The 60,948-nt window shown below is 54.7% G+C and overlaps 1 protein-coding gene across 3 annotated transcripts; it reads right to left on the bottom strand.

Moving 5' to 3' along the window:
• Positions 1–604: 604 nt before the first annotated feature.
• Positions 605–58,556, bottom strand: TSPAN14 (tetraspanin 14). Of its 3 annotated transcripts, none has more exons than XM_036337271.1 (9): positions 58,532–58,556; positions 27,350–27,447; positions 11,769–11,819; positions 10,034–10,180; positions 8,293–8,463; positions 6,028–6,153; positions 4,784–4,828; positions 3,088–3,207; positions 605–2,092 (listed from the first exon to the last, which is right to left on the bottom strand). In XM_036337271.1, exons 2-9 carry the CDS (start codon positions 27,428–27,430, stop codon positions 2,021–2,023), a joined length of 813 nt encoding a protein of 270 aa, XP_036193164.1. In that variant the 5' UTR covers positions 27,431–27,447; positions 58,532–58,556; the 3' UTR covers positions 605–2,020. The 3 variants fall into 3 exon arrangements, with proteins under 3 accessions (XP_036193164.1, XP_036193162.1, XP_036193165.1); XM_036337269.1 differs by lacking the exon at positions 58,532–58,556 and adding an exon at positions 57,830–57,931; XM_036337272.1 differs by lacking the exon at positions 58,532–58,556 and adding an exon at positions 57,830–57,931 and having other exon boundaries at positions 10,112–10,180.
• Positions 58,557–60,948: the final 2,392 nt, after the last annotated feature.

Raw genomic sequence — 60,948 nt, 5'->3', positions numbered from 1 at the left:
GACCACGGAGCCAGCCAGCTGCTGGTGCCACACACCAACAGGGAAGGTCTGGGGCCTCCACTTCCCCAGGCAGGCTGGCTCAGAGGTGCCTGGTGAGGTGGGCACGCCAGTGACCCCGCCAGAGAATGGCCAACTCCGTGCCCCAGCCAGGTAGCCTGGCCCATCCTGCCTGGGGCAGGACAGAGTGGCCTAAACCAGCATTTCCTCTAGCCTCCAAAGTCAAGTTCTTCCACCGGGCTTCTCGCAGGCAGAGCTAACCACCAGCTGCCGGTGACAGCGGTAACCTCCACGGAGGACAGCGGCCTTAAACCACCAATAAAACGCATTTCAGAGTGTGCCAACGATGGGTGCTTTCACCCCCCGCCCTTCTGTCGTGTCCCGCCACACCCTGCCCCACCGGTGCCCTGGCAGCTGCGGATCCTGCCTATGCCATGTGATGTGACCCAAATAAGAACCACCAGAACCACAGAATTATTATAAAGATATATTCCATAAAAGAGCTTGGCAGTCAAAGAAAGCTTCACACATCCCAAACGCATTCTTCTTCCCCTAGTCTACAGGAAAAATTGTAAAAAAAAAAAAAAGGGGGGGGGGGGACATTATAACAGTATCATCAACAAACACCCACCAGCTACGCCACAGCAGCACGCGCGCCCGGCCAGGCGGTGGAGGCGGCACCCAGTCGCTGCACAAGGACAGAACTGGTACCCGACCCAGAGGAGCAGGAGCCCGAGCCGCAGCTGCCCGCCGTCCCTAGGGCTCTGCACACACGACGACTTCATATCCAAGAGCAGGCTCAGAGCAGCCCTGACAGGAGGGGCGGGCGGGGTGGCCACAGGTATCCCGGTTGGGGAGAAAGGAGTCACCTCAAAAGTTAGCATCAGAATGTCCCGAGCCTCTCCCCAGCTGCAGCCGGGGTGGGCACAGAGGCCTGGCCCGAGCTCTCTGCAGGGAGCGGCAGTGCCAGGCTGGCCAGCGAGCGGCCTCAGCGTGTGGCCTGAGGAGCCCGGGCGAAGCCCCCTGACCTCGCAGTGGAAGAGTCATATTCAAGTTCCAGGTGACAGTTTCAGTAGCACCAAGACCAGAAGACAGTGCGGCCGAGCGAGCGGGGAGGGCAGTGGGTGCGGCTGGGTGCACCTGGGCCGTGGGGATGGAGAGGAGCAGCTGGCGGGGCGGGGCTGGTTCTGGAGACACTCACAGGAACTAGAAGGGATGGCTTCAGTCCCAGACACAGTAAGGCTGCTCGGAGAAGGCCCGAGGAATACAGATGGAGTGAGAACATTCTTGCCCCCATAAATAAACTATTTACACGCTTTAAGAAAAGGAGAGCGCAGTCTCAGAGAAGAGCCCCGTCTCAGTCCCTCGTGCCTCCAGGGCGTAAGCCGCCAGGTCGGGTACCAGTTCTGTCCTTGTGATGCAGAGGAGATGGAGCAGCACTCGGCGGCCGGGAGGGAGGGCAGCAGGCCAGGCTCTGTATCGCTCAGGCTTCCTGCGCTTGGACACGGCTGAGGGTCCTGCAGACCCACCAGCCTCCGAGGTGCACCTGTCACCCCATCCCGTTACAGGCAGCACCCTTTGCTGCGGGGAGAAGCCCTATCCATGCCTGCTGGTCTCCTAACCAAGTCCCACTCACAGAGGACGCGGCTGCCCGCCAGGCCAGCACCGATGTCGCGAGTGGTGAGGGGCCAGGGCGCCTGCAGACACCAGGCTCCAGGAGGCCCGGTCAACCCTCCTGGCAGCCCCAGGAGCCGGTCCCTCGGTCGCCACCCCCACCTAAAGACTATTCTGTCTCTGGGCCGACCCCTGCAGGGAGCCCGGTCATAAGTTCCTTCTGTTCAGAGGGTGAAGACGAGGCCCTCGGTCTTCAGCACCAGCAAGCAGGGTCAGAGGTCACACCACGCTGATGCTGAAGACGGTGCTGGCTCTGGCGGGGCGGCCGCTTCGCTGCCTCTGGACATGAAGTGGACATGAAGGGCTCTGGCCTCCACGTGGCTCAGCTCTGCTCACTCCCTGCTGCTCCTCAGAAGTGGTGGCCGGCCTTCACGGCCTCGATGTCTGAGATCAGGGTCTTCGCCAGGAAGATGCCGAATATCTGAAACCAAGGCCGGCAGAGGCAGCAGCGTCAGCGTGGGACCAAGGGGGGAGGGCCCCGTGGGCAGGGCGAGGCGGGTGCCGCAACCACGGCCACTCCTGCCCAGGCACCGAGGACGCAGCAACAGTAACCTCGGGGCATGTGGCAACGCAAGACCAGCCCACCAGTGAAAGTGAGCCCTGGGCCCGTGTGGCTGCACCCCTGGGCCCTGAAGGGGCGAACAGCAGCACCACAGAGGCAAAGGGACACACCTGGGGCTAAACTAAGAAAAAACAGGCTCCCCCTGACTGGTTCTGATTCCCAGATAATACCTCCTGAACGTTTCCGTAAACCCGAGTTCCCCAGAAAGCCCAGGTGCCCCGATCCGACTGCGGGTCTCTGAGGCTGACCTCGGGGCCGGACAGACAGGTGGGAAGACTGACGTTTTTCCACCGAATGTGACCCTGGTCACCTTAGAAGTTCTAGTTTTTATCCTCCCCTTTAAATTCTTGTGATTTGTATTTGATGAGCCGGTCCCTCTGTACTGATTCCTTTGCCCACTTTTCAAGTAAATTTTGTCTTTCCTTTTCTGGATGCTTCTGTCTCCCAGCCTTCCGCTGAGATCACACGCCTCGCTGCTGAGGGAGGGAGGAGTGTGTGGGAGGCGGCTGGCGGCCCCAGGCCCCCTCAGTCACCCGCCTCAAGGCCAGGCCAGAGCCTAACGCTTTCTAAAAGGTGCGTTTCTGCACCTAACAGCAGCGGCAGCCCCAGAGGCTGGTCCCAGAGGCTGGTCCCAGAGGCTGCCAGGGCTGTGGCTGTCGCCCGAGCTCTGGGCATGCCGGGAAACCCGCTTTCTCTGACTCCCTGAATTCCTGACTTTCTGCTGCCAGTTCTCCCATCAGACCCTCGCCAGGCTGCTCACCCCACTCTCACTGCCCCCTGGTCACCACCACCTTCCCACCTGTGGAATCTGGGTCAATGGAACAGGTGCAGCTGCGAGGGACAGCGGGACAGACCTGGAGCAGGGAGATGGCGATGAAGACGCCGGCCACGATGTAGATATTCCGCGGCAGCCAGCCCTCCAGCGCTGGGATGCAGCCTTTCGTGAAGATGAACTCGTCCCACTTGCTCTTCAGCTGCAGGAAGATAGCACAGTCCCCTGAGCCCAGGACCCGGACGTGCCCACCCTGCACAGGGCCCCCCGGGGGACAGGCAGCGGTGCCCAGGGCAGACAGAGCCCCAGGAGGAATGTGGACTTGGGCAGTGTGTGTGTCAATAACCTGCCTAGCCAAGGCCATGACCTTTAACCCCTTCCTTTGGGCTTCCACAGAGTTAAAAACCAACCTGTGCAGCCCCCCACAGCCCACGCCTGAGAAGGGGGGGGTGGGGGGACTCGCATGCTTGGAGAGGAAGCTGTGTCTTTAGAAAGAAACTGGGAGAAGGGGGTTCAAGGGCTTCCGAGTCAGAGGCGTTGGCTAGAGAAGGGACAGTGGCTTCTCCGAGGGTGCCCCTCAGTCCCAATCAAGTGCCTCCAGCAGCCGGAGACGCAGGGACAGGCACAGCCCTGGAGTCCATCTTAAAACCAAGATTGTCCCTGATTCTGACTGTGCTGGTCTCAAGCCCTAATGGAGGCTCGGCAAGCACACGGGGATCTCAGCAGAGCATGCACACCCCGCCCCTACCTGTCCCCACTCGCCCTCCCTCACCCTGCACCCCCTCCTCATGCAGCAAGCAGCCCTGCCCTCACCCATCAGCCTCCACTGTGGCAACACTGATGGAACATTCACTCATTTTCGTGGTGTCAGGGGCCGAACTGTGTCCCCCTACAGTTCATGTTAAAGTCCTAACTCTCAGAATGGGACTGTAGTTGGAGAGGGTGTGTAAAGAGGCGGATCTACTAAAATGAAGTCACTGGAGAGGGTCCTAATCCAATACGGCTGTGTCCTAAAGAAGCAGACTTCAGGACACCAAGACACAGAGGGAAGACCAGGTGAGGACTCGGGGAGGAGCAGATGGCCTCAGAAGACACAGCCCTTGGTCTTGGACCTCTAACCGCCACGGCCCTGAGAAAATCAATGTGCTGTGGAAGCCACGGGAGTCTGCGGTGCTGTGTTCTGGCAGCCCGAGCACCTAACTCCAGTGGCACCTAACGCCACTGAATTCCTAACTGGAAGCTGCTGTCAGTACAGGCCCGTCTCTGTGAAGGGGAGGTCAGTGCAGAAGGGTTGAGGCTCTCGAACCGGAGTGCACGCCCTAGTACCCATGGCCAACAGGGCCGCCACTCCCGTCACCAAGGCCACCGCAGCAAGGGCTGGTGTGGGACTCACTTCCTTACGGCCAGGCGCACACGCCCTGCGGCCTGCAGAGAGCCCCGAGGACTGACCCGCCTCCAGCTCCTGCAGCTGCATCCTGAACCCCTAAATAACACACACCCTGGGGCCCCAAGAAATCTCTTTTGAAATGTAGTCTTTGTCCCCAAACTTTTGTTTGCTCTCTTTCCACTAATGTAGCAACTGCGAAGTTCTGTGACGACAGCTCACGGGGCTTGAAATCACAGCCACGCTGCCCTGGGAGCCCCGCTGCCCCTCAGGACACATGTGCTGGCCACCGCGCCCCTCTCCCTTGTCCTCCCTCTCCAATTGCACCTGCTACGTCAGGAAGCTGCACCACGGGGAGCAAACCAGAAGGACGCACAGTTATCTGGGCTCTCACCTGAGTCCTGACATCATAGCCACACTGTGTGTTCAACACTTTTTGCTGCAAGAAAAGCAGAAAACATCGGTCATTCTTGTTCCCTTGAGAAGCTAGTGGTAGAGGCTCTGGAAGAGTCACAGCCAAGCACAGCAAGTCCCGTATACATCCCAGCATGGCTGCCATCCTCCGACTCAGCTGCCGACCAGCCTTTCCTGCTGGGATGGGCGGGCCAACTTCCCGTGGGAAGGGCTAGACCAGCCGTGGGCAAACTACGGCCCGCGGGCCGGATTCGGCCCGTTTGAAATGAATAAAACTAAAAAAAAAAAAGACCGTATCCTTTCATGTAATGATGTTTACTTTGAATTTATATTAGTTCACACAAACACTCCATCCATGCTTTTGTTCCAGCCCTCCGGTCCAGTTTAAGAACCCATTGTGGCCCTCGAGTCAAAAAGTTTGCCCACCCCTGGGCTAGACGGTACGCACCCTGGCTCCCCTGTGGCAGGCGTGCACTGTGGCCACGTGGCACGAAAGCAGCCGGTGCCAACATAAACGCGACGGGCGCCACTACAGCTCAATCGAACTTGGAGTATGGACACTGACGTTTGAATTTCATACAATTTTCACGTGTCACAGAATATTATCCTTTTTAAAATTTCCAACCATTTATAAGTGGCTGAATCATTCTTGGCTTGAAGGTCACACAAAAGCAGGCGGCAGGCCAGGCCTGCCCACCGGTCAGCTCGCCCCTCCCTGCGCTGGGAACCTGGCCCTTTGGCAGGGAGGATGTGCGGCGGCCAGCCCTGGAGCCGCACCAGGCCCGTGGCGACAACCACGTTCTGTGAAGGGCTCAGTCCCGCTCAGGCTCAGCCTGGCAGACACTCCCTGCTCCTTCCCAGGTTTCTGACACCCAAGGGCTGGGCATGAAAGCAGGTGAATAAGGAGCAACAGAGCAGAATGCTCTGCCACCCAGGCGGCACGTACCCCCTGCGCCTGTGGGCTTTATCTAAGAACTGAGCGTTCTCTCTGTAGAGGGAGAGGGAAGAGGGCGGACCAGGTTGGATACACTCAGAACATCGTGCCCAGGCACCCAGGTCAGAGCCTTCAGGGAGAACAATACTGGTTTTCTCCTGTTTCACCCAGAACCCTGGAGCCAGGGTGGGCATGCAGGAAAGTTCCGGAACTTATCCGTACACAAAGGGCGAGCCTGGCACTCGTCCATCTGCAGGGAAGCCGCAGCCCAGAGCACGCAGCCTACTCACCGCGGGGTCCGGCACGCAGCAGGAGAAGGGCACGCCACACTTCTCGCGGCTGTAGCTGGCACCGCTGCAGTTGAAGTAGACGTTGAGGTCCCAGTCTTCGGGGCCGTACGCCCCGCAGCACTGGTTCTGCAGCACAAAGACAGGCCATAAGGGCTCTGGGCCGGGGCTGTGGCCGTCAGCACAGGGTCGGTCTCAGCAACGCGGGGCTGAGTGCGCCTCTACCTGTCACACGAGGGCCAGCCCCCGGACGCCACCGGCGCAGAGATGCTGAGCGACAGGCCAGGCGGCCCTTCGCGGAGGAAACTGCGGCCACACGCTGGATCCCACAGGCTGGCTCCATGTGCCCCGCCGTGGCCCAGGGCAGAGAGGCCCAGCCCCGGTGCCCCCTCCACCTCAGGCGTTCCCTCCCTTCCCACCTCGGCCCAGAGCAGGTGTCTCGCTGTCCTCGGAGGCGCCTCTGCACCTGGTGTGTCCTCCTCCTCCAAGGGAACACCTCGTGGGCGGGATGTCCCCTCCCCAAGAAATTCCCACGCTGCCCCCCTACTCCCACAGGAAGAGCTACATCTGGGGTGAATGGGACACACCCCTGCCACCCCGCTATCTGGGGCAGCTCCCAAGAGAACCCCGTCTGTCTGAGAGTGTAAAACCAACCCCGCGGGAAGCAATGTGGCGGGACCGTCTGGGAGCAGCGCCGTCCCCACACCTGCCGGTCCCCACACCTGCCCGGCACTGCAGCTCACACACCCCTGGCTTCCGGGTTCTTACTCGTAAAAGCCCACCTTCCCACCCCCACGTCCGTGACTCCAGCTGCTCTAACGATCACGTGATATTCACCAGGAGGAGGTTCCCTGATTAACTGAAAACCTCAGGGACATTCTATTTTGAAAAGGAAAGGAAGACAATGGAGAAACGACCATGTTTCAGGCCAGTGGGGGAGGAGCCACCAGCTCCCTCGATGCCACTGAGCGTGAAAAGGAAGAGAGGGGAGGGGGCGCAGCGCTGGCGGGAGGCGCGGTGAGGGACCTCGGGGAGTGGCTGCCCTTTGGGCTTCGCTTGCTGCCCAAGGACAAGAAGAAGAAGAAGATGCGGGAAAGTCGGCCAGGAAGCAAAGGCCCGTGGTCCAAAGGCAAAGTCCGGGACAATTAATATCCCGGCTTGTCTGACAGAGCAACACAGGATAGACTCTGCAAGGAAGCTCCCAACTCCCAGCGTGTGCCCCGGCCGCTGTCGCTGCGACGGAGAACGCGGCTCCGTGGCCAGGGCTGCCCTGCGGGAGCGCCTAGTTCAGGGCTCAGTGAACTCAGTTCCAAGCGCACAGCTCAGTCATTTACACCAGAAACGCCAGGGTGGGGAGGCCCCGCTGCTGGTGAAGATGCAGGAACAATAGGTCCCACAGCTGTACGTTTTTATCAACAAAACTTTATTAAATTTAAACAAAGTAAGAAAAGAAAATGGCCGGGGCAAGGTGACTTCCACAGACTAACACAGGTCACCTTGCACAACACAGGAAGGCTCTCTGGTCATGTGACCGGAGTTTGGCGATATCCCGAGATCCATGAAATAAGGGTAAACAAGTTTAGGTAAATACTAAGAGCAGATCATAGTTATTTTTAATGCTTCCTAACTCGTTTTCTTCCCAGAACTAATGTGTTCCATACAAAACGTGCCTGAGAAGTAGATTTTCTGACAGAGCACAGACCACGCAGGAGCCCCGCACAGGCCGGCGAGGCGGGGAGTGGTCCGGTCCCAGCCTCCAGTGCACCGCCCGGGGCGCAGAGGCCAGTGGGGGAAAGGCCGGGCCTGGGGCGGCTGAGGCAACCCCCCGGGACCTGTTCCAGGTCGCATTCCTCTCCATCGGAGGCAGCTTCCTCCAGGCAGCTCTGCCTCTCAAACAGGAAGGGGAAAAGGTCCCTGGAAGGGGACGGGAACAGCCTGACAGTGAGTCACCTCTCTGGGGAGAAGCCCTGGCCCTCGGTACCCACAGTGCCCAGGGGACTGCAGCCACCTGCGTGGCCAGGGATAGAGAGGTCTGGCTCCTGGGGGAGGGTAGCCACGGGGACAGCTGGACTTGCCTGCCCAAACCAGGGGGAGAGGGCACACGGAGAGCCAGCCTGGACTGCCCGGCAACCATGAGCAGGCAGAGCTGAGGACCGGCGGTGAGGCGGCCCTCCAGGCCCCGCTCCAGGCTCCCCCAGCCTGGCTCCCGAGCAGCACACAGATGCATGCCCGGAAAGCACGGCCCTCAGGGCGCCGCAGCGGACTTACGGCTTTCTGAAGGGAGTCGATGAGGTTCTGCAGGTCAATGTCGTCCCGGTAGGATTTGATGTTGCTCTCGAAGAACTCGCGGAACCGGTCCCTCACCCAGTCCTGGAACAAGAAGGCCAGCACGGCCACGGCCAGCTCGAGGAAGAAGATGAGCACGATGGTGCCGCAGAACTGGGGACCAGACGAGAGCAGGAGTCACCACCCTGCACCTCGGCCGGACCCACCCGCCTGCCCAGAGACCCTCATCACTACTAGCTCATGCCTCCCCACACCACGGCGCTGCTGGCTGGAGAGCTACATGGGAGGAACTGTGAGAAAGCTCCCAGCCACTGTGTCAGCATTTCCTCTGAAGGAAGCCGAGGCTCACACGGGCACACAGGCTGCCCGAGGGCACAGAACCGCACAGGACAGTGAGTTTCCTGGCAGGGCTCTGCGCAGCTTGGTTGGGGGTAGATGACAGTCCACTGCACAAAGCCATGGCCAGAAGCACGGCGGCCCCTGGTCACAGCGGTGGTGACATTCTGGAAGGGCCCACACAGCTGTAGGTCCACATGCCTCCGTCCCACCTATTCACTGGCCTCACTGCAGCCTAGGACAGAGGGCACCACGCATGCATGCACTCACATACACACATGCACACAGGCCTTCCAAAATGGAATCTCCAGTCACACAGAAGCAAGATACAAAACATAATGCTTTTAAGAAAGAAAAAAAAAATTAGCCCTAGCCGGCTTGGCTCAGTGGGTAGAGCGTCAGCCTACGGACTGAGGGGCTGTGGGTTTGATTCTGGTCAAGGGCATTATGCCTGGGCTGCAGGCTCTATCCCCAGTAGGGGTTGTGCAGGAGGCAGCCAATCGATGATTCTCATCGTTGATGTTTCTATCTCTCTCTCCCTCTCCCTTCCTCTCTGAAATCAGTAAAAATATATTTTAACACAATTAGGAGCCCTGACTGGTTTGGCTCAGGAGACAGAGTGTCGGCCTGCGGACTCAAGGGTCCCAGGTTTGATTCCGGTCAAGGGCATGTACCTTGGTTGTGGGCGCATCCCCAGTAGGGAGTGTGCAGGAGGCAGCTGATCAATGTTTCTCTCTCATCGATATTTCTGACTCTCTATCCCTCTCCCTTCCTCTCTGTAAAAAAATCAATAAAATATATATTTTTTAAAAAATTAGGAAAAACCACACAAATTTTGCCTTTTACATTAAGCTCAGGAAAGAGGAAGCTTGATCTAATGAATTCAACAAATAATATGTTGTAAAACACAACTGTGGTTTCCCCATCAGGTGCTATTTAACGGAATGCATTTCAAAATGAAAGAGTATCTAAATATAAAACTAAACTCTTGGGGACTTGTTCCGCCAGCACATGGAATACACCCTGGAGGAGGGAAGTGATTTCCCAATGTCACTGACAACATCTCCTGATCTCAGCCAGGAAGGGCGAAGGTGAGCAGCAAACAAACAATTCCTTTAGAACTCGGGGAGGAAGATAAAAGGCAAGAGAGGGGAGGGTGTGGGCGGCAGACTCCGTCCCCGGGAGCTGAGAACAGAGGGGCCAGCTGCTTTCTCCGGGGACGAGGCGCTTGCTCCGCGGATTGTTTCCTGAAATTGTACCATCTGGGGCGGCAGCGCACAAAGGGCCCAAGGAGGCTGTAAGAGCTGCGACCAGGGCGCCCAGATAAGGAAAAAGTCTGCCCAGCAGAACCCCCACGCGGCCCCCGCCCGCCCCTGGGGCCACTCACAAACTTGAGCAGGCAGATGTTCTCCCGCAGGGCCCCCACACAGCCAGCAAACCCCAGGGTGAACATGACCACGCCCACCATCAGCACCAGCACCACGGGGTCGATTCCATGCAGCCGGGTCACTTTGGTGAGGTCGGACAGCACCCCCTGAAAGAAGCAGAGAGCAGGGCAGGATCAGCCTCAAAGGGAGTCCCGGGCGTCGGGCGGGCGTGGAGGGCTGGGCTGTGTGCAGACCTGAATGAGGACAGGCTCCTGCCTTGCAAGGCTCAATCATCTCATTAGCAAGCCGGGCGAGCGTGAGGCCCCTGCCTCCTGCCCTTAGAGGCCTCTCTGCCCAGCAGATCCCTGCCCACCTCAGCCCCCGGACCTTCACACGCAGCTTTCCTAGTCTCCATCCAGGCCTGGGGTGAGGGGAGCCCTGAGGGGTCCTGGACCTGTGGTCAGGGCATCTGGTGCCGGAGCCTTGCCCTGGCCTCCAGACATCTGGCAACTGACTGCACTCAACTGACAGAGAACCCACGATCCTGAGAGGACAGTGGCCTCGGTGTGAGCGCCCCCGTGGAAACAAGGCCAGGAGGCAGCTGCCCATGAAACTTCGTGGCAACGGTGGCACCAAACCTGCAGTGTCCAAATGGCACTGCCGGCCACGTGTGCTACTGAGCACCTGAATGTGGCAGGGGAACTGAACAAATGAATTTCAATGTGTATTTCATTATAACTAACTTAAATATAAACAGTCACATGTGATTACTGGCAACCAAAAAGGACACAGCAATTCTATGGGATTCAAAGGAGGAAGGAGAAAACAGCAGCCAGACCAGGCCACCCAGGGGGAACTAGGCAGCTGGGTAACCAGGCCTAAGCGCCAGGCTCTGCGGGTTGAGCTGCTGCTATTCCGGAGGTGGCCACACGGTGGCGCTATGGGCTATGACTTGCACCTGCTTCCAGGTCACTAGGACAAAGGGACAATGCACCTGCCCTTTAGGGGTTCACAAGCCACCCTGTAGGTGCCCAAACCCAAAGGCGGGCCTTATCCAGTTCCTAAGGCAAGAAAGCCCTCCCATCCTCCCACCTCCTCCTTCTGGAGGCTCCACTGAAGAAAGAGCCCTGGGCCTGAGGCTCAAGGTGAAACATTAGTTTCCACTGTTTCTGGCCTGGCCTGCTGGGCCTTGTTCAACCCTCACCACCTCCCCAGCACCCACCCACCCACAGAGCAAAAGGCGCACCGCCTCTAGTACCCTCCCCAGAGCTCCCACTGCCCTTTGTCCTGGATGGTAAGAGCCTGTCTCTCTCCTCACCTTCCTCCAGAGGCTGGGCAAGGAGGTGCACAGGGCACAGGACCTGCCCCTGCCCATGGGGCCCATAACAGAGCCCTGCTCCCTGGTTCAGAGTCTTTCTGGGGTGAGGACAGAGCTTCAGGAATAAACACACGGACCCTCCTGCTCCCAGAGGCACAGACCTGCCCCGGACACAGCTGCCAACCAGCCCAGGGCGACCTGGAGCTTCGGGAACAGGAAAGAGGGCTCCACACTCAGAGCTCAATACCAGGCAGCCCAGCCCGGCCCCCAGCCACCCTAAATTCACTAACTATTTCCAAGAACTGGCTCAGTCAAGATGAATGACTGCAAATCACGACCTGGCACAGAAACACCTGTCAGGGAGGAAGGGACCGTGAACGCTGAACCAACCTGGCTCTGGCTGTCCGACGCTCAGGGTCCTAGTGACAGCTACTTACCTTTTCGCTCCATGCCCACAGTCCGGCTCCGAGGAAGGCAACTCCAGCCAACTGAGCAGGGGGCGGGGGGGGGGGGGGGGGAGGAGAAAGAGAGAGAGACAGAGTTAGGCTGGAAGCCAGCACCATGAACATGCTTCTCAGAGAAAGATCCACACGGCCAGCAGGAGAGAGACAATGGCTCATGTCCATCCTGGCGGATCAGGGCCGGCAGCCCCTGGGCCCTGCAGAACAAGGCACCCGGAAGGCTCTGGATGACCCACACCTACCTTCCCTGAGCATTTAAACAAACTCCTTCAGCCCTCCAGCTCCACTCGCAGGCAGGGGCCCCCAGAACACACTGCCCTGCCAAGATGCCGGAGTCAGAGCCCGCAGGCCACGCCCGCTGTCCCCATTCCACAAGCACCCCCATTTCAGTGTGGTCTGTGTCTACGACACCGGCAGGCCACGGCCACTGTCCCCATTCCACAAGCACCCCATCTCAGTGCGGTCTGTGTCCACGACACCCGCAGGCCACGGCCGCTGTCCCATTCCACAAGCACCCCATCTCAGTGCGGTCTGTGTCCACGACACCCGCAGGCCACGGCCGCTGTCCCCATTCCACAAGCACCCCATCTCAGTGCGGTCTGTGTCCACGACACCTGCAGGCCACGGCCACTGTCCTCATTCCACAAGCACCCCATCTCAGTGCAGTCTGTGTCCACGACACCCGCAGGCCACAGCCACTGTCCCATTCCACAAGCACCCCATCTCAGTGCGGTCTGCGTCTATGACACCGGCAGGCCACGGCCGTTGTCCCCATTCCACAAGCACCCCATCTCAGTGCGGTCTGTGTCTACAACACCCGCAGGCCACGGCCGCTGTCCCATTCCACAAGCACCCCCATCTCAGTGCGGTCTGTGTCTACAACACCCGCAGGCCACGGCCGCTGTCCCATTCCACAAGCACCCCCATCTCAGTGCGGTCTGTGTCTACAACACCCGCAGGCCACGGCCACACCAACATCGCCCAGGTGCCTCCATAGGCTCCGTGCAGTGGAGACGCTGCACAGCCCGGCACCGCCCCACCCCACCCCGCCTCAGGCCCAGGTCTCAGGCCTGGACAGACTCAAGCAGCTGCGAAGCCTGCCCCCGACCCCACCCCTGGGCACACGTGTGCTTGGGATATGCCGGGTCCTTCGTTACTAAATTAAAATAGGCCTGAGCTAAGCGACGTGCCCACCCCAGAAAAGCACAGGCCCATCCCTGACCTGCCACCTGCAGGAACCCACTGGGGTTAGGCTGCCTCAAATGCACCCCCCCACCCCCCAAACACCACACAGATTCCTGAACTGGGAGGATTTTCCCACATGAAACAAACACCTCCTGGTCTGCATATCATCAGCCTCCTGTTTCACTCCCTTACACCGTGCAGGCACTCGCTGCCATTTATCAGGTCCTCATGGGAAACAGCAGAGCCGGTGTCTCCACGGCTCTCACCTCTCCCACATGGATTCTCCAGCTTCAGGACGTCCCTGCCTATGCAGCCCACCGCCAGCCTGCGGACGGGAAGAGAAGAACCTGGCAAGAAAGCCCTGGGCGTTCTTACCCTCTTCTGCAGCCAATTTCAGAAAACGTGGGCATGCCCACTATTTGGAGGGAATTTCCGAGGGCTGACTTCTCACTGCTGGTTCCCTCAGCCTGTGGACCCCAAGTGAAGAAGCCCTGGGGGGACCGATCCCTCTATTTCACCAAGGGGAACACGGGCCAAGCAGAATGCCAACCGGGGGGGGGGGGGGGCCACAACCTCCTCCTCTCCCCAGTGTCCCAGGTGGTAAGCGAGCCTGAACGTGAGCCGTCACTGCCCACTGGATCCTGGAGGCTTCCTTCCCACCATCCCCGAGTCCCGGATGTCTTACTTCCTCTTCAAAGCTGGAAGTGGAGGCTTTCTTCTGGGCTCATCTGGTCTCCGAAGAGCTGGTCATTCCCTTCTCCACAGACCACTCAGCTTTGGGCACGAGGCACACATTCACAGGCGTCACTGTCCACACACCCTGTCACCACTCCTCCCCTCCCCCCCCTCCTCCCCCACCCTCCCCCTCCTCAGAGCTCTCTAAATGCTGGGAGCCTCACACTCAGGCCTACCCACCCCCGAGCTCTCTCGATGAGTTCACAGGCTTTCGATCCCATCTACACCGCACGCTTGCTGACCACACCCGTCTCCAGCCACAGCTGCTCCAAGTCAAACACTCAGCATCTACCTGACTCGTCACCTGAGCGATCAAAGGACTCTTCAATCTGCACGTGCCCCCAACTGGAGCCTTGCCCCCCCCCCCCAGTTCCTCCCCAACTCTGCCCTCGTTACATTATGGCACCTACTCACTCACTTAAGACAGAAAGCCTTGACCGCATGCTTGATGCCTCTCTTTCCCTCCAACTGCAAGTTCCCCCTACCAGACCCTCTGCTGGTTCTCCCTCCAAAACTCGTGGCCAGTTCTCCTCCTGCCCCTGCTGCCACCTGTCCATGTCCACCCCCTCGGCGCCTCCTCACAGGTCCCCAAGCAACTGCAATGATCTTTTAAAAAACACCGAACACACGACTCCATACCCTGCAATGACTTCCTTGAACTCTTAGAATAAAATTCAAACTCCTCACCACAGCCCACAAGGACCAACACGGCCAGGCTTTGGCCCACCCTCCACCATCACCTCCTACCCATCTCCCCTCCCCAACCCCACTCCAGGCCACGCTGGCACCGGTACCAGTTCTGAACGCAGCAAACGCAGCCTGTCTCACAGCCGTGACACCGTTCCCTTGGCCTAGAACAGCGATGGCGAACCTATGACACGCGTGTCAGAGGTGACACGCGAACTCATTTTTTTGGTTGATTTTTCTTTGTTAAATGGCATTTAAATATGTAAAATAAATATCAAAAATATAAGTCTTTGTTTTACTATGGTTGCAAATATCAAAAAATTTCTATATGTGACACGGCACCAGAGTTCAGTTAGGGTTTTTCAAAATGCTGACACGCTGAGCTCAAAAGGTTCGCCATCGCTGGCCTAGAATGTCCTTCCTCCCTCTCCCTTCCTGGCTCCGTCCCTCCGTTCATTCCAGGCTCTTCACAGTCCACTCCTCAGGTGCCTCCTTTCCTGTCCCAGGTGGACAAGCCCCCACCTTCATCCTGACCACCTCCCGTGCCTGCTTTTCCTCCGGCCGTCAGCCAAGGCCACACGAGCTACCTGTCCAGTGTCTCTCCCGTTTAAGCTCTCTGAGGGCAGAGAGGTTTTCGGTCTTGTTCCAGGTTGTACCCCAACAACTTGGCGAGGACTTGGCCCTTGTAGGTATAGAGCAGGCGTGAGCGCGTGAGTCGCCAGAGCCCCCAGACGGAGCAGCCCTGCCCGTGGTCCTGCCTGCTCGCCTCCCAGCGCTCTCCCGGGTCTCAGTCCAAATGCACTCAAAGCAAGAGCGGGCCAAGCAAAGGCCAGGCTGGCCAGGTCCAAGGCCAGGCCCCCCACGGGGATATTAGGGTCAGAGCAGGATAGGCCTGGAGGCTGTCATCCCAACCCCCTCCAGTGGCCCCAGCAAGCATCCCAGCCCACCAAGCTGCACTCCACGGCAGCGCGCCCACTGCCTGGCACCATGGGGGACGGTGAGGAAAGCCCACCCCCTATCACCCCTCACTGGGCCCCGGTGAGCTGCCTGCTCCCCGCCACTGGGCACAGCTCTCTTCTCACACGGGCTGCGCTCCCAGACAAAGGGCTTGCGCTTCCTTCCTTCTCTAAAGGAAGGACTCAAGTTAACTTGCACCAGGAAAGACAGGAACCAGGGGTCACATGTCAGACCTTGGGTTTAATGATGCTGACCCGGCAGAAAGTCTGGGCCCGGCACTTATTTTAGAGACGAGTTGACTGAGGATCAGACAGGGGAAGCGGCCTGTCTGGAAGCTCACAGGGCAGCCCTGTGACCGGCAGCCAGGACCGCCAGCATCACCCGGTTCGCCGTGAACTCTTGCACCATCGGTGGGGCTGGGCCATCCTCACTGGGAGACGGTTCAGCCGGCACCCGGCTTCGGAGTAGCCTTCCTAGTCTCTCTTCTAAACCCTGATGCAGTTCCCTCCCAGAGACTGAGGCCCAGCTGCCCCAGCCCGAAGGGAGGCTGCGGGGACGTCACCGCAGTGGCACGGTGGCAGTAGCACCAGCCTTCCCTGAGCGCCAGGCCCCGTGTTAATCACTGAACACCCCGAAGAGGCCCTTCCATACCCATCACACGAGCACTGTTACCCCCTTTTTTCAAACAGGAAAACAGATATATAGGACGACTTGGTTATTTGTCCAAAGTCACCTGGCTGGCTGGTGGCCATGAGGTAAGACCAAACCTGAGTTCCTGACCTCCCTTATCTCCCTGGTCAGGAGGAGGGGCTGGTCAAGGGGCCAGAGGTGAGGACGTTTCTCAGAAGGGGCTTCTGAGCTGTGCGACTCTAAAGCCAAGGCCCCCCACTGTCCGCCAGGTGGTGGGGATCGCTGAGTCCCAACCAGGGCAGGTGGCCTCCTGGGAGGGAGAGGGGGTGCCCCTGTAAAGATCCCGCATCAGCCTTCCCACCCCAGACAAAGGAGCCTGGGAAGGAAGGCGGAGGATGGTCCCACCCTGCCTGGTCATGGGGCTGCACAGAACCCCTCGCCTGTGAGCGAGCTGCGGGGCTTTACCCCAGAGACTCCCACCCCGGCCGGGCCTGCTGGACGGCAGGTCCCGAAACCACGAAACCACGTGTGTCGAAACAGCCCCTCTCCACTGGCAGTTTAGTGGCCAGGCTCCTTGCGAAATGTCATTCCAGTGTGTGAACATACTTAGGCCACTCCTGTGGGCCCAGAGGGCTTTGCTCAACACGCTGGAGACAACCCGCCAGCAGTAGCGCAACACCTCGGGCTGCCCCGTGGCCTCTGGCGGGAAGCTGACACTCACAGAGCCCTTCCCTTCCCCTGGGCCGCCTGGGGGAGCCTCGAGAAAACCAGAAGCACCCCCAAGAAAGAGAAGGCTGGACGAACAAGCATAGCACAGGGCAGGGGTCCTGGCTCCGCCCTCCACCCTCCGCCCTGCAGCTTCCTAGAGACGGGACCTGCATGGGGACCTGCGGGAGTTGGGGGACCTCCCTAGGCCTGTTTCCCTCCCTGGGTCACAGGAGGCGGTAGGACTGAGGGAAGTGTCATAGGCGATGTACTTAAGCCTGGGGCACAGCGCCATTCTGAGCGGCCCGGCCTCCTGGGGGGACAGAGCACAGGCATGGAGGAGCAGACTCCACCAGCATGGGCTGGACGGGAACACTACTTGCCGCGCCACACACCCCCCCCACCCCCGCCAGGAAAACTTCCCGCACCAGGCTTCGTCCTAAGGACCTTCCTTCCAGGCATCTGTTTCTTAGGTCTCTGGAGACAACAGCACATCAGAGTTGAGGGGAACAGCCTTCTGGGGGCTTTCCAAGGGGGACAGGAGAGACTGATGGGAAGGAAAGGGTGGGGAGAGGCTAGCACAGTCACCTCTGTCCCTGACTCACCGTGACCTTGAGCAGCCACCCCTGCCTTGGGCCTCAGTTTGCCAATCCGCAAATTCCAGCAGCAGCAACCAGTGATCGCCGACTGGCCAGTGGTCGCCAACAGCATACGCACCTCCTGCTGTCTAAACTCTGTCACCCCAAATCGTGCAGGTGGAGCCCATGGCTCTGGCAGCTACAGATGGGGAACCCTGACTCAGGCCTGGGGAGTTGGGAGAACACCAGACATGCTTGTGGCCACTTGAAAAGCCAACAATCAAATACTGGCCAGAAAGGACGCCAGAAAGCCGGGCCCACACCTAGCCTGGCCCAGAGACCCAGTGGGCTGGGGGGAACACCAGGGTGTCTGCGGGGTCAGGAGGCCTTGCCCTCAGGACTGTGGCCACTCTGAACCCTACACAGAGCAGGGAACGTTCCTTTCAAAATGGTCCCACATTAAAATAGTCCAAACCAAGCCACTTCCCAGCGGGACTCTGGAAGCCGGAAGGGACGCTGGGGCCCAGCTTCCTCCCTGGGGAGAAAGAAGCAGGGCCAGGCCAGGACGGTGCCTCGCACAGGGTCACCCAGCGGCCTTCCTCCCGCCGGAAGGGTGGTGCTGGGCAAGCAGCGCCTGTGCCCTGCCCAGCACAGCCTGAGAAGCAGGACTCCCCAGCGTTCGTTCGGACAGAGGAGCTTCTACAGACGCCTCTGCCTTCCCTGATAACAGAGCCCACCGCCTCCAAGCCCCGCCCAGGAATCTGACTGCGTCAAAGCCTTTGAAAGGAAGGAAGGAAGGAGGGCAGGCTTATCTAGGGGAGGTGACAAGCAGCTCCTCAAGCAACTGAGAGGAGGAACCCCCACCCAGCCACCCCCACCCAGCCCCTGCTTTCGCTGGCACAGCTCAGTGCCCCACAGTGGGTGGAAAACCAAGATCCTGGGCCAGGGTCCACACTTGTATGAGCCAGGGAGTGAACACTTGCAGCTTTGCCTATTGTTTCAAGTCCTCAGCTCGGCCGTGGGAGCAGGAACGCAGCCACAGATGAAACGCAAACGCACGGGCAGGGCTGTGTCCCAGAGAAGCTGTGTGCGCACAGCAGGCCGAGAGCCAGGTGTGTCCTGCCCTCGGCTATCACACTGACACCATCTGGAGCTGGAGACAAAACAGGATTTCCTTCAGCTCGGACACGTGAGCCCCGGGAGCATCCCCCAATTCAGGTCCACAACCCTGGTATGTCTTACCATCACTCCAACCCGACTTCATAGCCTAAAACTGTAAATAACCCAAATGGTACATTTCCACAACAGAACGTTACACAACGATGAACATGAATGCTGCAACTACACACAATGGCATGAATGAATCTTACACACAATAGTTAATAAAAGGAGGCAGACTAAAAGGATATAAAACTGGTAAGGAAGTGCTATGCATGGAATTGGATGTTTGTGGTGCTCCCACTTCAAATCCACAAGTTGAAGCCCTAACCACTGGGATGCATTTGGAGGTGGGGGTTTGGGGAAGTGATTAGGGCTACAGGAGGTCAGAGGGTGAGGCCTCCATGACTAGTGTCCCATAGGAGGAAGAGGAACCAGAGCACTCTCTCTGACATGTGAGGACACAGCCAGAAGACAGCCGCCTGCAAGCCAGAAAAAGAGCTCTCACCAGATGTGCCCACGCTGGCACCCTCACGTCAGACCTGCAGCCTCCAGAACTGTGAGAAAATAAGTTCCTGTTAGGGCAACCTGCCTCGGGTGCCCTGTTATGTCAGCCCAAGCTGACAAAGACAAGAAGAATACTTAGGTGGACGAGCTGTACACAGCATCTAGTCAAAGTTATTGGCGAGGCAAAAAGGGGGGTGGGGGGAGGTGACCTATAATAAGGGGCGGGGGAGGGGGGACCAGTAACTAGAAAAAGACAGGTATGACAGAAAATTGAATCAGCAAAGATTCTAAAACAGATATGGTAAATAGCCTCAGGGATTTAAAGGAAAAAATAAAGAGAATGAAGAGAGAAATCTATATATATAAAAGCCTAAGCGACCGTCTGACTGTTCGAAGGTCCGACCGGTAGCTATGATGCACAATGACCGCCAGAGGGCAGACGCTCCAACCGGTAGCTACGATACGCACTGACCACCAGGGGACAGACACTCAACACAGGAGCTGCCGAGCTGCGGTGACTTGGCAGCTGCGGTTCTCAGATGATGCACCTGGAACAAGAGAGGTGGGAGCCTGATTCTGGGGTGCATCACCCGAGAACCGCCCTCTCACAATCCGGTACCCCTCGGGGGATGTCGGAGAGCCAGTTCCTGCCCGATCCCCACAGGCCAGGCCAAGGGATCCCACCTGTGCACGAATCTGTGCACCGGGCCTCTAGTAGAAAATATTAAAAAAGACCCAAATGAAACCATTAGAAATAGAATAAAGCCCAGCCAGTGTGGCTCAGTGGGTTGAGCATCATCCCATGCATCAAGAGGTCACCAGCTGGATCCTGGTCAGGGCATATACCAGCCGTGGGCAAACTACGGCCCGCGGGCCAGATCCGCCCGTTTGAAATGAATAAAACTATTGAAAAAAAAGACCGTACCCTTTTATGTAATGAAGTTTACTTTGAATTTATATTAGTTCACACAAACACTCCATCCATGCTTTTGTTCCAACCCTCCGGTCCAGTTTAAGAACCCATTGTGGCCCTCGAGTCAAAAAGTTTGCCCACCCCTGGCATATACCCAGGGTGCAGGCTCAATCCCAGTAGAGGGCATACAGGAGGAAGCTGATCAATGATTCTCTTTCATCATTGATGTTTCTATCTCTCTCTCCCATCTCCTTACCTCTCTCTGGAAAAAAGAAAGAAAGAAATAGAATAAAGTCAAACTCTCGAAGTGAGCTAGAGGAGAAAAGAAAAGACACATTACATACAGAGTATGTATGCATATTTTAACCACTGAAATGAAAACAGATCAAAATGGGATGCAGGAAGCATATACATAAAATACTTATACCAGGGAAAAAAGATTTATAATCAATGACTGAATCTTCTACCTTAGATGCTAGAAAAACAGCAAAATAATTCCAAAGTAGAAGAAAGGAGATAATAAAAATAAGAGAGTCAATAAAAAAAAAATTTATTTCAAAAGAAATCAATGAAGTTGAAAAAGAAAAAACAGAGAAAAACCTACAGAAATCAGATCCCCGAGTCAAACCTGCTTTACAGTGGCAGGAGGCAGGCGGCTGCCTGCAGAAGGGGGGCCGGCTGCCGAGGGCACAGGGCAGCTTCCGAAGTGGGGGACATGTTTTCTGTCTTCACTGGGTGATGATGGTGGTTCCATGGGCGCCCAGTTGTCAACGCATCCACCTGTACACTTGAAATGGCTAAATGTTATTGTCTCATTTACACCTCAACAGGGGTGTTATTTTCAAAAAGCATTTCTGGGGGAAAAGGTACGAACAAGATGGGAATGAGACTCCCACGCAGAAGACAAGTCGCTCCAGCAGCCGGGGCCGGGCTGAGTTGAGTAGGTGCTGGCAGAGATGCTGAGTCACACGCACTCCAGTCACAGACCTGAGACTACCTGTGAGCCAGAACGGTCACAGGTGCCCTGCGCAGAGCAGTGCACCTCAACACCCCCCCCCCCCCCGGGATCAGCCTCTGGGCGCCCAGGCCCCTGCAGGCCAGCGCCACAGGCAGCAAGTAGCCAGGAGAGCCTCCGATTAAGTGACCCCTGACTTGACCTCTGCCTTGGCAAGCGTTGGCGAAACACGCACACCTGTGTGATTAGCTGATCTCTTTCTTAGGAACTGGGACAGCCCTTCTGGAGAAGCAATTTGGACTATATAAACATGTCAGGCCATCGGAACAACGAACACACCTTCTGACCCGTTTAATCTCCCTCCCGGGACTCGACTCCAGCAAGTCATCCCTGTCCTCCCCCACACGGAAGAATCTGTATTACACAAAACCAACCACTGCGTCCTTACCTGGGATCGTAAAAGAAATGGAAACAACCTAAATGCCCAATACGGGAATTTCCAAAAGTACACTCAGGAAAACTGCAGCCACCTGGATGAGCTACGCGCGGGGATGTGCACATGAAAGCGCAGGCCTCAAGGCTGCGAGGACGGGCCACCGGAGGACCCTGGTGATGAGGCAGGAGAGCGGAGCTCGAGGAGGGAATGCGGTGCAGCTGGGGCGTCTCGTGCAGAGTTTCCATGCAATTGCAAACGTTTATGAAATAAAACTTGAAGAGAAAACGAAACCACTTCTTCTCAGCAGTGAAAATGAAAAGATGCTAAACACGAAAAAACACTAGCCTTTCGCGGCTTTCTGACGGCATCAGTTACCCAGAGATGGAAGGGGAGGAACACCTGCACTCGGACCTGGGGCTCTAACATTACACGGGGTCCAGCTCACACGCGGGCAATTCTGTCAGCCCAGCGTAGGAGGTACTGGCTGTCCCCCCCGTGGGAGAAGGAGCGCGATAAAGGCCGCAGGAAGAGAAGAAGGCTCTCCACTCACAAAGATGCTGTGACTTTGCCTCTGGGGGAGGGGTGCGGGGGGGCGACAGGGGGCGACCACATATCCTGGTCTGCCTGGGACAGTCCTGGCGACACCTGTTGTTTCGGCAAAATTCTTAACTTCTCTTAGCAAGGTAACCTCAGGTTTCCCAGTTTGGGCCATAAATTACATGAACGACAGACACCATACTCACGGGAGGCGCCTCTCACTCAGCAACAGGCTGCACGCTGGGCTCAGAGGCTGACCCTGCCTCTGTAAGTCACCGAGCAGCAACGGCAGGGTCCCTGCTCTCCGGACAGGGCACCGTCTGTGCTCACGAGGGGCCTCAGCTCTTCACTTTTAACCAGTCCTCCTCTGCGGTAGATGCAGGCAAGGCCTCCACCCGACCCCGTGCCGATTAACCTCAGTGGCTGGCTCTCTGGGGAGCCAGTGAGCAAAGGGCCGCCCACCACCCCTCCCGGCCCACCTGCCTCCCTTCCTCTGCAAGTCCAGGGCGAGTGTAAGCACTTTTAACTGTGGTAAGTGGGCGTAATATCAAATTGCCATTTTTAAGCGTACAGCTTGGTGGGACTCGGCATATTCAAAGGGTTATGCCACCACCACCACCATCCACAGAACTTTTTTTAAAAATATATTTTTATTGATTTCAGGAGAGAGAGAGAGAGAGAGAGAGAGAGAGAGAGAGAGAGAGAGAGAGGAACATTAATTATGAGAATCATTGAATGGCTGCCTTCTGCACACCCCTTACTGGGGATGGAGCCAGCAACCCGGGCATGTGCCCTTGACCGAAATCGAACCCAGGACCCTTCAGTCTGTTCTACCCACTGAGCCAAATGAGCTAGGGACACAGAATTTTTTATCTGGCAAAACTGACACCCCGCCCATTGAACAATAACTTCCCCATTCTCCCCTCCCCCACTCCCTGGCAACCACCATTCTACTTTCTGTTTCTATGAATTTGACTGCTCTGGGTACATCACATAAATGGAATCATACAGTATCTGTTCTTGTGTGTCTGACGTATTGCACTTACCACAGCGTCCTCAAGGTTCATCCATGCTGTGGCAGGTGGCAGGACTGCCTTCCTTTTTAAGGCTGAATAATATTCCACTGCATCCTAGACCCCATTTTGTTTATCCATTCATCTGGCAGTTGATACCTGGGTTGTTTCTACCTTTGGCTATTATGAATAACGCTATGAACATGGATGTGCAAATATCACTACAGATCCTGCTCTCAATTCTTCTGGGTATATGCCCAGAAGTGCACTGCTGGATCCTATGGTAGTTTTATTTTTTAACTTTTCGAGGAACCACCACACTATTTTCCATAGCAGCTGCACCATTTTACAGTCGCATGAACAGTGCACAAGGGTTCCGATTTCTCCACAACCCTCCCAACATCTGTCAGGTTCGGTTCTTTCCGTAATAGCCATCCTCATGGGTTTAAAGTGGTATTTCTGTGGTTTTGATTTGCATTTCCCCAAGTCAAAGTGAGATTTTGCGCTAGAAACAGGTCTAACACAAACAAATAATGATTACAATGATTTTTTTTAAAATGTAAGAAATGCTAGTGCCTTCAAAATGCTATGCTGGCTGGGAGCGTTGTTTCCTGACACACCTGTGATCAGAACCCATGAAGCCCAGCCCCGTGCAGTTCAGAACAGACACAGACACGCGCATCCGTGTTTCTCACCCAGGATCACCATTCCCGGCCTCTTGGAAACCATCTGTCCCTAAACTGGAGGGAGAGAAGCTTAAGAAAACTGCTAGTGTGACAGGTGTTTGTTATAAAGACTGTGGCTGTGAAAATAATGCGGAAGGGGACAAACTGCTGAATGAAACCTGTGCTGGTTCCAGCACCTGGAAGTGGTCACAGCAACAGCTGGCTGCCCTCTGCATACTCCACCCGGCCTGCGGAGCCCGGGCAGTCCCCGCTCCCCCGCTCACTGTTATTTCGTCCAAACAAACCCAACACTATAAAAACTCTCTGTGCAAAAACAATCTATCTGTGCTTGGCTTCAAAATATCCGGAGGCGGGTGTGGGGGGTAGAAACGACACAAGATTGGATGAGTTGGTAATTTTTGGAGCTAGGGCAGTGATGGCGAACCTTTTGAGCTCGGCGTGTCAGCATTTTGAAAAACCCTAACTTAACTCTGGTGCCGTGTCACCTACAGAAATTTTTTGATACTTGCAACCATAGTAAAACAAAGACTTATATTTTTGATATTTATTTTATATATTTAAATGCCATTTAACAAAGAAAAATCAACCAAAAAAATGAGTTCGCGTGTCACCTCTGACACGTGTGTCATAGGTTCGCCATCACTGAGTTAGGGTATGGGAACATGGGCGTCCATTATCCTCTTTTTAAAAAAGAGAACTGCTCTGAGGAGGTGGGAGCTTTGCATATCAGGTTAGACCAGCCGTGGGCAAACTACAACCCGCGGGCCGGATCCAACCCGTTTGAAATGAATAAAACTATTGAAAAAAAAGGCCGTACCCGTTTATGTAATGATGTTTACTTTGAATTTATATTAGCTCACACAAACACTCCATCCATGCTTTTGTTTCGGCCCTCCGGTCCAGTTTAAGAACCCATTGTGGCCCTCGAGTCAAAAAGTTTGCCCACCCCTGGGTTAGACACTCTGAGCAGCCCGTGGGCAAGCGGCAGGTAGGTGAGATCAGTATTTCATAATGAAAACACGAAGCTTAGAAGGTCACTAGTTCTAGAGAGTCCAGACTGGCCCCACTCGGGTCCCTGAGGGCTCTGCAGCCCAATTCTCAGGTCTCACCCAGACTCCCAGCTCCTGGGCAGATGAAGACAACAAATCACCACCAAGAACTCAGCAGGGAAGGGCCAGGCAGCCTCCCCAGCCAGGGGCCTGGCATCCCTCCTCCCCTCCCCCGCCCCTCAAATCTCCCCACCATGCTCTCCCAGGCCTCACTTTCCTGACTGTTCCTTTTTGTCCCTTCCTGTTCTGCCCCAGTGCACACTAACTGAAAAATGATTAACTCTCGACCATGCGCACTGCCAACTCTGCAAAACGCCCAGCAAGCTGCAGCAGCCTTCAGCCACCAGACAGATGGCCACAATTCTGGATTCAGGAGTTCCGCCACTTGAGTCTGGTGTGCAAAGGTACTATCAGGCAAGTGAGCACAGCTCCCCAAGAGCAAGGAATCTGTTCTGAAAAGCCTCTGCTGACACGGGGACATCAGGACCCTGAGCCACGGCAGCACTGGGAGAGGTTCCCTCCAGCTGCACAAATCAGGATGAGAATCCGAGGTCAGGGCACAAGGCCAGGGAGCACAGCCGGCGGGATGATGACAGCTGGATGTACAAGTGGCCAAAGTGGGAGGCTGCCAGCCTGGCAGGTGGCTCTCCGCCATACAGCGGGCTGGGGCTCCCAGGCCGGGAGCAGTGCAGGTCTGGAAGCCACACATCTCGAGGATGGGACAGCCAGTCCCCCCATGAGGAAGGGCCCCGAGATGTGTCTACTAAGGAACCACATCCAATGCCGGGCCCTGCCCGACTTCAGGGCAATGATGACGTTGGTGAAAGTTGTCTGAGCTCAGGAAAGACCTGGGTGAACGCCCGGCCACTGAATTCCACCCTATTTCTCCAGGACAGAAACCCCCGCAACTTTGAGATACATCGTCAGGAGGTGATGCTGTACAATCAAGGGTGGAGGCTGGAGAAGTGTTGGTAAGTCTGCCTTGCTCTCAAGAGTTTCAGGCCTAACAACTGTGGACGGTGACAGACGGTCACCAGACACTACGGTGATCACTTCATGAGGTATATGAATGTTGAGTCACTGTACACCTGAAACTAATACGATATTGAGTGTCAACTACAATTAAAAATAAGTTTAAGGAAGCCAGCTGGTATGGAGGGGGAAAAACAATTCCAATCCAAACAGGAAATGCCAAAATCCACCGTGGACGTGAAAGGTGGCACCGTGGCCGTGCCTCTGTCCTTCCTTCTCCATCAGACACTGGTCAGCAATACCTGCTTCCGGTGTTACAAGCCTCTCTGTGATCGCGCCCTCGCCCTCCTGCACAGCGGAATCCATGACTGTGTCTCTCTCGACCAATCCCACTGGCATCATGCCTGCACTGTATCTTCCTTAACCCCTGGACCACCTCCGGCCTGTGCCCAATTGTCCTGCTCCCCTTCTAGGCAAGAGTCCTTGAAAGATATGTCCTAAGTCACCGTCTCCATTTCCTCATGTCCCACTGGCTCCTCGGCCAACTCCAGGTGGGTGTCAGCCCCCGCAGAGCAAAAAGCAGCTCTGGTCAAGGCCACCAACAACCCCTACCTTGTCAAAGCTAACGTTAACTTTATGTCCTCTTCCTATTCCACCCCCCCGGGGGGACAGCTCATTGCTCCTTCCTGCTTGAAAGGCTCCCTCTCCGGGCTGCACAACACAAAACCTCTTCTTCCTTTTACCTCGGGCCACTCACACACAGCCAGCGGTGGAGTGGACTTGCCACCAAACCCTGCCTCCGCATCCCAGGGCTCAACAGCCAGATCTCCCTTCAGTCAACAGGATTCATCCTCATCTGTTCCACCGCTTCCTGAGATGGGGGTTTAGACTCCAGAATGGTCACTAAGACATGAGAGTGACATCTCTATATGCCTGGCTAAGAGACCTTTCAATCCCTCCTGCCCCAAAATTCCACCTCAGAACATGGTCCCACATCCACCCCCTCACTCTGCAGGACCATTCCAAAATCAGAGCACGCCATCCAGCTTACAACCTACCGAGAGGCACTACAGAAAGTAGAACATAATTCCATCCTCACTGAGAACTGGATGGTCCTGCCTGACCCGGCTCCTTCGTGCCTCTGTCCTCACCTGTCTCCTCTCCTCTGTACTCACTCAGCTCCAGCCACGTGGCCTTCTCTTCGTACCTGGTATACGCCACGCTCATTCCTGCCACGCTCATTCCTGCCTCAGGCCCTGGAGCTTTCTCCCCCAGATCCCCACGTGGCTGCCTCGTCACCCATATCCAGGTCTCAGTCCACAGGTCCCCTCCCCGGGATGACCTTTTCCCAGCACCCAGTCAAAGAGCGTTTCCCTCCCCGCTCCACTGCTCAGGAGCTAACACCACTTTCGGTTAAACACGGCGCCACAGGCAGGGCGTTATTGCCCTTGCCCAGTCTTCACTTCCAGAGCGAGAACAGGAACTAGCCCACAGGCTGATGCACACAAAACACCTTGCCCGGATGACTCCTGGGGGCACTCCTGGGGCAGGGAGGGGGGTGACAAATATCTGGGCCAGAGCCCCACGCCATCCTGAACCCCCCAGGCTGGGGTAGCCTGGTATTCAATCACCAGAATACCTGGACCACTCAGTCTGGTTTTCAATCACCTGAGCCTTCCCCATCACAGCACGTAAGGGTCTATTTTATAACTTGTTGCTAGAGCAAGGCTCATCAACCCTGCCCACCGTTCCATGCAGAGTCTCAGAGGGCCTGGCAAACCCAAAGTACGTGAAGAATCATGATTTACTAGTGAAGCACAAAGCAAGGGAAGGCGGCCGCTCTCATCCACTCACCCAGAAGACGATGTTGTAACTGAAGAGCAGGTACTTGTACCAGCAGCTGACCTCAGCGTTGGAGTATCTATAATAGTGCATCTTCCGAGAAGCAGGACCTGTGGAGAGACGTGGGAGCCATGAGGCAGCAGGTTCAGCTTCAAAACACCTCCCCCAACCTGCTCCCCAAGGAGAGAGAGAGCAACAGTAAGGCTCCCAGACTCCGGAGTCTGCAGTTGTTCCCTGTGTTCTCTCTCATCCGGTGCAATTTACTATCAATGTCAGCTGTAAGTCAGGCAAAACTCGGGTTAAGTCAACTTTGTGAAAACAGCCCCCAAAATAACAGAAGTTTGAAAGAATGGAGAATGGTGATTCTTTAAGAGTCTCCTAAATATCAGCACGTCTGCTTGGTGCCTTCTCAAATATTCATCTCATCCCCCTGCTTTGGGTATTAATTTTTCTACTTCATGGCGGAGGAAACAGGAGTTCCGAAAGGTCATGTGACTTGCTCAAGGACAAGACAAAAAAACGACAGACCCCAGGATCTGAACCAAGGACAGGATTCCACAGCCCATGTTCTTCCGCCTACCGTACCTGGGGCAGGGCAGCCAGGAGTGGAGAGCCCAGGGAGAAATGGGGACTTGACCACTTTGGGAAGTGAAGACAAAGGCCAAGTCTGGACATAAGGTAGTAGTGGCCAGTGAAGAACAGCCAAAATTAAGGCTCCATATTTGTTCATCTAAGATTTTCAGAGACAACCTCCCAAGCTCAGCCCTCACTGAGGTGAGGAAGGCTAGCACCCTGGCCTGGGCGGGAGATCCCATGAGCCCAGCTTTCACCCCACGCCTTCGTCTTCTTCCTCCCTTGCTTAACCTCCCCTTCCCTCCACCCCTCCACACTCCTCCCCTCCAAGATCACTGCTTTGGCCTTAAACTACAAACATTCTTCGAACTGCACAGGGTGAAGGGAGGGGCCACTCCTTATCTGTGTCCATCCCCAAGGCCTCTCAGAGAACCTGCAGAATGGAGGTACCCCAAAGGGAAATTCAGAGGGCCTGACCCACCTTTACTGCTTTACTTTCTGAACCCAGTGGTGACCAGGTGAACCCCTAACGCCAAAGCAGTGGCTGAAGGATGAGGAAGGAGGATGGTGCCTCAAGCTGACCCACAGGGCAAGGCGGGATCTGAGGCTCACAGGGCAAAGCTCTCCCCCACCCTCTGCCTCCCACTTCCCAGGGTGAGAAGAGGGGCATCACATACCAGAACCAAGGCAACAACAAACAAGGCCACTGGCAGTGAGGACACCACAGCCCACAACCACCAGTAAGAAGCGAGCTCCTGCCACACTGCCAAGTGGCTGCTGCGAACCATCCTGCGAGGCAGCCCCAGGGCCTGCCGCTGTTCTGAGAAAGTGGTGCCAAGCAGGGACATGAAAACCACATCCCTCTAGAAACGGGTGCTATGACTGCTCAACCACCCTTCCCACAGAGCGGGATCCACAGGCACAAGCTGGACACCACCATTCGCCCAGCCCCTCCCTCCAAAAGGAATGGGAGATGGTCAACGGCCTGCGGGGTGGGGGGGTGGGGGGGGCGGTCTAGTCTTAAAAACCAGCCAGAGAGAGAACAACAACCCTGCAGCCCATCCCCACCTCCCCATCCCGCCATCAGAACAGCACTTCCAGCCCTGGCCAGATTGCTCAGTGGTTAGAGTGCCGGCCCTTGAACCAAAAGGTCGAAGGTTTGATTCTGGTCAAAGGTACGTACCTCGTACTGGGTTTCAGGTTCAACCAATTGATGTCTCTCTCTCTCCCTTCCTGCACCCCTTCCACTCTCTCTAAAAATCAATGGAAAAAATATCCTCTGGTGAGGATTAAAAATAAAAAAAAGAACAGCACTTCCACAAAAGTCCCCTCCAAGAATGAGTGTGAACTACTGGACACCAGGGCACACAGGAGGCCTGAGCACAGCCTGGGCCGCAAAGGTGGCTGCAGTGAGAGGACCAGGAGCTCCCATGCCAACTCCTTCCTTCAGCAACATGACCTGGCCCTGGGCAAGCCCCCCTCCTCCCCAGGCCTCAGCATCCTCAACTGAAACAGCGCCTGAGTGACTGATCCCTAATCTCACTGGTGTTGAGACCAGCTGGCAGCACCAGAATGATTGGTTCTAAACACAGACTTCAGCTGGCGGTGCGGCTCAGCGGTTGAGCATCTACCTATGAACCAAGAGGTCAGGGTTTGATTCCGAGTGGGGGCACGTGCCCGGGTTGCAGGCTCGATCCCCAGTAGGGGGCATGCAGGGGACAGCTGATCAATGATTCTCCCTCATCACTGATGTTTCTCTCTCTCTCTCCCTCATCCTTCCTCCCTGAAATCAACAAAAAAAATATAAAAATAAATAAATACAGGTTTCGGGGCCCTACACTCTAGAGCAGTGGTTCTCAACCTGTGGGTCGTAACCCCTTTGGGGGTCGAACGACCCTTTCACAGGGGTCGCCTAAATACACCCTGCCTATCAGATATTTGCATTACGATTCATAACAGTAGCAAAATTAGTTATGAAGTAGCAACGAAAATAATTTTATGGTTGGGGGTCACCACAACATGAGGAACTGTATTAAAGGGTCGCGGCATTAGGAAGGTTGAGAACCACTGCCCTAGAGGTTCTTCACCTACTTGCTGATTCCTCCCCGTGGGAAGAGAAGGTACTCGACTCACTAGCCAGGTGGGGCGAGCTGCCCCCAGCCTGCACGCCCAGTCCTGCCCCCACGTAACCTTGGAGCTGCGAGGAAAGGCTGCCTCATGCTCCCGCTCTGCTCTCTGTTTTGCAGGCCAGGGCTGGAGAAGCAGGTCCTGAACGTCAGCGTCACACACAAGAGGAGCCTAGTGTCCACATAAGCACTCCCAGAATTTAAACTGAAGGAGGCAAGGAGACGACGTGTTTGGGCCCAGCCGGAGCCACATCCTCCAACACGGGCCGCTGGCCGGTTCGCGGGGAACACAGCCAACGCCGAGCTCGGCTCAGTGCCCTCAGAGCCTCAGTGAAGGATGAAAGATGGATGAGCTCTCCTGGACTGCCAACCTGCGGTGTGAGCCACGTTTACACAGAACCCCAAGAAGCCGATAAAGGCAGTGGTGCTGAAACTGCAACCCGATCAGACCCAAACTTCAGCTAAAACGACTCCAAAGTGGCTGTCGTCCCTGACATTTCATCTCATTTGCTAAACTGAGTCACATCAGAGGAACTTAGCTCTCTACCAACTAATGAATTCAATTAACACCAAATCCATTTACCTTAAAACACACAGAGACCGAGTCTTCGTTTCCTAAAAGAAGATGCATGGACTAATTACCACCGCCGACACAGAAGGCTCTCCAAAAGCTATTTTGTGGGGGTTTCTTGCATTAAAAAACAACTCTCCGAAAAATGTAATTTCACATCCTCAAACTGTCTCTCAATCCAAAACATTAAAACAGAATAAAGCATTTATGGGGCAAACAGGAGGCGAGTGTTTAAAATCAACTTCTCTAAACATTAGGGAAAGTTAGCGTCATTTAAGTGTTGAGATAGCTGGAACTGAATAATAAGCCAGAATCCATCTAAATGCTGAAGGCTGCATGTGGGCACGCGCGCGCGCACACACACACACACACACCCATGCACACGCGAGAGAATAGGTATTTCAGGCCTCTGTGGATCTTCACTTTTGAGTCAAGAGGGGGGAAAATCCAAAGAACAAAAATATCAATATAAAAACATACAAAGTTTTAAAATTTCCATACAATTAAAAGGAAGATTAAAATAAAAAAGGAAACACAAATGATAAGTTATCGGCAGCAATTTAACAAAGGGTAAATATTTAAACATAAAAATTCAGACTTAAAATAAAACACTTCAGTTTTAGAAATGACAAAGAAAATGGATATTATACTGAAATGAAAGGGCAATATAATTAACAGACGAAAAAATATGCAACGTCACCGGAAATAAAACTCAGAGACAATCCAGAGATGTTATTTCGCACCTTTTAATTTAACAAGATAACCACCAGTGCGGCTGGCAAGCCCGTGTGCGGCTGGTATGCTCATACCTCCATGGCAGCAGGCTAAACCGTTACCGCTCTTTAGTAAACAACACGGTTAGACATTCAACCCCCTCCTCCCCAAAATGGTCATACCCCTAATCCAATAAATGCATGACTAAGAATATGCCTCAAGAAAATAAACCAAGAGAATAAAAAGAATACGCACTAAGTATGAAACCTGCACATCACAGTTTGCAATCACGAAACAATTTGTAGGCATGTGGTTAAAGGCCAACATGGGAAGATGAAAGCATGAACACGGTTGCATGGGGTGGTAAGTTTAGAAATGATTTTCTAAAAAGGTTTCCATTGATACACTTACCATTACACCTTTGTATTATCAATATACACTGAGGCTTTTGCTGCTGCGGGAGGGGGGCTGGCATACCCACTTGGAGGACGCTGGCCCCCCAGTGTGGTGACCTCAGCAGTCACTGTGAATAGGGCTTGTCTACCTTGGGATTATGTTAACCGATAAAATTTCTCCTCCTCTTCTCCCTCTCATTTTCACAAAATATTCTTATTGACATTTTTTGAGAGAGAGGAAAGGAGGAGAGAAACATTGATGTGAGAGCAAAATGTTGATCGGCTGCCTCCGGCATGCCTCCTACTGGGGGATGTAGCCTGCAACAACCCAGGCATGTACGGGAATCAAACCTGTAACCTTTCAGATGCTCGGGGACGACTCCCAACCAACTGAGCCATACCAGCCAGGGCTCTTCCTGCCATTTCAGTTACAAAAGTAGCATGTGTTTAATCATAAAAGATTTAAAGAACAGAAGTGTGAAAGGTGAACTGGCAATGAGAAGACACTAAAAATGGCTCTTAAATTTTTTGCCACGGCCCACAGTAAGCAACCCTAACAACATCAATCCAGTGCACGCGTACTTGCATACTCAACTAAAATAAGAAACAATACTTCTCCTTATTACATGGCATGCATCCTAGACTTGCTGTGGTTTGAATTTTTTTTTCAAAGAAAAAATTATCCCTGCATATAATCTAAGAATCAACTATCGTAAAAGCTGTGCTGAGAAAAAGCAGATCTGAGGCCCAGGCCAGGCCTCCCCCTTTCCCAGGGACACTTGCAGCTTCTCACTGATCTTGACGTTGTCCAAGACAAAATCACGGGCCCAGCATGCCGTCACTTGTGCTGGAATCCCCTGACACCAAACCTACAGTTAACACCTGATCTAACTGCAGTTTCTACTTCTGCCAGAAACGTAATCTTACTTAACCAGGCTTGAATTTTCTGGTCAAGCACCAGTAAGGTAATCTGTCACATGGGCCCCTCCCTTCCCCATAGAAGGCAGAGGCCATCTGCATGATAAAAACCCTCTCTCTTCCCCCCAAAGAAAAGGTTTCTAGGCCCCAAAATAATTATTCCTTTTGTTAATAGCTCCCTCATCTCACCCTTTTTCCCATAAAAACCTTCCATTTTGTAAAATGCCTCAGCGCACCCTTCTTGCTGCTGGATGGGATGCTGCCTGATTCGTGAATTGCTTAATAAAGCCAATTAAATCTTCAAATTCACTGGGTTGAATTTTTTTCTCCTAATAATGCTTACACCCCAAATATCTCTTAGAAATTTCTGTATATAATATGCTTGTATTACTACCCCTGCTTTTTCAGTGTTAGTTATTACCTATCCACTTCCTACCCTGGAAAACAAGAATATAACAACTCTCTTTACACTCCTAACAAACCACCTCTCCCCTAAATCACCGCCTCACACTTCTTTCCCAATTATAGTGAACTCCAATTATAGTTAAGCTGCAGGCAGTTAGACAGACAGGAGCAAAGCAAGGACACGGGCCAGATGCAGAAGGTCACGGGCGGGAAGCCCAGGTGCCTAGCAATGGACAATCAATTGTAGGGTGGGACCTTGCCCCCAGGGTGACTTTCCTCCCCTAGCAGATGGCTTGTCCTGAGGTTTGGACCCCTGACCTTTCCTCCCTAGAGATAACATCTAGGCCTCCATTGTATTTTGGCTCCAGGCCCAGATAAGCAACAAAACCAGCCACTGCTGTCAGGACATGCCAGCCAATCAATCAGTACAGACCATAACCCTGACTGGGCACACCTGGAAAGCTACTGAATATTCTATTAAGATCTTTCCCTGGGACCACCCCGAAAATCTCAGACCTTAAAAACCTTAGGATGGAGAACCCAGCGCCCTCTCCCCCCAGGGAGCATGCGCATGCCTTTCCCTCCCCGCCTCCCCCCATCTCTCCCCCAGGCTCCTTCCCATTAGTTTCCTCACTCCCAAGCTCTGAGGGCCCTTCCTTCCCTCCATACTTGTTTCCTAAGCCCATTTATTCTGGGAATGACTTCTACCTCTGTGATTTACCAAATAAATGTTCTCTTACAGTTTGGGTCTTGCTCTGAATTCTTTCCCAGCCAGAACCTACCCAGGTTGTAGAACCCAGGTTTGGTCAGACCACACTGGTCAGACCACGTGGTGCCATTCCACTGCCTACAACAGTTAAACTACAGCTTTGGGTAGAGAAATTTTCAGAGATTACATTATTATGGTCATGTGAGCAAGCCAAATAAACCATAATTACTTTTCCTGTACAACATTCCGTTCTCTGGAATTAATAATTCTGATTTCTCTATTTGCTTACTTTTCTGTGGATTTATTTCCTCTCAATAAATCCATTCACATCAGATGTTCTACCTCTGCTTCTTCCAGAAGAAACCTCTCCTGGCCTTCCGAGTTGCTTCCACCTGGGCCGGTGCGCAGCATCCCTTCACCTCCTTTGGGATACAGCCTATGAGAGATCCAATCTTTGCTCACCTTGTGGGAAAATCCTTCAGTGCAAAAGGCAAGCTTTTCAGACCCTGTATGTCTGAAAATAGCTTTATCCTCCCTGAATAACACTTTGGCCGAGTATGGAATTCCAGTCAGAAATCATTGCACTGAATGATGAAGCCACCATCCTCTTAGCATCATCTCTAATCCAATGTATTGAGAAGCCCCAAACCACCAGGTCCCTGATCTCTGCACCTGCCCCGCTCTCTCTCTCTCTGTGTAAACTTGCAGGCTACCTCCTTTCTCCCCAGCACACTGACAACTGCTCTGGGTCCATCTCCACCCACTTGGCTCAACATCCGATGAGCCCTTCTGACAGGGAAACCAATACCCTGCTCTTCCAGGACACTTTTTGTTGATCATTTTCCCACTTGCGTTTTTCTCTGTTCTCTCTTTCTGCAACTCCTTCCTATTAATGAATATGGGAACCCTGGCTGATCCTTTGATTTTCTTACCTATTCTGCTCTATTATCCATTTCTTCATCTTCTTCCTCTTGGAGAAGACTCCTTCACTGTTTCTATTGACATATCTTTTTGTATTCAAGCACCATTTGGATCACTCATGGTCCAAGAGCATTCAAATAATAACCCAAAAAGAAACGGATACGAAAGATTGGCCTTCAAACATTACAGCCAATGAGGTCATGCTGGCCTGTGATCTCGATGCCATAAAACTACAGCCACACCTCCATGGCCACCAAACCATTCAACCAGATTCCTTCACTGTGAGCTGTTTGATGCTACCAGTCTGAGCACTGGTGACTATTGCTTTCAAGCTCCAAACAGCTGCAGGGATCTCAGCAAGGGTTGGAAGAACCAGCTCAACCTTGGCCTCGTGCCAGATGTGGCCAACGGAGGCTCAGCTTCCAGTAAGTGACAGCAGCCTTTACAAGTGCAGGGCCTTCTCCACTGGGCCTTCTGTCACGACTACCGGGCCGTGGTTCTAGGATCAATGCCTTCACCTTTATCTTCTAACTAGTGACCCGGTGCACAAAATTTGTGCATATTAAAAGGGAATTAGAGGAAATATTTTAATATTGCTATTTGCCTTTTCTTTCAGAGATGAAAGAAAATTAGTAAAATGTATATGAAATTCTTCCTCCTGTCAGAGTCTGGGGGGCACCACGGGAACCAGAGTCAAGTCCCTGCCCTCCTACATGCGCCTCGAATCACACGAGACCCAGACCCAGCCGGCCCCACCCCCATTGGGCTAGATCCAGACCCAGCCGGCCTCACCCCCATCAAGCCCCGCTGGGTGGGGGGGGGGGGGGGGATGCAGCCTCAGGTTGCCTGGCCCGGTGCCAGGGCAGGGGGCACAGCATGAGGTCCCCCGGCCCAGGCCAAGGGGTGAGCCTTGAGATCCCCTGGCCCAGGGCAGGGGGTGCGGCCTGAGGTCCCCCGTCAAGCCCCACCAGGCAAGGAGTGCAGCCTCAGGTTCCCCGGCCCGGGGCAGGGTGCATGGCCTGAGGTTCCCCTGCCCAGGCCAGGGAGCGCACACTGAGGTTCCTCATCAAGCCCTGTGGGCAGGAGGTGCGGCCTGAGGTCCTGTCAAGCCCCACCAGGCGGGGGGGGGGGGGGGGGGGGCAGGGAGCCCCCTGCCCCAGCCCAGCACCATGCAGCCTCAGGTCCCTGCTGATTGCTCGTTACGGCTCATTATGGGAACTTGGTCTTCACTGTGGGCACAGCCATCTTGTGTTACAGAATCCCTGCTTCCACTGTGGGCACAGCCATCTTGTGTTACAGAATCCCTGCTTCTGCTGTGGGCACAGCCATCTTGTGTTACAGAATCCCTGCTTCTGCTGTGGGCACAGCCATCTTGACCGTTATGGCGTGATAGTCAATTTGCATATTCCCTCTTTATTAGATAACTAATAGCCCTGCGCACAAATCCGTGTGCCAGTAGGTTGCTGCCGCCCTCCTGTAGCTCTCCGCCCGCTGACCCACCCTCCTGTAGCTCCCCCTGCCCCGCTCACAGCTTGTTGCCCTGCCCTGTCCTGTAGCTCTCTGCAGCCCGCTTGTAGCCAGTAGGTTGCTGCCGCCCTCCTGTAGCTCTCCGCCCGCTGATCCACCCTTCTGTAACTCCCCCCGCCTCCCTCCCCTCCTCATAGTTTGCTGCCCTGCCCCCTCCTGTAGCTCCCCCCACCCCCCGCCCCCACCTCATAGCTTGCTGCCCTGCCCCATCCTGTAGCTCTCCCCAGCCCGCTTGTACCTCGCTGGCCCACCCTCCTGCTGATTGGTGATCTGGTCGTGACTCGCTTGGTTGTTACGCCTCAGGGCATAATGTCTAATTAGCATATTCCTCTCTTATTATATAGGACTAGAGGCCCGGTGCACAAAAATTTGTGCACTTGGGTGGTGGGGGGGGTCCCTCAGCCCGGCCTGTGCCCTCTCGCAGTCTGGGAGCCCTCGGGAGATAACGACCTGCTGGCTTAGGCCCGCTCCCAGGTGGCAGAGGGCAGGCCCAATCCCTAGGTGCAGCCCCTGGTCGGGCTCAGAGCAGGGCTGATTGGGGAGTTGGTGTGCCACCCCCTGTCATGCACAGAGCAGGGCGGATCGGGAGGTTGCGATGCCACCCTCAGTCACACTCAGGGTAGGGCCGATTGGGGGGTTGGGGCACCGCCCCCTGTCACACTCAAGGCAGGGTCGATGGGGAGGTTGCGGCGCCACCCCCTGTCACGCACAGAGCAGGGCCAATCAGGGGGTTGGGGTGCTGCCCCCTGTCACTCACAGAGCAGGGCCCATCAGGGGGTTGGGGCCCCGCCCCCTGTCACACACAGAGCCGCAGGGCAATCAGGGGGTTTGGGCACTGCCCCCTGTCACACGGATCCCGGTGCCGGGAGGCCTCGCGGCTCTGCTGATCCCGGTGCTGGGAGGCATATTACCCTTTTACTATATAGGATAGAGGCCTGGTGCATGGGTGGGGGCCGGCTGGTTTGCCCTGAAGGGTGTCCTGGATCAGGGTGGGGGTCCCCACTGGGGTGCTGGCCAGCCTGGATGAGGGGATGATGGCTCTTTGCGGCTGGTCACACACCCTTCAGGGTGGGGGTCCCCACTGGGGTGCCTGGCCAGTCTGGGTGAGGGGCTGAGGGCTGTTTTCAGGCTGGCGGGTGACTGAAGCTCCCAACCTGTCCTTTTTTTCTTTTCTTTTTTTTTTTATTCTGGGCCAGCTTTAGCTCTGAGGCTTGGCTCCAGCTCTTAGGCCTCGGCTGCTGAAAGCAGGTATCTGGTTTGTTTGGGTTCTATAATCAAAACACTGTTTCAACTCCAGCTCTGAGATCCCGGCTGGCTGAAAGCAGGTTTCTGGGGTTTTGTTTAGCTTCTATATTTGTAACAATGTTTCAAACTGCAAGCTCAGACGCCAGCAGCGGCAGGCAGGGAACGGGCGGAGTCCTCCATCACTGAAGCAAGCAAGCCTCATGTTCGCTTCAAGCTGTCTGGCTGCCGGCCGCCATCTTGGCTGGCAGTTAATTTGCATACCGTCCTGATTAGCCAATGGGAAGGGTAGTGGATGTACGGCTAATTACCATGTTTCTCTTTTATTAGATAGGATTCTGTCAACAGTTTGGCTCTGACCTTATTTGTTTTTAACTTTTAATATTTTTTTGTTTTCTAAATTTTTTTGTTATTCTCATTGCATGGATATAGTTTTTCTCTTATCTCTCTGAGAATATGTCTAATTTTTTTCAAGATGCCCTTCTCTCTAAATTGACTATTTATTTTGTGGACAAAAAGGGGCCACAGGCTAACCTGACTAACTCGGGGAAGACCTGCATGCGGTGCTGCAAACTCAGAGACCTAAAGTAACCACAAAGGATGGTCTGAAATTAAAATCTTTTCATTAAAAAGCAGTTAATAGTAGGTAGTCATGTCCCAGGCCAGTATCTTCCCTGACAATGATCAACTTCACTCTTTACTAAGACTACTGTCTTTTTGCATCTAAGATAATATACCTGTGGAATGTCAGGGTAACTTGTAACTTCCCTTTTTCTGGACCCCTCAGATACAACCAATGTGCCAGGGCGGAAACCACAAATTCCCTGATTGTTATTGTTATCTTGTTAATTGTTATTGTTAACTATCCAGTACCCACGTATGTAAAAGTAGCATGTGTCTATCATTTTAGTTTTTATCCAATCTCAGAGGTCCGCGCCCCCTTTGCTTTCTCCCACCTCCCTAGTAAATCACCAATGGATTTCATGTAACCCACTTCCACCTCCTCCTTTTTATAAAACAAGGTGAAAAAACTCCATTCCCTGGAGCATTCTCTCAATATGTTGAGATTGTGCTTCTTGGCAACTGTCAATAGTTTGCCTCAAATAAACTCACAGAAATTCTTTACAGGTTTGAATGTTTCTTAAGTTAACACTTTAAGTTGCTGTTTTTCCTGTTTGTTTAGGTACTTTCTTCGTATACTAGTAAACCTTGGTAATCCTCATGACTAAGAGTGAATGCCTAAGAGCTACCGGAAGCACTGAGTCCTTGCACAGGGTGATCTGGCTGGGCCATGTGCTGGGAAAGCCCAGTTGGTAGCATCGTTAATTCTTTTCTTTTGGGCGCGTCAGGTCCCCCAGTGAGATCTCTTCCCACCTGGAAGGTAAGGGGCTGGCTGACAGTATTCTAGAAGCCAAGGGGAGGGAGAAGACTGGGGAATGAAGATGGTCTTCGTGTAAACCTCCAAGAACACCTCCAGGCCCTTGGCTTTCCTTTCTGCAGAATACACCCCCCAAGTCCAGCTAGAGGAGAGGCAGTCACCAAGAACCATGAAGGAAAGGGATGTAGGCATGTAACCGTATCAACTGCTTTCAAACAATTCTCACATTTAGCCACCTCTGAGGCTCCTCCCCGCCCCCTCATATAAAATAATAAAATGGTAACTCCAACACCTACATTTTAAATGGGGTCATTCATCCATCTATTCCTGGCTTGCAATGTTTCTTGCTGTTGTCTCCTTCCCCCTTCTCCCTGTCCTTGTAGATTTGATTCCTTTAAAAAAAAAAAAAAAAAAAAAAAAACCTTGCCCTAACCGGTTTGGCTCAGTGGATAGAGCATGGGCCTGCGGACTCAAGGGTCCCAGGTTCGATTCCGGTCAAGGGCATGTGCCTTGGTTGCGGGCACGTCCCCGGTGGGGAGTGTGCAGGAGGCAGCTGATAGATGTTTCTCCCTCATCGATGTTTCTGACTCTCTATTCCTCTCCCTTCCTCTCTGTAAAAAATCAATAAAATAAAATTTTAAAAAAAGGAGAAAAAAAAAACGTTAATCTTCAGTTTTGTGGGGTTTAAGGATAAAGCAAAATTAGGGATATCCACTCAATCCATCATTTTTACCCAGGTCTCTAGGAAATCTTCAAAATATTTTTAGTTGCCAGATTCTTACTGAGCAAAGTAAAAAAAAAAAAAAAAAAAAGACACAAAGAGTATATTTTATAACCTATAAAAGGGCAAAAAGACTGCAGATAAATTAATGTGACTAATCAATTAACCCTAAAGTAGGAAAATTATCTGAGTTGTTGCAATGTAATTGTGTGAGCCTTTAAAAGCAGAACCTTCTCCCAGTGGAGGGCAGCAGTTGAGATTCGACTGCAAGCACAGGAAGGATGTAATGCTTTGCTGCGGGGTCGGAGACAGAAGCTTCAGGAGTGAGGGGTAGTCTGGCTGACAGCAAGGAAACAGGACCTCAGTCCTCCAACAGCAAGGAATTGGATTCTGCCAACAACCCAAGTTAGCTTCGAAGTGGGATTCTTCCCCAGAGCTTCCAGAAAGAAGCGCGGCCTGCCAATACCTCGACATGGGCCATGTGAGACCCTAAGCAGAGAACTCAGTTGAACATACTGTACTTGGACAACCCCATCGCCCATGTCCCAAGCTATAGCCCAATTTATCCTCTGCCCCTCATTGTCCAGAGTCAGCCATTCAGCAAGATTCAACCCTTCCGCCAGGTCTTTGAGAGCTTCAGTCTTGACGCCTGAGCTGGTCACCGGCCCCTCCCAGGGAAGGGCAGCCATATTCCCTAGGGAGCTGGGCATCCTGCTGCACCTCCGAGTAGCACAACTTAGCCCTAGACATTTCTACCACCCAAGAAGGGAGTCCTCAGAGTCCACCGGGGACCATTCACAGGCCCAAGGAAATCTAGGAGGGGACAGGTGAATATGCAAGGGGAATGGATTCCACTCCCCAGGAAGAAGTGGTCACAAGGGCAAGTGAGAGCAGGCTGCCTCCTTGCCTGTGAGAATCTCACCCCGAGGACAGATGCACTGCCTCAGCCCCACGGCACCAGCACCCTCAGGGAGGGGAAGGAGGCTCAGGTTCAGGAGTGTCCCACTGAGTCACTCATCCTCACTCTCAGACTCACCCTCACTCTCTGACTCACCCTCGGAGTCGAAACTGTCTGTGTCCTACTCTAACCCATGCCGCTTAGGTCCTAACTGCCTGAGCCCAGGGTCTATCAGAAGCACTGGAAACTGACGAGGGTGGCAGCAACCACCCCCAGGGATCAGAAAGTCTGACTCTTCACAGGAAGACACTACACAGCTGCACGGGGTCCGGGTGGCCGCACAGGTGTGGGGAGCGGGAGGTTCCCAGAGTTCTGAGATCCTCAGGCCCTTGACCGCCAGCCAGGGATGGCCTCCATGTGGAGATGGAGGAAACCCAGGCCACCAGCTCTGAGCCCCACCAGACTCTCCCACAGCCCTGGGGTTCTAAGTGCCTGGCTTCCTGTAGGAAACTGAACGCAGCCAACACAGCCTCGTGAGTTTCCACCAGCAAAACCCACAGCCCCCAGCCTGTGAGTTTAAAGGAGCACCGAGGGGCCTCCTCGTGGATCTGGTGAGGAGACCTCTGTTACCTCAGTGCTGTAATCGGAAAGCAGCAGAGGGAGGGAGGGATGTGGGTCAGAGGAGGGAGGGAGGGAGGCGATGGCTCAGCGGGAGAAATGCTGAGCCTGGAATGGAGGTCACTTAATCCAGTGATTTTCAAACGCGCTATTTTTATTACTTTTTAAGCTACAGGAGCCTTTGTCCAAAAACAACTCTGACCCAAAAACCCAGCATGGAGGCAGACAGAACAGGTCGCTTGTCACTTCAGGTGCTGGGGGGAGAGGGAGGATCTGTGAGGTGCACACTTGAAAAAGATGGGCCTGGCGGGCTGGTCTCTCGCAGCCTCTCCCAGACAGCACACGGAGACCTCAACGGGGCTGACGGACCTGGAAACACCGTAAGAGGTGTCCCTCACAGCAACCAGTTTGAAGGGACCACCACTGGCCAAATCTGGAACAATCTGACCTTTAAAATAAACAATAACAGCCCTGGCCGCTTTGGCTCAGTGGATGGAGCGTGGGACCTCGGACTGAAGGGTCTCAGGTTTGATTCTGGTCAAGGTTGTGGGCTCGATCCCCAGTGTGGGGTGTGCAGGAGGCAGCCGATCAATGATCCTCTCTCATTATTGATGTTTCTGTCTCTCTCTTCCTTCCTCTCTGGAATCAATAAAGATATACTTTTAAAAAAAGGGGGTGGGAGTGGGGGCGGAGATGAGATAAAACATGCGGGCAACAAACAAGGCTAGAGCCCAAACACAGATCTTGAGAATGACTCATGGAGCAGCTCATTCAAGGACACCAGCAGCATCAGGCAGTCCCGGCTCACCCAGTGAGGCACGGCCTCGTCACCCTGGGGAGCTGCCCCCAACCTCTCCGGCAGCTGGGTGAGAGGAGGCCTGGCCCCGGCCTGGCTTCGCAGCTGCTTTCACTCCGCTGTGGAAGGTGAAGCTGCCAGCTCAGGGGAGGACGGAGAGCCCAGGCTGCCATGGCGCCTGCGCCCCGATCACCACAGCAGGGCTGTTTCTGAAAACCTAACTGCACATGAAATGCCGACACCCAGAGGCCAGTTGCACACACGATGTGGAGAATCTGGGCCCAGTCTGCAGGGACATCCCCAACGTGGACAAGAACCCAGGGGGCAACGTGCCATGACTTTCAAAGCTCAGGCGGGCCAGACTGGGCCTTCTGTCCACTCTGAGATTCTCAACTCCGGACCTGAGGGCCAAGGGCTCCCGAGACCGGCAACACTGAAGACACCCGCACAGCGGTCCGTCCGCACACACTCACTCTGCTCGGCCCCATGCGGAAAGGCTTGTGCTGTGGGAGACACCTTGGGACTTGTTTCTACATGTTCAAGTACCAGCGTGCAAGGCACCCAGCACAAGGCTGTGGAAACCAGGAAGAGGTGGCGTAAGACCCATGCCTGACTCAGGACACAATGCTCTCTACTAACTGGGGGGGTGGGGGTCAGGTGGGTGCTGGAGGGCAGGCCCGGGCACCGGAAGGAAGGAGGAGGTGGGAAGCTGGTCAGGAAACGCTGCACGGAGCAGACGGCTTGAACATGAACTAGATGAGCACTCCACATGTAGACACACCATCTTGGGAGGAGTGGCCAAGCCCTGAGATGGAGACACCACACTGCAACCTCTCGTGACAGCAGCCAACAATACTGTCTGACCCGGTTATGAACAGAGCCCCAGTGTGTCCCCAGCTCTGTAGGCGGTTCCAAGATGCAAGCAGTGTGGCCGCGCCTGCAGGGCTGACACAGTTGGGGTGGGAGCTACTCCTGAACACCACAGACGTTCTGAGTGATGCGTGGGCCACTCCTGGGAAGAAATGAGTCTCCAATAACTGGGTCTTCGGCAGCCAGTGAGGGAGTGGCTCCAGTAGGTGCAAGATCCGGCCGGCCGGCATGTCTAATGCGGATTTGAAATGGCCTCTCTGTAGGAGGTGCCCTACCCCTACCCTCCTCTCCCCCAACACAAAGAAACTACAGAAGAGAATTTAGAATTACACAAATTTACTCCTTTTCTTCCATTTTCCCGTGCCTGAAAGGCATGAAGATTGTGACTCTAAGACGTTAAAAATCTTTGTGTCCAAAATTGCAGTCTGCTACCATGTACTGTGTTGTAAGGCAAACAGCCTACTCCACTCCAAGGTCAGCACTGGGAGCACCCCCAAATCCAGCCCAGGCAGAGCCTGTTTCCTGGCCTCCTCTGAGCAATGCAAACAGCTGGGGGGGAAAGGTTCACAGAGCTAACAAAACAAACAACTTCCCAAACAAGCCATGGAAAGTGAAGCCTGCTGGAGAAAAACACAGAAATAAAGCAAAGTGCATAGAAAATGTCAAGAGAAAAGCAATAAGGGTTGGGGGGAGGAAGAGATTTTTTTTTTTTAACGCAAATCAATGGTGGGAAACGGCTGAGAAAGTCTGAGCAGAACCTGGAAGGAGAGTCAGCTCAAGATTAGCAGTTCAGTCCCTGAAACAGTGTCCCCGTCCCTGTCCCTGTCCCCGAGGCGAGGGGGCCGCAGCAGCTGAGCAGGGGTGCCTAGGGCTCCTCTAGCCACCAACACTCCTGCCCCCAGGCCTGGAGGCTCCTGCTCTTCCCACCAGCCCCCCTCTTCCCCCGGAGAGCAGCGGTGGGCAGGCCCTCCTGGGGAAGCCAGGAAGGCCGCATCCCAAAACTTCCTCCACTACAGAATACTGCAAACACTAAGAGTACAGTACAGTCCCCCTGCTGGACCAGTTCTTTGAACTTCAACATATTCCAAAACACCTTTACAGAATGTTTTGTTTGGACAAAAAGCAAACAACATTTCCACCTGATTCTGATGCTGTCATCCAGCCGGGACAACTGGGCGGGCGAGCAGCACCAGATGGCCTGGGCGGCTCAGCAGCGCCCTTTCCCAAAGGAGGGCTCCCATTACCCCTCGGCTCTGTGCTCCAAAGATGACCCTGCCAACAGCCCCGGGGAGGTGCCCGCAGCTGCCAGCCAAGGCCGCTTTCCCGGCCCCCAGACCCACCTGAGACACCTGTGCCCAGGGATACCCGCTGTAAACTGCGCACCTGAGAGGGTAGGGGCCCTGAGGTCAGAGCTGTCAGACACAGTCAGAGTCGACAACTTTGAGAGCAAGCGAGTGAAGACTGCAAACCCACAACACAGACTGCGGAGCAACAGGGCGGCGCTGGACAAAGGCGTGTGAGCCAGGGCTTCTCAAACCTGACAGCACATGCAAATCGCCTGGAAATCTTGTAACTGTGCTCTGCTGCAGCAGGTGCGGGGTGAGACCGCCGCCCCCGGATCCCACATCGCAACAAGCCCCATGGTGATGCAAGGCTGCCCACAACAGGCTGCGGGCTGCGCTTTGAATCATGAGGATGTGATGTGAAATACTTAAGAGCAAAGCAACAGCACGGAGGACAGAAAACCACCACTAAGGAGCCCTGGGCGGAAAGCCCACCCCCCTCTATGGGGCGTTGATTCTCGGGATGTATCGGCTTTCCCGGGGGAATGCTGTAATTGTGGAGCCTGTCATTCCTTCAGTACCCCCCACTGCGTTCGCACAGGTTCTTCTTATTCCCATTTCACAGCTGTGGAAGCGGCTCTGACCAAACGATAAGCGATAAGCGAGGCTGGATTCCCTGGGGCGTCTTCCCTGACCACAGGCCTCCTGTGACACATGGCAGAAGCACACAGCCCAGGGCCCTGAACACAGAGCTAATCCTGGCCCAGCAGACAAAGGGAGGAAAACCGCGGCCCAGGAGGCCCCGGATGGAGGCTGGGTGGGGAAAGGCAAATGAAGGGCCGGACACCCACCCCGCAGGGGCTCCAGCGACAGGATGGTTTTGCCTCTGAAATCTAACAAAACAGACACAATTTAAACCCAGGCCCCGGGAGGAGGAAAGGGGCTGTCTAAGTGCAGAGGGTATGTCTCTTTCTTACTGTAGTTGTTTTTACATTTAACATCCTGCCCTCGCTTTGGCAGGAGGTCAAATAAAGAGCTGTACTTCCTTCCCCCAGGTTCAGTTTTACCAGAAAGGGAATGTGGCATTTCCAAGAACAGAGTCAATGCCAAGGTCTGAGGCAAGACGACTTATCAGGGGGCTGCGGTGCCACACCCGGCCCCTGAGAACTGCCAGGGCCGGGTCACGGCGGGTGGGTTTCCACGTGGAAACCGCGCACATCTGCACGGGGATCACTGCCGCCACCACACCCTCCAAACCAGAGGAAGAAATGCCCCGAGGAGAGACCAGAGACACCTCTTACAAAAGACATCCTGAGCTGGGAAGAGGGGGTGAGGGGAGTGACCAGCCAGTTTGGAGCTGGATCCATAGAACTGAGAGTCACACAGCTAGAAAGTTTCCCAAGTTCCTCTAAGCAACCCTTCCTTTTCCCAGATCCACGCCCACAGAAGTGCACTGCCAAGGTCGCTCAGAGTCCAGGGGCCCATCGGGGCCTCAACCCCAGCCTTCCGCTTCCCTGTGCTTTTCCGAGACGCCATGCTGACTCGGTCATGACATTTCCCAACCTCGCTCTTCTGGGACCAACCAGCATCGGTGCTTCCACGCATTTGACAGTGAACAGTTCTTTTCGCTGAGACCTGTGAACACTTTGCTGAAAAAAGGGCAACCCAAAGGGTCATCCTCATTTGTGAGACTTGGCTGATGAGTCAGATAAGACCGCCAGGCTGATCTCAGGATGAATGGGTTCTGAAAGGGTGAAATAAAAACAACTCGATGCCCACGGCAGGTGACTACTGCAGGCTGGCTGCAGTGTGGAAAGCAGAAGATGGGGTTGGGGTGGGCACCTCCAGAAAGGGATGCCAGAGAGTGGTCCTCAGCTACACCTTCTGCCTCAGACATACTGGGGTGAAACTGGGCCCCAGGAGGAGGCTCATTATGCCCACCAAACACGAGGGGAGAAGAGAGACATCAGATGCAACGGGACAGGGTCTGGCTCCTCTCAGCTGGAGAAAAACTCCCACAACCACACAGAGACCAAAAACCAAAAGAAATCGTTTTCTCATCCACCCCTGCCTCTAAATCAGCGGTTCTCAACCTGTGGGTTGCGACCCCTTTGGGGGTCGAACGACCCTTTCACAGGGGTCACCTAAGACCATCGGAAAACACATATATAATTACATATTGTTTTTGTGATTAATCACTATGCTTTCATTATGTTCAATTTGTAACAATGAAATTGGGAGTCACCACAACATGAGGAGCTGTATTACAGGGTCACGGCATTAGGAAGGTTGAGAACCACTGCTCTAAAAGCTAAGAACTCTACCTGCACAGACATCAGGTAGAAGGACCAGGAGGTAAAAGAACAGCACTCTCTGTGCCTAGGAGTGGCTGTTTCTGCCAAAGACCAGGTGGCTACTGCTCCCAAAGGGGCTGGTGCAGCTCCCCCCTCTCCAGACCTCACCCGCCCCCCCTCAAATTCTCCCTCCCTCTCTCACACACCTTCAGTGACCAAACAGGTGAGACCTCTCTGTGCCCCACTGTACATGCCACCATCGTTCGGACCCAATAAGAGGGCTAAACAAAGAGAAATCTCGGCACCACTGGGGAGATGGGGTTACAGCTGGGGGGACTGAGGGTGCAGCCAGGGGACTGCATGCCAGTGGCTCAGTGGGAAGATTCATGTCTTAAGTCTTAAGGGCTCCCACGGTGCTAAGAGAACGCTGTCTGCTGCTTGCTGCCTGCTGCCTGCGATTCAAGAGCCCAGAGAGGGCAGAACAAAGGAATATGGCTGTGGCTCAGGCAGTGGGGGAGGTGACAGGCCAGCCTGCCAGCAAGCAGGCTTTTCTGCAGCTGAGTGCTCGAGAGGAAAAGGGGACACTGAGCTGAACACGGAGGTACAAAGGAAAGTGGGGGCCTGCAAGACTTACAACAACCCAGGCACGCGCCTGGCCCCCACCCAAGGGCGCAGCTGGGCTGGGATTGCTCAGGCAGAACCCACTCCCAGAGGCAGCGGGCAGGTGGCTGACAAGACAGAGACAGGGCACTCCTGCTCCTTGCCCAGCTGCTCAGAACTCTTACTCAGGGGGGTTCCAGGCACAGCATAGGGACCCAAGATAGGGGTGGGGGGAGAGTGGAGGCAGGAGAGAGATCTTAACAGAGGTACCCGCAAAGAACAGGGCCCCTCCCAATGTTCAGGGGTGAAGGGGACAGTGGGAGAGGGCAGGGCAGCTCACCCAGCATGAGAGAACACATGAGGGGCCCTGGAGTGGCTAAGATCCCTCCACCAAAGGACTTGGATTAAGCATAATAGGCTCCTGCTGCCAGCAACAATAGCAACACTGCCCCCCTCCCCTCTCCCCTCCCCCAAAGATCCACAATGGGAGGCAGCAGGAAACCAGGGCAGAGCCCATGAATAGCTCCACTGTCAGTCCCCAGGCCCCACCTCCTCAGCCCCACAGGTCAGTCCTAGCTACCACCCTGCCACAATAGAAACCTCTGTGCTGCCAAGGCCCCAAGCCCACACAACAGAGCTGTGGGCATGGGAAGCCCAGGCTTCTCACAGGGCAGCATGTGACAGCAACGGTGGGAGAGACAGACCAGGGCACAGGCCTCAGACCCAGCAGGTCAGGGTCATGTCAGCCACCTTTCTGTGTAGGAGGGTATCTGCCAGCCAGCCCTAAACTCTCCCTGGTTCTTGCCTTGCCCTGCTCAGACGTGGGGCCGCCAGAGCCACACAGGGAGATTATGGTCATCTCAGAGGCGCACTGGGGCCACGAGGATGTGGAAACAGCCAGAGAGCTCCCGGGACTCCCAGGAGGATCGCAGCAGATGGCTCGGACATATGCCCCCCCTCCCAGGCCAGCCTGCGTCTCTCCTCCCAGGCCTCCCTCCCTCGCCCAACCCATCCCAGGAAGATAAACTCATCTGCCCTCACCCCTGGCTTCTGCCCTGAAAGGAAGCTGCCTGCTCAAAACAAAAAATGCATCTACTGTTTACACCACGTGCCTTCTACCCAGGCTTTTAAAGTCACAGGGTGGCAATCAGACCCAAAGCAGCCTGAAGCAGCTTGAAGCCACAGCGCAGAGAGGCAGGAGATGGGGAATCCCAGAGCAGCGGAAGGTCCAGGGAGGCCAGGATGGGAGGCCTGACCCTCACACCAACCCCTGAAACTGCTCTTCTAAAAGCTGATTCCCAGCTCCAGCTGGTTTCTCAGCCAGGACTCCCCAGTCATGTCCTGCCCAAGTCCTGCAAACTCCTGCAGCTGCTCAAATCCACATAATGAGAAGCTGGTTCCCAAGCCATCCCTCTCTGGCTCTGGCTGCCTCTTTACCCTCTTCTATCACACTTTTGCATGCACCGGACTCATGGCCCACAGGGCACAGCCACAGGCTGCAAACAGCAGGTGCTGCGGAGACTGGCTGACCTGAGCTGAAACAAAGACAGGCGCAGTGGGAACTGGCACCCTCGCACCCACTGTGGTCCCTCCAGCTCTAGGCTCCAACTGCAGACATACAAGAGCCCGCCAAAGGAAAAACTTGGGATCTATCGTTTCCCCTTTTGGACCCAAAACAGTGTGTTTCTTTTCCCCTTAAGCACTCAACGCCTGAAACCCTCAGCTAGCCATCTCCACGCCAGAGCTATGAGCATGTACGAGCAAGGCCTTCCCACAGCTCGGCCTCTGAAACAAAAGACTGGAAGCAGCCTCCATGTCCATCAACAGGGGGCTAAAGTGAGTCGTAGTTTACCACAGAGGAATAACAGGGAAGGGCCTCCGCTGTGTGTGCTGAAATGGGGCAACCCCAACGTACACTTTAGAGTGAAAACCAGTAAGTGCAGAACAGCGTAGTTAGCAAACCCGCAAGGGAATAAACCAGGGCCACGTACAGAGACGCTTGACTAGGCACCCAGCATCTGGGGACGGAGCCCCAGGGGAGCAGAACTGAAGGGGTCAGGGATGAAATACTCATTTTCACTGTTTTTTTTAAATAAAAATGTTAACCTAAATTGACCTAAGTTTATGGCTGGAGACACCAAAACTTTTACCTGGAGCTCTCTGCAACCAGTGTCTGGTGTCTCTCCAGAACAGGGAACGGTGGGGGACGGAGGGAAAGGGAGAACCAGCCTCCAGAACAGACTCACCAGCTCAAGGGAGCAAACTAGCTCCCTACCCACAACTCCTCCCCAAGTCCCAAAATAGAAGGTTTTCCTAGGAAGACCGAGAACAGATTCTGACAAAGGCAGAAGGGAAACCTGAAGTCATTCCACGCGGAGGACCATCTGCGCCTGATCTGCGGGGAGAGTGTACGACTCCCAGGTTCGGGCAAGGGGTGGGGAGGCTTTGCAACCCAGGCCTCTGCAGGAACCCTCTTCGGGGCTCTCCCAGTCAGCAGGAGGCTCAAGGTCCTAAGGTTCTGAGCCCAGCCCAATTTTAGCAGCTAAAGACAGCTATTTCCACAGATTTCTAGGCCTGGCCCAACTCCAAGAGCAGGCTAAAAACAGTCTCTCCAAAATCCCAGCTCAAAACCCCAATCCCTTAACCAATGAAACCCATGCACCTTCAGGAAATGGAAGCTGCAGAACGCAGTCCTGAGATGGATTCTGTAGTTATTCCCTACTAAGGGACGCATGCACGTCGTGGAAAGCTTCCTTTGACCGGCGCATCAATAAATACGCTGCACTAGAAGCACTGATGTACTTCCTCCAAGGGAGTTTCCCTAAGGAGCAATACAATAACCACCCCAGTCCCCCGCCCCCGTCTGGGCTATGACAATGCCCGCTAGAACCAGGCCCGGCCTGGCCACTAGGGTGAGGCCATTTGGGGGGCAGGGAGTGAGTGGAGCTCTTTCTACCTAGCAGAACTCCTCTGTCTCTCCCCCCTCTTCCCTCCCCCCCCCACCCCGCCCAGCCAGGTCACCAGAGCGGGCACTGAGGTCTATATGATCTCAGGCTCACAGACTGCCCCGGCCACAGAGACACAGACTGGAAAGAAAGAAGACATGTGTTTGGCTCACCTATCTCGTAAGATGCTTTCTGGCGACTGCTCAATGTTCAATAAGTAACCCCCAAATTAAGAAGCACAAATGAGATTTCACAAGTAGAATCACACGGGCACTTGGAGCCCTCAGACCTTGGCTGCTGGGAATAAGTTCCGCCCCCATCACACACCAGGTCCACTGCCGTGTAAAGCCCTCAGCAGCTCGTGCACAGAATCCTACAACCCTCCATCAGACCGAGACCAGCCCCTCCCACCTTCTTCCCGTGTGAGTGGGCAGGGCTCCACACCCAGGTGGGCGCTGATGCTCAACAAACCAAATCCTGCAACTTCAGGTGGCACCCGTCTTCCCACAGAGAGCTGCAGGCCTGCCCACCCCAGCCCTGTACCTAGGAACATGCCACCCCCTCCCCCTTGCTCCCTTGGGAATGAATACCCACCACTAACACCAACTCTTTTATTGCCATGCACCCTCAAAAACTTATCTGAGTTTATAGCATTACTAGTATTTCACAGGAAACAGCTGGGACAGCGGAAAATGACTGGCAGGCAGGACAGCCGCACAGGGCCAGCTTCTGTTACCACCACTGTGCCCTGCAGGAGCTGAAGCCAGTGGAACCTTCGGGAAATCGAGAAGGGCCCCACCCACAGCCAAAAGGCTTTCTTCACACACCCTTTTTCCTCACAACAGGTTCCTAAAAAGCTGGCTGTTGAGACAGGAGCAGAAGATACACCAAACAGGGACAACCGTGCAGGTCCGGCCAAGGAGAGGAGGGGCAGAGAGCCAGGAGGAGCCTCGGGCGTGGAGGGGGAAGAAAGAGGTTGGCCGGGGCAGGGATCACAAGGCCTCCGACAGGGGAAGGAAGAGGGGTATCCGGCCAGAAGGCCCCTGCAGTGCACAGTCCAGGCAGGGGGAGAAGATCTCCCTGGGTTCTCGCTCAGACAAATGAGACAATGAGTCCCTAGGGGTGGGAGAGGGAGAGATCCATAAAGTTGTCAGACAGGTTTGCCCAGAATAGGGAGAGCAGGAAACACAAGGTACAGAGGCCAAGGGAGGAGGGTCAACAGGGAGGGTTGTCCAGAGTCAAGTGGCTGTGGTCTGGCAACAGATCTGGCAGCGGGAGCCAGCGCTGATGGGCCCCAGGGAACCAAGGCCCCAGGCCCACTCAGATTCCTGGGTGCAGAGGGGCAGTCCGCCAGCAGAGCGAGGGAGCCAAGGGACAAGGAGCTAGCAAATGTGGAAAAGGACAAAGGTTTCCAGAAACAGGGGGTGATGCCCACAAAGGAGACCACTCCTGGGGGACAAGTGTGGTGGTGATGGGCGACACTGAAGGCCGGGCCAGCTAGCCTCCGCATGCTGAGTCTCTCCTTGACCTAGCTTTAGGCGGGCACTTCTGAGCCCTCTGCTCGACTAGGCCGACCTTAGGGGTAGAGTCATTGCAGAGTCCAATTCTTAGCAAAAATCAGTTTAGCCAGGACCCCCACCCTCCCTTCTGATCACCCTCCGTTCTGACAAAATTTCTCCTCTTCCTCATGGCATATGCCCCAGGTAATCCCTGGCCTGCCTATTAGGTTGAATAGGCAAGAATCCTGTTGGGTCAGTTAGCAGAGAATTACCCTCTCAGAAATCTCCATCCATTGACCCGTCCCACTCTGCTCCTTGGCTATAAACTCCCACTTTTGTTTGTTACACTTGAGGATGAGCCCAATCTCTCTCCACTACAAAACCCCATTGTAGTAGCCCTTAAACCTGTCACAATCGTCCTTAATAACGTCTGCCTTATTGTTTTACCAAGTGTCATAATAATTGTTTTCTTAATCATATGGAGCTCCAAGTCTTCCTGGAACCCTCACCCAGAGTGTAAGAACCACCTGGGCTGGGGCTGGCCTCCCCACCAAGCCTTAGGGCTCCTGTCTCCCTGGCCAAGGGGTGAGGGGCTGAAACCAGACATCCAATCCACAGGCCAGCCAGACACTAGGGGGGTCACCTGGAGAGGAAACGGGGTCTCTTTCCGGGCCATGGTCCTTCAGTGGGCAACCAGGGCCTCTCCTTGGCACAGCTGGTGGCAGCAGCGGGGAGGCACAGAAGGAACAGGGTCCAGGTTGGGGATCAAAACACTCCTCCTGCCCTGGCTGGTTTGGCTCGGTGGATAGAACTTCGGCCTGCGGACTGAAGGGTCCCGGGTTCGATTCCGGTCAAGGGCTCATGCCCAGGTTGTGGGCTCGATCCTCAGTGGGGGGTGTGCAGGAGGCGGCCGATCAATGATTCTCTCTCATCATTGATGTTTCTCTCTCTCTTCCTCTCTGAAATCAATAAAAATATATTTAAAAAAAAATACTCCTGCTGAGAAAAGTCACATCACAGCAGCTCTGCTGCAGGCGTGGGGAGCCCAGGGGTCCTCCTGGGAGGCCCAAATCTGAAGCTAGGGTTTTCACTTGCTTATTTCCACTTGCCGCTTTCCAATAATCCCAGGTGTCCTGAGGTGGCCTGCGAGTTTCTAATGCTGTAAGTGCAGGCCCCACACCCCACACCTTGGGTCTGTGTCCTGGATAAGCTGCTCCCTCTGCCCTCCCTGGCTCACCGTTCAGACCCCAGGCTATAGATGAAAGAGATTAAGGGGACTCTCATTTAATTCTGTCTGCTGTGAGGGCCCCTCTTTGGGGTGTTAGGATTAGGAATTCCTCAAAGCCTCTTCACAGATGCTTTCTGGGCTCTGCAGAGTAGATCAGCACGGGCTCCATTAGCTGGTACACAGGGAAAACCCAGAGAGGAGGTTCACCAAATCTCTCCTCTGATCCCCTCCTGCCCAGCCTCTTGCCCTGGCCTGCCCCTCCCCAGCCTTACTGAAACAGGAAAGCCCAGCCTCAGCGCTTCCAAATTCCAGGGACACCGAGTCTGAGGTGACACCAGGAGCTCACCTGTTACCCAGGATCCCAGAGGCCACTTTAGAGCCACTGGCTCTCAGCCACTCAGCCCGGGGTTACAGAGCCCACGGAGGGAGGAGGCGGTCCTTTCAGCTAAGTGGCTGATGGACGCCAGGGCTCTCCCTGGCTGCTCAGGGAAGCAGAACAGACCTCAAGAAGTGAAGTTTTAACTCCAGCCTGCCCAGGCCCGCTGAAGCTCAGAATACCAGGCCTACTGCCTCTAAGACAGCGGTTCTCAACCTGTGGGTCGCGACCCCTTTGGCAGTCGAAGGACCCTTTCACAGGGGTCGCCTAAGACCATCCTGCATATCAGATATTTACATTACATTTCATAACAGTAGCAACATGACAGTTATGAAGTAGCAACGAAAATAATTTTATGGCTGGGTCACAACATGAGGAACTGTATTTAAAGGGCCAGAAGGTTAGAACCACTGAAGACCAGAGCACTGCCCAGCCTGGCCCAGCCCCCTAAGCTCACCCGGCCCAAGAGCAGAGGAAGTGGGGTTCCCAAATCAGCTGCTGGTGATCGCGCTGCTGAGTCGGCAGTGGGGCGGCGGCAGTCCCAGCGCCAGGCCTAACCCAGGGCTCCAGCTGCTGCTTCTCCAACCTGAAGGGCATGCCTCTGCTTCACAGCGACCCAAGAGAGGCCGAAAGGGCAGATTCCTCCCACTTTACAGATGAGAAAACCAAGTCCAGGAGGAAAAATAAATAAAAATCAAAGGCTTACCTACGTCACTCGGCCAGAAAGTAGACACACACAGCTCAAAAGCTGCCTCACCACTATCCACTCTACACGTGAGCAGTGTTATTCATCTTCACGTGGCAAAATACCACAAAAATACCACGTGCGGGTGCGCACGTATAGTGCAATTGAAACTTCATGGCCCATGCGCAGAAGTCGGTATTTTGTGGAAGAGCCACACTCAAGGGGCCAAAGAGCCGCGTGTGGCTCACGAGCCGCAGTTTGCCGACCACTGACCTAGACCAAAGATTCTCAAAGCCCTGCTCTACGTAGTCTCCTGGGGACTCTGATGACCAACCGAGAATGGGACCACTGTTTAGACAACCATCACCTCTCCCTCCATTCCAGATGACAAAACAGAGCCCCTGGGAGAAAAGGAAATATAAGGATACTGAGCAGCCCACGGCGCAGAAGTACCTGAGGTCTCACCATTCCACCAGTGTTTCCGGGCCCTGCTGGATGGCACCAAGCGGTGACAAAGCACAAAAGCAAGGTCCAGAGCGTGGCCAGCTCCTTACTACCCGCAAAGGTGATCCAAATGAAAAATGCAACTAACAAAGGGGTTCTACCCCCTTCTACAAGCCAGAGAACCAGCCCTGCACGCCAACCTGTTCTCCATGTGACTCCGTCCTTTGTAACCTTACCACCCCTCCTTTCCGCACCCCTAGGCCTGCAAGCCCAGGCCCAGACCCAGAAGTGCAAGTGGAAGGGCAGAGCCATAGGGGTGCCTCTTCATGCTCCTGCTTCTAGGAAAGGCCCCTCATGGCCACATACAAGTAGAGCACAGGGAAGTCCAAGGTCTGATGTGCCAGGGCAGGGAGGGGAACAGGAGCCTGCTTCCCTTCCCACGGGCATTAATCTCACTCTTTAAAGGCCACCAAGGAACAGGGATCCTCATCCCAGTTCACAGCCCCAGGCTAGGAGCTGAACACCTGCTTGTTAAGAATTCCTGGCCCGGAACACACCACTAGTCCTTGGGCCCACAAATGAATGAATGAATGAATGAATGAATGAATGAATGAATGAATGAATGAATACAAGATGACCCAAGGAACTTGACGACCCTAAGAACTCAAGTAACTTACACCCAGGGCCCAGGAGCAAGCTGCCTCTGCACACTATCTCTCACTACCCTAACATACATTCTTGTCTACCACATCTCTGCTGTTCAAATGTGGCACCTCAATTCATCTTTGACCTAAACAATATTTCTTGATTAATTCATGATCAATGTTCCTGATGACACAGGAACATGTAACACATGGACCTCGGGAAGAAGTCCCAGTGGAAGGCACAGTGGTAGGCAGATGGCAGCATTCATGCTACTCACCAAATGTTTTCAATCCTCTTCCCCTCCCCATTTTGTAGGTAAGTATAGCCATGTGACTGCTTTGGGCACTGAAATGCCACTTCTAGGTGGAAGGTTTAAGGACTTGAATGAGATTCAGCGTTCTCTCTGTCCTTCTGTCCACGTGGATAGGAATGTTTCAATTAATCCACATGGGTCCCACAGTGAGAACAACATAAAGCAGATATGCAATAGGTGTGGTGTGAGCAAGAAATAGTCCTCTGTTGCTTTAAGCCCCTGAAATTTGGGGACTGATACCACAGTAAACCCTGACCTATCTAGACAGTCACAGACACTCGCCAACTTTCTGTGCAGCGCACGTCTTCCCTTCACCAGCCCCCCAGTGTGGGAGACAAAAACTCTATCGCCAATCAGCAGGGGTTCAGGGGTACCTGCTATGTGCCCAGACAGATGAGATGCTCTCAGAAGCAGGGGATATAAGGGAAACCTGCACTAGACTTAACTAGTCCCAGGGTGGGCCAGGCTTATTCGGTGTAGTAATCAACTTTAATCACTTCCAAGAAGACAGCAGTATCTAGATTAGAAATGAGGAAACCCAGCTCACACTGTGACCTCCCTGGCATTCACATTATCTACCGTACTCTGTCTTTTCAAGAATGAAGTGAGTTAATACAAGTGAAGTTTCTGGGATGGTGCTTGGTATAAGTCTCAAGAAACTCACTATTACTAAACGCTAAACCTTCCATAGAATTGCTGTAAGCTTGTCCATAATCTCCACGAGATTTTAAACCCAGCAGACGTTTCCCTGGACTGGCACCATGGCACTCCGTAGGCACTGCCAACCTGAATTCTACCTCCAAGTTAAACAAGCAACAAGTCAAATCTCAGGACCTGGTAGCCTAGCGTTAGACCTCAGGAGATGTCCCAGAACCCAGGTCCCTGCACTCCCTGCTCCCTGGCCTTCGTGGGGAGTTCACCCCCACCACAGACATGCACAGGGGGCCCCCTCCCCTCCCACACAGAGCATGAGCTTTGCCCTCCCACTCCCAAACATGGGAAGGGAGGCACCCTCACCTGTCCTGAGCGATTGGCACAGGTGTTCAGATAAAAGCGGAACTTCCTGAGCAGCCAACCCTTCTGCACCCCGCCCCTCCTCCCCATGCTTCCTAGAGGCAGCCACAGACCTCCAGAGCAGCAGTGGCCTGAACTCCTGTTGGCCTGGAAGCTGCTGTGAAGCTGAACCCAAGCTCAGATCCACACTGTGAGCACCGACTCCATGTCCAGCCCGGGCTCGAAGACCACACGGAGCTTACAGCCAGCAGGCAGTTGTGGGCCTGGAACAGTGCTGGCAGCAGCTCCCGGCCCCCTGGCCCCCACAGTCTCAATCATGCTTTGTTCAACAGACCGATGATCACCTCTGGTGACCCAGCAGTGGGGTTCAGAGATGTGGGGATGACTAGATCTGAAAGTGGGGTGCAACAAAGGATGACGCAGTAAGAGGGAAAACCACACTGGTAGTCTGGGCTTCCAAGGCCTGTCTCCAGACCTTATGGATCCTCAGCTCGGGACGAAAGTCAGCGACAGCTGGCAGAGACGCTGGAAGAGCAGATCAGTCGGTGATGGAAGAACATGAGCCTCATTCTGAGAGTGGCAGGGCCCAGGAGGATCCCTAAAGGGAAAGGCACCTCGGGGCTGGCTGAATGTAGAGGGGATGCGGGGGTGCTGGGGGGGGTGCTCTGATGGCCTAGGCCCCACATCTCTTCAAAAATAGGGAAAGGTGGCCCTCGCACTCAGCAGGCACTAAATTTCCCAACTTTGAGGTCAAGAGGGAGGGGAAGGCTACTTTTGCGGATTTGGCAGACAGCTCCACCCACTCCTATCCCCAGGCAGCCCCCATCTCTGAAGGGAGAAGACCCCTAGCGAGCAGACCACAGGAGAGAGGGCACCCACAGAGGCTCCAGTGCAGTGCATTCATGGCACTGGACAGCCAGCTACCAGGCCAGCACTAGGGTGGACAACTGCCCCCCGCCACCCCACCCAGCCAGGCCCCTACACACACCCAGCATGACTGCTCCTAGCCAGAGACCAACTTCACTTCCCGGAGATACGTGTCCCAGCGGTCCCAGAGCCAAAGTGTGTGTGTACACACACTTTCTAGCCACCGGCATCCCTTCCCTCCCGAGCCAACTCAGTAGCCACAGACCCAACTCGACCGAAGCTCCAGTTAGGTCAGGAGTCGGACTTCACTCCCAGGCACAACCCCAAACGACCAACACGGAGAAGCTGGGTCACCACCTACTCAAACTCCAAGCCCGTGCCAGGCAGCGTGGTGCGCACCCCGCGTTGGGCGACTTGTGGCACCCACGGCGGGGCGGGGGCGGGGGGACGGCCCTCCCAGGTCCCCGCCACCCTCCACGCCTGGCCCTAGCGGCGCGGCCGAGGTCCGTGAGCGGCCGAAGGGGCGCCCACCCAGGGCTCGCAGCGGGGACCCGGGCAGAGCCCAGCGCGCGGTCCAGCCCCCCTCCCACCCTCACCAGCCGGGCCGGCGCGCGCCCGTCCGGAAACGCGGAAAGGGCGACGGCGACCGAACCCCGGCTGCCAGCCCGGGGCCCGAGGTGGCTCACTCCGCCCGGCGCCCGAGTTCGTCTCCGCGGGGTCCGGGCCAGGCCTCCAGCCCCTCGCGGGCGATCGGGGCGAACAAAGCCAGCGCCGCCCGCAGGGCCGCCCGGGCAGGAGCGAGGGAACCCCAGGGACCGAGCCCGACCTGGGGAGCAGCCCGCGTCCCCGGAGGGTCGGCCTCAGACAATGAGGGGGGCAGGGCCCGACGCTCCCGCGGGGCTCGGCGCGCTACTCACCCGGGCGCGGCGGCGGCGGCGGGGCCCGGCTCGGCCGAGGAAGTTGGAGCAAGTTCGGCGGCGCGGGGCGGGAGGGCGCGACTCCGGCCGGCCGAGCGCGGGGCGGGGCGGGGCGCGGAGGGCGGGGCCGGGGGCGCGGCGGCGGAGGGGGCGCCACTTCCCGGCGCCGCCCAGTGCGCCCCGCGCGCCCCGCCCGCCCCGGCCCCGCCCTCCGCGCCCGCCGCTCGCCCCTCCCCCGACCGCGCGGCGGCGGAGGCGGTGGGCCGTCCCGGGCCGCCCCTGGTGCTGCTCGGGGCGGGGCCGGAGCCGGGGGCGGGCCGGTGGTGGCGCTGCGCACCGGGAACGGCCCCCGCGAGCGCTCGGCCGAGGTGCGTTGCGCGGTGGCCTTTCCGGCCCCGCCTCCGATCCGGCCCGACCCGAGCCTCGGAAAAGCGCGATTGGGGGGCGCCGAGGGCGGCCACATCTCGAGGAGTGCGGGGGTGGCCGGTCAGAGGTGGGCGCGGAATCAGAAAGATGGCTGTATTGGCAATCCTTCCGGGCCTGGGAGGGCAGGGGTGGGGCGGCAGGCTTCAAGAAAAGGGTAATAAATTAACATTTTTTATTTCTTTGCAAACTGGGCAGTAAAGACTCCCTCCGCCTTTTCGCCTCGGGGCTAAAAATACCTATCTTTCTTTGGATCGCCTGCTGAGATTGGTTCCTCACCTTCATTGCTATGTGGTGGCTGGGAGGATTCTTGAGGCAGGAGGGGTGCGGCTGGAGGAACCGTCTGGGAGGAAGAGTATTCACACTGCCGCTGGGTTCTTGTCTGAGCCCACCTGTAACATGAGGCACCAGATCACTATGATTCTTCCACTATCGCGGAGGGGGGGGGGGGCGGGGGGGGGCGAGGGAGAGGTAGGTGGTTTGCTCTATTGGGCAACAGAAAATATAGGTCTATTAAAACTGGTTGCACTACATTCTAGTACAAGCAACCAGCAGGTTAATTAAGTCAATGTAAAGAGGTTATCTTGAAAAGGAGACTATTCAGTCCATTGCCAGTTTTTTGTGTGTTTAGTATTATTGCTAGAGGCCAGATGCACGAAATTTGAAATTCGTGCAAGAGTAGGCCTTCCTCCCCGCCCCTGCCCCCCACACCCCCACACACCCACACACCCACACCCCCACACACCCCCCCCAGCACCGGCTTCCTTCTGGCACCCAGGACCCAGGTTTCCCTCACAGCCCCAGCTTGGTCCAGAAGGACGTCTGGTCTAATTAGCATATTATGCTTTTATTATAGACTAGTTTATTATAGATTATTATGATTATTATGATTATAGATTATTATTATTAAGGCTGCACCCTGTCTGTGACATCCTACATAGCTCAGGGACCCCCCCCCCCCCCTTGGGGAACCTATCCACTCACTTATGTCAGCAGATAATGAGTGCTAGATTGAGTGCCTGATCTGGGCCAGGCCTGTTTTGATGATGGGGGATACAGCAATAAACAAGACTGCTGAGGCCTCTTGCTCCATAAAGCTTATTGTTAGTAGGAAAGACAAATAATTGCAAATTGAAGTAAATGCTGGGGCAAAAGCAAGGGGCTGGGAGAGAGAGGCCTGGGACGGAGCTGCAGGGGAAAGTTTCTTTGAGGAGGTGATGCTGAATTCGAAGTCAAAAGCATGAGGAGAGAGCCTTGGGAAAAGCCGGCAGAGACAGTGCAGGTAGAGGTCAGCATGTGCTGAGGCCTGGAAAAAGGTAAGCTTTGGATGTGTAAGGAGCTGAAGGAAAGTCAATGTGACTAGAATAGCCAGCCTAGGAAAGAGAATCGGGGTGATGTGGGGAGGCAGGCAGGGGCCAGGGCATACAAGACTGTGTCAAGGAATGGAGACTTGTCATTAAACCATTGAAGGGTTTTACACAGACTAACGTTTACTGCTGTGTGAAGAGTAAATTGGGTGGGTGGCAGGCTGAAATAAAAGGAAGGAGACAGATTGTTGTGGCCTTCCAGGCCAAAGATGATAGTGGTTTGGACTGAAGTGGTGGCCACACTATGATGATTAGTTGAGAGATGCTGTTTTGGACATAGACTTGACAGGACACGTTGATAGGATGAATGGGGGGGGCGGGGGGGAGGAGATGGGAAAACCAAAGATAACTTCCAAGTTTCTGGCTGTAATAAATGAATGGACAGTGCCTCATTTGTTGGATGGGGTAGCCTGGAGGAAAGAGACTACATCTCAGAGAGGAACATTAAGAATTCTGTTTTCGCTCTGTTGAGTTTGAGGTGCCTGTCAGAAAACCTATTTGATTGTCCAGTCACTGGAAGCTCAGAAGAGATGCCTGGGCTGGAGGTGAGACTTTGGGAGGCGTCATCTTAGACAATGAAAGCCATAGGATCTGAGATCACCTAGGGCAGTGGTCGGCAAACTGCGGCTCATGAACCACATGCGGCTCTTTGGCCCTTTGAGCGTGGCCACGAAGTTTCAATCGCACTGTATGTGTGCGCCCACACGTGGTATTTTGTGGAAGAGCCACACTCAAGGGGCCAAAGAGCCGCATGTCTAACAGGGAACAGGGAGGTTTCTAGAAAAGGATATGGAATCAGAAGGGTTTGGCAGAAATTGCTAAATGACCCTAATAGCCATTCACCCTCTTTTCCTTCAGCATAGAATTTCAAATTCTAGCTGGCCACATGTCTTCCCAGAATAAAAGCAAGTTTCTCGGACTCCTTTGCAGCTAGGTATGGTCATATGGCTCATTTCCAGCCAACAGGAGGTAAGTGGATGTGTCCATGTACAACTTCTGAGAACTAGCTTGAAACGGCAATGGTGTTTTCTTCAGCCATTGCTCTTTCCTGCTCACTGGAATATTAAGTATGTAGCTGGGGCTCAGGTGGCCGCATTAGACTTTGAATGGAAGCCATGGTTGAGGATGTCAGTGGGACTAGTTAGTCTATATCTGGTTCCTTGTGGGTAGGGAATCAGCCTACCTGCTCTGGGCTACCTACCTCTTGACTTTGTATATAAAAGAAATTTATGTCTTGTTTAATCCTTTGTTTTCTGATGCTTATCTTTGTTAGAATACAAAGGGTTTTGTTAAAAGTGGAGATTACTAGATCAGGTTTGCAGAGGGATA

Source organism: Myotis myotis, unplaced genomic scaffold (genome assembly GCF_014108235.1).
Source record: "Myotis myotis isolate mMyoMyo1 unplaced genomic scaffold, mMyoMyo1.p scaffold_m19_p_15, whole genome shotgun sequence".
In the NCBI taxonomy this organism is placed as follows: Eukaryota; Metazoa; Chordata; class Mammalia; order Chiroptera; family Vespertilionidae; genus Myotis; species Myotis myotis.
The sequence above is the reverse complement of the archived record's forward strand: the minus strand, read 5'-3'. Positions and strand labels throughout refer to the sequence as shown.

Bases quoted from the DNA above. Each gene is read 5' to 3' on its own strand.
- TSPAN14 (XM_036337271.1), bottom strand. From the start codon at position 27,430: ATGCACTATTATAGATACTCCAACGCTGAGGTCAGCTGCTGGTACAAG. The intron at 11,820-27,349 runs GTGAGTGGATGA...CCCCCTGCTCAG, and splicing joins GTTACAACATCGTCTTCTGG to TTGGCTGGAGTTGCCTTCCT. The intron at 4,829-6,027 runs GTGAGTAGGCTG...CTTTTCTTGCAG, and splicing joins GCTGCGTGCCGGACCCCGCG to CAAAAAGTGTTGAACACACA.